At 38.6% G+C, this 72,089-nt stretch overlaps 1 protein-coding gene across 11 annotated transcripts; it reads left to right on the top strand.

Annotated features, from left to right (window-relative positions):
* The first annotated feature begins 14,417 nt into the window (after positions 1 to 14,417).
* FDX1 (ferredoxin 1) lies at positions 14,418 to 46,765 on the top strand. Of its 11 annotated transcripts, none has more exons than XM_082343583.1 (7): positions 14,418 to 14,780; positions 19,397 to 19,521; positions 40,338 to 40,467; positions 41,035 to 41,076; positions 42,785 to 42,867; positions 45,786 to 45,832; positions 45,940 to 46,086. In XM_082343583.1, exons 1-6 carry the CDS (start codon positions 14,581 to 14,583, stop codon positions 45,827 to 45,829), a joined length of 624 nt encoding a protein of 207 aa, XP_082199709.1. In that variant the 5' UTR covers positions 14,418 to 14,580; the 3' UTR covers positions 45,830 to 45,832; positions 45,940 to 46,086. The 11 variants fall into 11 exon arrangements, 9 of the variants coding, with proteins under 9 accessions (XP_082199709.1, XP_082199713.1, XP_082199712.1 ...); XM_082343587.1 differs by having other exon boundaries at positions 14,419 to 14,780; positions 41,031 to 41,062; XR_014231833.1 differs by having other exon boundaries at positions 14,421 to 14,780; positions 41,035 to 41,062.
* Positions 46,766 to 72,089: the final 25,324 nt, after the last annotated feature.

The following is a 72,089-nucleotide window of genomic DNA, read 5'->3' as shown; positions in this document are numbered from 1 at the left end:
TATATACTTATAATGTATATATGAGTATAGTATATACAGAAACAAAAAAAAATTTGTAACTATGTGTGGTGATGGATGTTAACTAGACTTATTGTGGTGATCATTTTGCAATACATACAAATATAGAATCATTGTTATATACTTGGATGTTAATTTCATCACATTTTTATAATACAAAGACATTTTATTGAATTCTGCACATGTGCAGAATTTATAAACATGTAAACATTTATATATAATATGTATACTTTTATAAAAATAATGTATATCATTTATATGTATATAATTCATTGTATCATTTATACATAAATAATTTTTACATAATTGTATTTATATATATTATATATTTAATCTTGTCTGGATTAAATCGTCTTCTTTATGTGAGAAAAACCTTTTCTAACCACCAATTAGATGTCAAGGAATATAATGTTAGCATACACAAAATAATTAATATTTATTTATAATCTGTTAGATCCTATGATGACAACAAAATAAAATCTGATTGCATACAAGAGATTTTTCCTTTGCTCCCATCCAAATACATCAGGTTGTTATCTTTTCTTTTTTCTACAAAGGCTCATATTGACTGAGCAAGCCAAAGTAGAAAAACTGCTGTAATGAGTTAGAGGAAAACGAAGTGCATTGAATCTAAGGATTATACAGGGATGGAAAGAGTATGAGAATTTTAAGTGAGAAAAGCTAGATTGAGTTCTTGACCCACCACTTCTTAACTATGTGTCCTCGGGCAAGATACTCAACCATTCCCCCAAATCCCAGTTTCTCATCTGTAAAATAAAAGCAATAACAGAAATAACATTCAGGGAGCACATGTTAGGTGCCAAGCTAGTGCTTCATGTGCATTACTCCGTTTACTCTTCACATCAACCCTTTCAGGTGGGTACTGTTATATTCTCAATCTGCAAATGACGAAACTGAGGCTTGAGAAGTTAAATAATTTGTCCAAGATCTCACAGCGAGTAAGCGACGAGGCAGAGATTCAAAGTTTGATTCCAGAGCCCACAATCTTAGCTATTACACTGTACTACCTTACCATAATAATATAATGTGATAATCAAACTAGTTAATGTATGTTAAAACGCTTAAGTTACTTGGCACGTGTTATTTTCACCTCATTAGAGGGGGTATCATTAATCAATAGAGAGCATCAAGATATAAAGAAATGAGCACTGAGATTGTTAATCAGGGGCCCTGGGATTGTCCATAAATCAGAGCAGTGGTTGTGGCAACGCCGCTTAACACTTCCAGCCTCAGTTTGATTAATCTGCAAAAATGATCAGGTAACATTTAGCTCTTTCTAGCTAGAAAATTACGTTGCTTTGTCATTTTATGACTTTCTGGGCCTAGCTTTCTCTCATCTGCTGGTTCTAAGTTTTCTTCTCGGAGACTTTGTTGCGTTTTCCTCTCTTGTTCCCACCTCCTGAATGCCTTGAGCTCATATACAAGATTTTCAAAACGTATAACATACTTAGAAATATTTGTGAACAATGGAATGACAAATCTTTTTTTCCTTTGGAAAGTTTTGCTTATTTTGTTTTGTTTTGAGAAGGTAATGCATTTTCACTGTCCAAAAGTCAAAACCCTATCACAAGTCATACACTGAGGAGTTTTGCTCCCCACCCTGACCCTGTCTACCCTTTTTCCCCTGCCTCCATTTCTTACTTTCTGATTCACCCTTCCAGTGATTATCTGTCTATGCAAGTTCAAGCAATATGAGTATAAATATTCCTATTTTCTCCCCCTTCTTACACAAAAAATGATACATTATATTCAGTGTTCCACACTTTGCCTTTTTCTCTTAACAGTGTACCTTGGAAGTTACCTTACATCAGTACACACAAAGAGCTTCCTTTACTTTATTAATTTTTTTAGCTGTGTATTATTCAATTGTGGGACAATACCATCGTTTATTTAGCTAATCTCCTAATGAAGGACACTTGAAGGGCATTTCTAATATTTTGCTATTACAGACTATGCTGCAAATGAACAAACCTGTACACATATCATTTCATATTATACACGGCTGTATCTGTAGGACAAATTCCCAGAAGTGGAATTCCTGGGTTTAAGAGTAAATGAATTTGTAACTTTTATAAATATTATCATATTGCCTTGCATAGAAGTCAGACCATTTTACACACCAGCCAGGAATATATCAGAGTGCCTACTTCCCCACAGATTTACCAACATCGTGCTGTCAAACATCGGATTTTTAAGTAATCTGACAGGGAAAATGGTATGCAGAATGAGTTTAATTTGCATGAAGATGTAGCTTTTAAAAAAGAGCTGGAACCGCGGTGGGCTGGGGATGGTGGTGTGATTGGGCGATTGGGATTGACATGTATACACTGATTTGTATAAAATTGATGACTAATAAGAACCTGCAGTATAAACAAACAAACAAACAAACAAACAAAACAACGAATACTAAACTTTCTTTGGGTTATTTGTATGGAAATATGTTAATATAAATGTTTCAGACATTACATGAAATTTCTAAAAATCTTATATGTTCTGGTATAATGTTATAAGTCATAATTCTAGTTATTACTTTAAAATGTATATCTCAGAAATAACTAAATTTCCTTGTCAATTGCATTATTATGAACTTTCATAAAATCTTTAACCATGGTCATTTTTAAGTCTTTTGTCATTTACAGACAGTTCTGGGTGTACTCTGATGCTTTTGCAAATATGTTCCTATAAAAGGGTTTCATCCTCAAGGAACTCATGGAAAAGACTCTGACAAGTACAGGTTTCTGGTAACTGACTATACTGCTGAACTGAATGAATAAGCATTTTCAGAACTCTAATAGAAAACTGATGAACTCATAAAAGTGCTAACAAAAGATCAAGATGAAAAAAAAATTAATTACATGGGACTGAGTGAACTGATGAGGATGATTATAATTTTTGTGACTTTCTGCTTGAATAAAAAAAAAGATAAGTACTAGGGATGTAACGTACAACATGATAAATATAATTAACAGTGCTGTATGTTATATATGAAAGCTAAGAGAGTAAACCCTAAGAGTTCTTATCACAAAAAAAAAAAAAAAAAAAAGAGTTGGGAAGTTGAAATGCTGGTCAAAATTCAAGGTAAATTTTGGTAGAAAGGGATTCTTCAAAGCAGACCCTAAGTCTGAAGCTTTGCAGCAGACTAATACGTAAAACTGACTTTGGAAAGAAACAAAAATATTTTTCAGTAACTCAAAGATTTATGTCAAGGAAGTTCACGGAAATTTGGCAACTGCTCTGTAGTTACTCAATCTTAATCCAGAAAGATCAAATGCTGCATTCCTGCAGACTGGCCTTGAGCTCTCCCGCAGCCCTGTTAACTGAATTTTATTTATTGTTGGGTTCTAGTATGGCCTGCATATTAGTAACTCCAAATTAATAATTGCATATTAATAAACTCCAAAGGCAAAATAATACACATATAATGTCTTGAACAGATATCATAGAGCAAAAATGGCACAAATGATGAAAAATAGGACCGGAGGAAATCCCTTTTGTTAGTGAGTCAATCTCTCCCTCTCCTTCCCCCTTTCTCTCTCTTTCTCTCTCTCTCTCTCTCTCTCTCTCACACACACACACACACACACACACACACACACACACACACAATCCCAGCAGAAGCATTCCTTTCAGAATCAAAGAAATAGAAATGTGTAGATTCTGTTCTACTTTTCCCCTTGACTCCAAGGGAGGAAAGGAATAAATCCATTTTGGGGGGTAGAATGTAATGTAAAATATGTAGTGTTTCTGCTATGTTTGTATGTTATAGAAACCACTGTACTGAAGGCCATCTAGTATCATTTCTTTTGGTAACACTTCACACCTCATTTAATTTAAATACAAATTATGCCTCATCTTATTCATCAAAATAAAATGGTAATAATGCTGATAGCCACCTCATAGGGTTTTTGGTGCAGATTTAAAAAGTCTAACATGTAAAGTGAGTGCTTGGCACAGAGTTAAGCATTCAGTAAATGTTAGCTGTTATCATATTTACTTTTTGCTAGTAAGAAATTTCATGTGACCGTAGAATCTTTGGACATGGAAGGCACAATATGCATTGCTTTTATATATTTAGGAAAGTCTTGAAAACTTAGTGCACAGTGGTCAAAATCGACACAGAAAGTGAGAGTGATGATGGAAAGAGTCCTGCAATGGTTAGTGTTAATGCTAAACTTGTTTGATTTTTAAACTCAAGTGTGAGAGGCAAAATAATGGCCCACATAGATGTCCATGCCCTAATACTTGGAACCCATGAAAGTGTTCACTTATATGTCAAAAGAGTTTTTGCAGATGTTATTTTGGGTAGGACCCTTGAAAATGATTATCCTGTATCATCCAGATGGGCCCAAACTAATCATGATTCCTTAAAAGACAGAACCTGCTGTGGTCAGAGGGAGAGATACAATGATGGAAAAAGGGTCAGAGAGAAGTGATGTGAGATCTCACCCAGCAGACCAGCTGTTGTTGGCTCTAAAAAATAGAATTGAGCTAATCAAACGCAGGAGGCCCCTAAAACTGGGAAAGGCAAGGAACCAGACTCTCTCCTTGAGCATCCAGAAAGGAACAAGGCCCTGCCCACACCCTGATTTTAGCCCAGTGAGTCCCAGTTTGGATCCATCCTATAGAACTGTGAGATAGTCAATTTGTTACAGCAGCAAAAGAGAACTAATAAACTGTCTACTGAAAATACTGCACAACATGAGAGCTGTGAGTTTCAGTTTTATTTGGGGACTTACTGAGGACTATAGCCCAGGGGATGCCTCTCAAATAGCTCTGAGGAGTTTCTCCAGAGAGGCTGGGGGTGAGGAGGTCAGTAGATAGATATGTGATTTTGGAGAAGGGGTATGTGCAATCAAGCACACATCTTGGTAGAAGGTTACTGTTAGTCATGAGGAACAGGTCTCTCAGTTAATGATTTTAGTGCTTTTCTAAGTATGGGAAGATGCAAGAATCTGGGTTCATGGAATTTTCTCCTGAAAATATCTAACTATCTGAGAGCCTGTTCTGACTGTTTTCCCAGAGCACAGAGTGCCTCATCGCTGATCTTCACCCTGAATTCTTTCCAGAGTGTGTTGTACGTCAGTGAGTGCAGTGGCTAATGACTCGATTCTTATAGAACTGGGTGGCGAGTGACATTCCTTAGTTGGCAACACCAAGGTAGCAATCTTTTGCAAGGACATAGAACTTAGGTCCATTTATTACATGTTTTGTACTAAAAAAAATTTAAATGAAACATGCCATGAATAAGTAAACAGCACCAAAACTATACATTCCACTGCCTTGAACTGTAGATGAATTAGGTACACAATATGCCAGTTTGCTGTTCTACATTTGAGATGGCTTAGCCCAGGCCTGAGGCTGAAGACTTTTGAGGTATGGGCAATAAAGTCAAATCACTGGTATTTCAGGGCAATGCTGAATCCATCTCTGTTGGGACATTCAGACATACATTTATAAATGCACTGTGTGGTTTTATCATGCTTGGTGAAATTACATTTTTTGGAAACTCTTTTGGCAAGAAATAGTTTGGCCCACATTTCAGAAATTTAAAATATGGCATATCCTACATTGCTAAAATTGTAGAATTGAAGGACTTTTAGATCATTTTGTGTGACAAAACTTAATGAAAATAAATTAACATTGTGCAGTTCACCTTTTACAATAGCAATAATGTAAATGAAGACTACTGATGTTTGTTACTGACTCACAGTGCAATATGGTCTTAAAAAAAAATATGTCGACATTGAAATATCAGAATTTTATAAATATCTCAGGGGTAGTTAACTTACATATAAATCCATTTGGAAAGTTTCTGTCTATCTTCTGATGTACTTACACTGTAGAACAAAAATATGTAAAAGACACATTCTAACATTTCAACTATATTGTGTTCTCTATGATATCATTTTTTTGAAACTTACTGACACTTTATTACCTAGTACATTGTCAATTTTATGTGTTCTCTCTGAACTTATTAGAAAATTGGATTAAGTACAGGTTACTACATGTCTGAAATTTATTATATTCTTATTGATAGTTTGATCTATTAGTTACTGAAAGAGGTATGTTAAAAGAATCTCCAATATGATTGCATATTTGCCCATTTCCATGAAATTCTGTTTTATAAATAATATGTATATATACATATATATATCACATATACATAGGCTATGTTACGTTTGGAGTCACAAGATATTGCAGGTTAATTTAAATGTTTAGCATTAGATAGTGGTCCCATTTATATTTTATAATGCATTTTCCCCCTGAAAGTCCATTTAATCAAACAGCAATACAGCAAATTAACTTTCTTTGAATTGTTTTTACCTAGTATTTGTTTTTCTATTCTTTTGTCTTCAACCTTTCTGTTTTCATGATTTTGATGAGTCTCTTCTAAATGTGGTAGAGTCAGAATTTTTGCTTCCTAAATGAAAGTCTGCCTTTTATATTGGTGTATTTAATCCTTTTGATATATTGGAATTTATTTTCAAGATTTCATTTTACTCTTTTAAAACACGTGCCTTTTAAATGCTTTCCTCCTCCTTTTATTCTTTCTTTTGGAGCTTAAATGATGTACTTGTCAGGATAGAGGCCAACCTGCAAGAATAACAAAAAGACTTTAAAATAAGTACCTTAAAGAGTGTAAATGTTGACTTCTCTCTCATGGAACATTTCAGAAGTGTGCCAGGATGCAGGTAGGGGTGGGGTAGGCACTGCCACTTCAACATAGGTAGGCAACTCTACTACCTGAGGTCCTTCAGGTACTCAGGCTGGTAGATTGGTTCTGCCACTCTGCTATCCTTAATGCTTAATTTCCATTTATTTTTACATCTCATGTGATCACTCTGGTTGTTGCCATTTTCTAGCCTGTGGAAAAGGAAAATAGAGAAGGCTTCCTTATAAAAAGTTTATCTGTTTTCACACATCGCTTCCACTTGCAAACAACTAGCAAAAACTGTAATAGGGACACACCTAGCTGAAAATGAAGCTGAGAAATGTGGTCTCTGGCTGGTAAGTCATGTGTTCAGCTAAGATTCAGGGTACTCTGTTCCTAAAAGGAAGAAAGGGAAAAAGGATCCTGCCAATAACACTTTGGTTCATTACTCCTTTCCTGCTTTATATGATATATTCATCCAGTAATAGAAATAGTTCTATCTTGCTTGTATTTTTATCCTCTGATGAGATCATAGTTACTGTTATAATCAAGTGTTATTTAGATTTACCCATACGGTTGCTAATTTTTTTGCTTATCATTTCTCCTTGCCTCTTAGCCCTTCCTTTTGGGTTCAATTTTACTATTCTTTAAGAACATTGTGTTGTCTATTGCTGCATAACAAATTGCTCTAATATGTAATGGATTGAAACATCTATTATCTCACAGTTTCTGGATGTCAGAATCTGGTGCAGCTTTGCTGTGACCTCTGCTTCAGGGTCTCTCCCAGGCTGCAATCAACATGTCAATGGGGGATGTGGTCATCTGAAGGCTCAACTGAGGAAGTATCTGTTTCCACCTCACTCAAGTGTTTGTTGACAGGATTCAGTTCTTCGAGGGTGGGCAATTGGACTAAGGTCTTGGTTCCTTGATGGCTGTTTGCCAGAGGCCACCCTCTGTTCTTTGCCCTGTGAGCCTCTCCAACATGGCAGCTTCTTCATCATGTCATGTAAGCATGAGGGCAATAGAGGAAGAAAGCCAGCAAGACAGAAGTCACAGTCTTTTATAACCTAATACCAGAAGTGACATCCCATCACTTTTGCTGTATTTATTTGTTAGAAGCAAATCACTCAGTCCAGCCCATGCTCAAGAGGAGGGGATTATACCTAGGCATGAATCCCAACAGGTGGGGATCATTGGGAGCCAGGTCAGAAGTCTGCCTGCTACAAACAACCTCTTTATAAGTTCTTTTAGTAAGAGTCTGAGGGCAATAGCTCTATTAATTGTTGTTGACTTAAAAATGTCTTTATTTCAGCCTCATCTGTTTCTTCTGGGACTTCAAATAGAAGTATGTTAGACCCCTTGATATTGTAACACAGGCCAATGCTGCCATGTTCTTTTTTTTCTCCCCCAGTCTTTTTTATCTTTGGATGTCATTTTGGAAGTTTGTATTGCTGTGTTTTCAGGCTCACTGATCTTTGCTTGTGCAATGTTATTGATTTCTAACCTTTGTACATTTAGACATTTCAAAACACACTTCCAAATGGCTCACCATCAAAGGATAAACAGAGTAGAAATTTGAAAGTATTTAAACTAAACAATAAAGAAAGTATTTTGTTTCAAACTCTGTATGCAGCCAAACATAGAACTTAGGAAATTTTAAATAAAGAACTTTAAATACTTCTTTAAAAAACAAAATTGAAAATTGGTGAGATTATATCTAGATCAAGAAGTTAGAAAAAGAACAAACAAGTAAATCTAAGGAACTTAGAATGAAGGAAATTATAAATATAAATGAATAAATAAAATTAGAAAACAAAGATACAGGTGAGATCAATGTCCAAAGTTGTTATTTGAAAAGCCTAATAAAATCAACTTTTGGCAGAATTATTCAAAGAATATAGGGAGATGACCCAGAAAATAATACATGAAATATAAAAAACAGTATACCTATAGATATATCAGAGGTTTTTTTTAAAGATAAGTAAATAATAGGAAAATTTTATGCTAATAAGTATTGCAAATTAGGTAAAATACACCATTTGCTAGAAATTTATAACTTTCTAAACCAGCTTTTGAATAAATAGAAAACATGAATAAACCTGTAAGTATGACAGATAAATAAAGGGAGGCAATCAAGCATTTATTCCGCTTTTCCTATACAGGCTCTATTTCAGGATATCTGAATAGAAGATGAGGGCAACTCTGTCTCTGCAGAAGTAGCCTAGGTAATCAATGAAGAAGTATTGGTAGAATTAGAACACCAACATTTTGCATGCCCAAGTGAACTGTTCATCAGGAGTGGCTAAGATCACAAAAAGAGACAACCAACTATTAACATTTGAGGGGCATGTTTAAAAGTTTAGAAGTACCTAAAAAGTAAACTTAACAAAGAAATGGGACCTAAAACGGAGCAAGCCACCTGGTTCAAGTTCTTATTTGCATATAATGATTTAATTGTAAACAATGACAGAGGGATTTAATGATTTAATTATAAGCAATGACAGAGGGATTTATAGTGCTGTAAGGTTCACAAAAGCTGTGTTATGTCAGAGAATGGTTCTTGCAAGGGCTGAACTGAGTCCTGGAGGCTGGCTATGCTTTAGCCAGGTGCAGGCAGAGGAGTACATAACATAATGCAGGGGAGAAAGGCATGAGGCAGGACGGATGGGTGGTGGAAAGAGCTTGAGGGATATTGTGGGTCCATCTGAGCAGTTTGTTTTATTTTACTAATAAGTGGTCATTTCAATGGTGATGGAATATCACATAATGAGGATAGAATGTCATTCAAGGATTTCATCCAGAAAGTGAAAATAAAGGAATCCTTATTTGAAATGGAGTTGAGAAGCCCTGAAGGGGGAGCTCTCACACACCACCATTCATTGCCCTTTGCAGACTCCATCAGGAAGGAGCATGCCTTTCACTCCCTAACAGGAAGTAGCTTACTTTACACACATCAGCAGGAGAAAAGATGATTTTTCTCCTTGCCCAGCCAATGAGAAACCACTACACTCAGCCAATGAAAAGCTGCCACCACCCTGAATTCTCATTGGCTTCCAATGAACTTTTGTTCAAAACAGCCCCTCCCAACTTCCTCCTCTCCTCTATAAAAGCAAGCCCCTTTTCTCTATTCTCTGACCTTGCCTGTAGTTTGCCATAGCTTGCATGTCCTGAGTTGCAATTCCTCTGCTATCCCTGAATAAACTCATTTTGCTGGTTGAATAACTGGCTATTTTATTTTTAAGGTTGACAAAAGTAACTTGATCATATCAATATTTTAATAGTATTGGCCTACTGGCAGTATGAAGCATACTTTAGAGCAAGATAAGATTGCAGGAAGGAAGGTCAATTAAGACAAAGATGGCAATTTATTTAAATATCAGTGATTTAATTTAAGTTAGAAAACCCACCAATATCATCAGCCATATTAATAAATCACCTGGGAGTGGAATGAGTAATTTCTTAGAGTGAAATATACTTAGGTTTAATTTCATACTCCTTTTAAAAATTTTAGATAATGCTAATTTCTGACCCTATTCCTAAACTATATGGATTGTGTAGAATCTTAAGCATCTACTATTGAATATAGATGTGAAAAATATATGTGATATAAATATATGTTAATAATATAATTTACAAGAATAATATAATTTACAATAATATAATAATAAAATTATATGGATATAATATGTAAGTATATAATTAAATATAATAAAAATAATAAAATGGTCATTTCTTGTGCTTATGTCCTGGACTTGGGACCAGGAAGACCTAGATTTAAATTTTGGATTCACAATTTAATAGCAGTATAATTCTAAGTAAGTCACAACCACTGTGCACCTCAGGAGGTTCATCTTTAAAATAAGATGGCAGGGATTGTTTTGTTCACTGCTGTGTCTCCAGAACTAGCATAGTGATTTACACACTGCTAATGTCAATAAATACTTACTGATTAAAGGCATGTCTACTCTACAGAGTTGCTGTGCTAATGAAATGAGATAAAAATTGTGAAAGTTTCTAGAACAAATAACCCTAAAATTTATATGGAATCACAAAAGTCCCAGAATTGTCAAAGCAATCCTGAGGAAAAAAGAACAAAACTGGAGGCATAACCCTTCCAGACCTCACACTATACTACAAAGCTACAGTAATCAAAACATCATGGTATTGGCTCAAAACAGACATACAGATCAATGGAAGAGAATAGAGACCCGGAAATAAATCCACACACCTTTGGTCAATTAATCTATGACAAAGGAAGCAAGAATATACAATGGAGAAAAGACAGTCTCTTCAATAAGTGGTGTTGGGAAAGCGGGACAGCTACATGTAAATCAATGAAATTAGAACACTTCGTCATACCATACACAAAAATAAACTCAAAATGGATTAAAGACCTACATGTAAGGCCAGACACTATCAAACTCTTAGAGGAAAACATAGGCAGAACACTCTATGACCTAAATCACAGCAAGATCCTTTCTGACCCACCTCCTAGAGAAATGGAAATAAAAACAAAAATAAACAAATGGGAGCTAATGAAACTTCAAAGCTTTTGCACAGCAAAGGAAACCATAAATAAGACCAAAAGACAACCCTCAGAAAGGGAGAAAATATTTGCAAATGAAGCAACTGACAAAGGATTAATCTCCAAAATTTACAAGCAGCTAATGCAGCTCAATATCAAAAAAACAAACAACCCAATCCAGAAATGGGCAGAAGACCTAAATAGACATTTCTCCAAAGAAGATATACAGATTGCCAACAAACACATGAAAGAATGCTCAACATCATTAATCATTAGAGAAATGCAAATCAAAACTACAATGAGATATCATCTCACACCAGTCAGAATGGCCATCATCAAAAAATCTACAAACAATAAATACTGGAGAGGGTGTGGAGAGAAGGGAACCCTCCTAAACTGTTGGTGGGAATGTAAATTGGTGCAGCCACTATGGAAAACAGTATGGAGATTCCTTAAAAAACTAAAAATAGAGCTACCATGTGACCCAGCAATCTGCTCCTGAGTATATATCCAGAAAAGATGAAAACTCGAATTCAAAAATATACATGTACCCCAATGTTCATAGCAGCACTATTTACAATAGCCAAGACACGGTAACAACCGAAGTGCCCATCAACAGACAACTGGTTTAAGAAGATCTGGTTATCATATATAAAATAGAATATTACTCAGCCATAAAACAGAATGCAATATTGCCATCTGTGGCAACATGGATGGACCTAGAGATTATTATACTTAGTGAAGTAAGTCAGGCAGAGAAAGACAAGTATTACATGATATCACTTATATGTGGAATTTAAAAAGTAATACCAATGAATCTATATACAAAACAGAAAGAGACTCACAGACATAGAAAACAAACTTATGGCTACCAAAGGGGAAAGGGAGGGTGGGAGGGATAAATTAGGAGTATGAGATTAACAGATACAAACTACTATACATAAAATAGATAAGCAAAAAGGATTTACTGTGTAGCAAAAGGAACTATATTCAATATCTTCTAATAACATATATTGGAAAATAATCTGAAAAAATATATATAACTGAATCACTTTTCTGCATACCTGAAACAATCACAATTTTGTAAATCAAATATACTTTAATTTTAAAAAATTGTGAAAGTTCCTAACACAGTTCTTAACAAAGATACTATTAAATGGCTGCTTTGTGCCAGGCACTATGCCAGCTGCTGGGGATATGAAGATGAATAAGACAGCCTTCCTACTCTTGGGATCTTCAGTCTAAACGAGCTACACGAAGTATTTGTGATGGGGCACATGGTACTGCGAAGCTCAGAGTAGGTGCTCTGTAAACATTGAACCTAAATTTTATAACACTTTACAGTTTACAAAGCACTTTCATGAACATTATCCTATTTGAAACAATGGGTACCATAAATTTTACAAGAATAAACAAAAGTCTTAGGCATTCAGCAGAGGGAGGGATGATCTTTTGTGATGAGTAAGCATGACTTCATGGGAAAGATGGAATTTTAGTTGAGCTTCAGAATACAGATGGATTTTGACAGGAGTGAAAGATGGAAGGGTGGGAGCTTTAGAAGACAGAGAAATACGCAAGCAAAAGCGTGTCCTCCGTAATTCCGTATCACTTATTTATCTGTGTTCACAAACCATATGTTTATAAATTCCCTCTGGAATAGTGCCGAATCTTGATATCTGTAATTTTTGGAATCTACCCTTACTGGCCTTTGAAAATCTGGAAAACCTTTTTTTATTCATCTTTAATTTTCAGGCACATGATTCATGAATTCTGATGATTACTAATGGAAATTACATGACAGTATTCATTTATTCACAAATACTTATTGAAACCTTGATATGCTCAAGGCCTTGTCCCTGGCAGTGCGGGGCCTACTAAGATGAACTATGTATACAAGCAACTACCCCACAAAGCAGAGAGCTGTAAGTGCCCTAACGGAGCTGAAGCGGGATTTACACTAGGAGGGCTGAGAAGAGAGGGATCATCTGCAGCGGGGTTTTTTTGTTTTTTGTTTTGTTTTCCAGTTCTCCTACAAGTCATTCATCTGACTTTGGAGATTTGATCTTATAAAAAAAAGATTAACTGTTCTTTTACAACCTCCTCTTCCAGATTACTTGCAGGGTTTGTTGTGACCGGTTCAACTCGAACGTCTTTCTCTTCACCAGAAGACTGAGTCAGTTTAGGAGCCGAATGACTGCTGACTCTCTGCCCTCAGGTTCAGTACTCACCATACATTGTCTGAGGGACTTTACTCAGGCCTGTACTTTCTTGTTCTGAATATTCTTTAAAGTATCTTCTATTGTGTTTAGCATATTTGCAATATCCACCTGACTTTAGCCTTTGAAGAGTAGCCTTAGGCAGGAAGGCCCAGGAAGAGTTATGGCTCTTTGTGACGCACTATCCCATCCTGCCTGTCAGTTTTTCTAACCCTCAGGATGGCCCTGAAGGATGGAACATCTTATCCATGTAAAACTGTTATGGAGATTCTGACCCTCTAAAAGAATAATTTATCCAAGGTCTCAGAGCTCAAAAGTGGTAGACCTTGGATTTGAACATCGTTATTTCTGACCTCAAAGCCCATGCTTTTCCCACCACAACGTATTAACCGTGATAAAGTGTATTTTAAAATTCATCTTCCTGGTTTTGTAAAATTCTTTTAAAACATCTCAGTTCACCGAAGTTTCCTGTTCAGGCTCATGGATTTCAGGTGCTCAACGAGCATCTATTTGCCATTCAAAGCCTAGGATCATTATCTGCCTTCTTCGGTATCCTCGTTTATTCATTACCGGGATCATTTATAACTTTATAGTCATAGTTATTCTCCTGGGTGTCTGCCTATTGGCTTTCTGAAATTTCCCACTGTCCTTGTTGACAATGGCTAGAATTCCCTTTTATCGTAGTTTTTGAACTCCAAGATGACACTCTCCCATTTTTTTTTCTTAACGGGCAGGAGGAGGAGGGAAGCGCAGGACAAAAGAAAGTGGTTTAGTTAACTGGGGATTGTTTTACTGTATCTTTCCGTCAGACGTTTAGCTATCTTGTAAAATTCATTGTTCTTGCTTGGCAACTCCAGAAGCTAACAAAGCAGCAAGATCAATACAAAACCTGGTCAGTAAGTAGAACAACACAGGCGCGTAGCCCCGCCTCTATAACCACGCCCGGGAGGCGGGGCCGCGCTAGCGGCGCTCGGGACTTATAGGCCACCCGGAAGGCACGCGGGGCCTTGGCGGTGCACTGAGCAGGCCCTCGCCGGGACCCCGGGCGTCAGGCAGGCGCAGCGTCAGCCCGCCCACAGTCTTGGAGCCTCCCTCTCGTGGCCGCTGCCTTGCGGCCTGCGTCGCCTCCCGTAGTTATTCGACCGGCTATGGCCGCTCGTCTCCTGCGTGTCGCCTCCGCCGCCCTCGGCGACACAGCCGGCCGGTGGCTGCTCCTCGCCGGACCCCGCGCGGGAGCCGGCGGCCTCCGGGGGAGCCGGGGGCAGGGCGGGAGCGCCAGGCCGAGCCTGGGCGGCGGCGCAGAGGCGGCGACGCGTACGCTGAGCGTGTCGGCGCGCGCGCAGAGCAGGTGAGGCGCGGGGGGCGCGTGGGCGTTGGGTCCCTGGCGGAACGGCCGCGCTCCTTCCGCCCGCTTTCCGGTTCCGTCGGCTTCTCCCGCCGACGGCGTGCGGGCCACACGCCCGGCCCCGCCCGCCTCTTGCTCCGCCTTCTCCGTGTCCCCGGCTGGTCGCTCGGTGTGGTCGCGGCCTCCTTTCCTTACCGCTAACAAGTTGCCTTTCAGATCCACTGACGCCTGGCGGGGAATGGGGGCCCGGGACCCCCGATCTCCTTGTCCCAGTGCCTCCTGTACCCTCAGGAAAGCCGGGCACTTTGCTGCCGCTGGTTCTCCGTGCGGTTTGGCGAGGATCTAACCTTTGCTATGACCGAAACCGCGGTGACCTTCGTAAGATGCGCCCCGTTCATGTCCTGGCCTGCAGTTTCTCATCGTGCCTTCCTCCTGCTAGGTCAGGACGTTCTGTCTCCAAGTCCGTGTCCATTTAGGATACACCCGCTCTGTCCCCGAGCGTTGGACTGGCGTTGGACTGGCAAGGCAGGGTTTTAAACTGGGCTTTGACACTTATTGTCCAGTTTGTCTAACAGTTAGACAAACTGTTAGAGGATAACAATCGTGTCGGCCTCACAGGATTATTTGAAGAACAAACGAGAGCATACAGGTAATGCAAGGAGTCTTGGGTCTGGCCCGTAGCGAGGACTCAGTAGATCCCACCTGTGAGCGTCAGCTGCCTCCTAGGCTCACAGCGTTGTGTTTTGTATTAAGTGTCGAAAGAGGTGAGAGAAAATTTGCCCAAAATATGTTGCAGTCTTATATTATTGGGCAGATTCGTTTCTCAAAGACAGAATCCCCTTACATACAGTAGAGATAAAATTTCCTCATAATTTCAGAGTATAGCACTGTGTTGGCGCCTTATATAATGCAGGTCTTTGACTCCCTGCTGTTGTGTAGCAGCAAGAAGGAGCTGCAGGGAGAAAGGGTTGGATGTGTATTCCTCTCTAGTTTCTTCTTCATGAGGTTCCTGAGAATAGGGTGGAGTTGTTACTCATCTTTTCCCCTGTAATCCCATAATATAGTGGGTGCTCAATACATTTTTGTTGCATGAACTGCGAGGGAGATAATGGGGAAGGCAAGCAGGGGTTATTTGTCCCTGTTTCCGTTACACTTTCCTGTCTTTGACCTTCCTCTGCCAGGATGCCTTGTTTTCTGCACTGTATGCTTTCTTGAAAATTTGTGTATAAATTGGGACATATGTTGAACATATTTGTGTAACGAGTATTTAAAGGAACATGATTGCTTTTGTAAATGGGAATTATCTACCCCAAAGTTACTGTTTGAATTGGTACATCAGGTTGTCTTAAAGGGAAGCACATCTGTCTGTTCCCTTATAAACCTGCTTTCCCCCTCATTGGCACGGTTTCCATTGGTGGCCTGTGCTTCCTATCACAGACTTTGGAGCTACAACAAGGTTTTCTGACTGATTATCTAAGACTTATGCTATCCAATATGGTCACTACTAACCACATGTAGTCATTTAAGTTTAAGATAATTAAAGTTAAATAAAATTAAAGAATCATTTTCCCAGTCCCACTGGCCACATTTCAAGTACTGGATAACCACACGTGGCTAGTAGCTACTGTCTGGGACATCACAGCTATAGAACATCTCTGTTATTGCACAAAGTTTGGACAGAACAGTCTAGAAGCTGTAGTTCTGACTTTAAGTTTAACATTTAGATAAGCTTTCAGTAATTGAGAGTCGAAAAACTCCTTTTACTCCAAAATACCCTGATATAGTACTTGATATTTTGTAGTGATTTACATTGCAAAGGGCTTTTACGTGTATTATTTCCCTTGACTCTTAAGAAAATCCTCTGAGATAGGTGAGGTAGATAAACGAGAATAAAAATTTATATTAAGTAGCATGCAAAACTACGACTAGAACTCACATAGTTTCTGTTTGTTTTTTGAGCACCATTAGAGTTGATAATTCTTTAGCCCATAGGGTCATTTGGAAGAGTTAAGGTGGCTATGGAAGTGGGGAGCCCTAGACGGTGCCCTTTTCTTGGACCAACCACCCCAGGCTACCCCACATAGTGAAAGGGTGGGCATCAGCAGCCGTAACTCCTCTCCCTATTAGAAGCCTGTTAAGGGCTTTACCACAGCAGCCCCTGGACAGCTTTGTCAAAATATCTGCTGTGGTTGAGCAGAATAAATGGCGGTGCATAAAGGGTAACAAGTGAAGAAAATAGTTGTTTGTGGTGCTGGCTGATTCATTGATGATGACAGAGAATTTAGAAGGATCCTAATTATTTCCCAGTGCATGAAATCTTATCCTTTTTGGGAACAGCTAGAAGCTTTTTGCTAGTTCTTAGAATTGGGGAAGAAATCTGTACAAAACCCACAAATACCACTTGTTAATAGTGAATGGATAAAGTTACCTGGATAAAGTACATGTGTATAATGCTTTAAGGAACAAAATGTTTCCACAAACTTTCTCTCCTTTAATTCTCTCAGCAGCTTGGTGAAGTCACTGTTATTGCCATTTTACCCATGGTCACCCAATGAGTACACGTATGTCAGAACCAGGGCTAGAATCTACGTGTTCTGACTCTTACATTCCATACTTTCTCAGCTGCAAAATTACTTTTTCTCTCTCATTTCTGCTTCCTCTCCTGTTCTTTGATAAACCTATTATTACTCTTACTCTACAGTTTTTTTCTGGGGCTGTACACCTTTTTTAATGTGTAGCAGCAGTTCAGGCTCCTTAACAAAAGGACCGGGGCTTTAAATAAAAGTTATCAATCAGTGTTTGTTGAGCTCTACAGTATGTTAGGAATTTTGCATATGTTGTCAAAACTATGAGATAAATGTTACCCGGATTTTACAGAAGAGGAGTCTGACGTCAGAGTTGCAATTCCTTGGCTGCAGCTCAGCTCTAGAGTGCTGCAGAAGAGCAGCCGTGCCCAAACCTCCGGCCTTCAGTAGTGTGTATAAATGATGGAATTCTTTCTGCTGGACTTCTTGTACCTTAGGCTGCCAGGCATTTTTGGATGTCAAATCTCTAGACTTCTGCAGGGCTCAGACCCATATTTCCATCAGGCTTCTGGACATCTGCGTCTGTTTATTATTAAATCAAACAGGTCTAAAGTTGAACTCATTTGCAATCTTCCCCAAAGCTCCTTCTCCTCCTAAGTTAACCTTAAGTTAAACTGTACTCCCTCATTGCCCGAGCTAGAAATTTCAACATTATTTCTTCCCTCTCCAAAACCTTTTAATTCTGCCTCCTGAATATCTCTTAAATCAGTGTCTCCTACACCTTTGCTTTGTGTATGCCCTTTCAATAACCTCCAGTGTGGTCTCCCTGCCTCCAGAGTATCTTCATTCCTAGTCATTCTTCTTCGAAAAAATAGCAGTTGCCTAGTTGAAAATCATGAATGTTTGGGAATACTTGCTTTGAAGCATTTTTTGCTATGAAAAGAAGTAGGAGAGCATATGCCCATTTAAGGGACATTCTCTATCTCTTTCTCTCTCTCGCACACACACACACACACTTCTGATCAAAATTTTTAATTACTAGGATCCTCTTTTTTCAACATTGAGTTATCAAGGATGACATTATCTGATAAGGCCTCAGCTGCCTTGTTTGGGAAATGAGATGATGGACTTGGTAATTTGCAAGATATTTATAGCTCTGAAATTATGTAATTCTAGGTTTTACTCACACTAAACAACGTTTTCTTTGATGGACTATTACCATCTATTGGCAGTAGTGAAAATTACAACTAATTCGTTTAAGCTGAAGTACATCTTTTCAATTGTGAGGTACAAATTTAAATGACCAGTAGTGGAGGATACGTATCTAGTTGATAATATGATTTCTTTTCCCAAAGTTTGGACTGATGTTTGTGAGAAGGGTAAGAAATTTAAGTTAGTTAGCTAACTGATAACTAGCTGATAGATATCCTATAGTAATGAAACATGTAAGGAGGTATTATATTTATTTTCCCACATATTCAAACAAAGAATACCTTTTTTCTAATCCCTTTGTTTTTCGAGTACACTATATGGACCAAAATGAGATGTTCAAATACTCAGAAAACTATCAAACTGCTGGCTCTCAGTGACCGTACTTATCAGACACTTGCATAACAATTGCCTTATCAATAGCAGAATGATTTGTTTTTAAAGCTCTCCACTACCGTCACCTAGTCTTTTAGGGACACATTCGTGGAGACATTGTTTTTCAGAGAGCTATGTGAGAGCAAAGCAAACTTCACGAGTGATCATGATTGCTAAGCATTTCATGTAACTGTGACCTGACAGTGACCACTGGGGAGACACATACTACAAGGTGGCCTTGATAGTGACGTACTTGCTATTTCCTTTAAGGTGGCAGAGCTTCCCTCCTGGTAGATGGGTAGATAGATATGCCTCTGATTTGTGGTGTCTCCTTCCCAAATAAACTTGGGAAAGAAAAGAAAATACTGTAAAGGAGGATATTTGCACACACACACACACACACACACACACACACAACCTATTTTTTTGACGTTACAGGTTCTTAAAACAATTATTTTAAAGTATCTTTGGAAATTACTAAAAATAATAAAGGACTGCTTCCTTTTCCAGCTCAGAAGATAAAATAACAGTCCACTTTATAAACCGTGATGGTGAAACATTAACAAGCAAAGGAAAAGTTGGTGACACTCTACTAGATGTTGTGGTTGAAAATAATCTAGATATTGATGGTTTTGGTGAGTATGGAACATTCTTTAAAATTTATAAGTGAAACTATTGAATAGGTTTCAGCTTTGTTTTTTCGAAGAATTTTAACTAGAGTATGCTAAGTGAAATATTAAAATTCAGGATGTGTTAGTGTTATTCTCACCTATAAAGAATAAGAGTGACACCGTGTTTCTCTTCTTTGAACATTGAATTAGCTAAATGCCCCAAAGTCTGTTGCTTCATTATGTTATTGATTATGTGTGCAATGCAAAGCTGGGAGTAGGAAGTGGAATTGAAAGATACCAGGTTGAGATAATAAATGTCATATCACGGGGGTAGTTAAATCATTTTAAGTTAGTCTTTTTTTTTTTTTAAACTTTATTTTGACATAATCTTAGACTTATAGAAAAGTTGCAAAAATAGTACAGAGAGTTTCTGTATAATCTTCACTCAGCTTCCCCTACTGATAACAATTTATATAACCATAATACAGTAATCAAAACGCAGAAATTAACATTGGTTCAATAACTAAAAAACTACAGATTTATAGAATTTTGCTAGCTTTTCCACTAATGTCTCTGTTTTGGGATTCAATCCAGGATCCCACATCGCATTTAGTTATCATATCTCCTTAGTCTCCTTCAGTCTGACATTTCCTCAGTCTTGTTTTTCATGACCTTGATACTTTTGAAAAGTACTGGTAAGTATTTTGTAAAATGTTCCTCAATTTGGGTTTGACTGGTGTTTTCTTTCTCTCTTTTTTTTTAATTTAATTTTTTAAAAATTATTTTATTTATTTATTTATGTATGTCTGCACCATGTGGCTTATGGGATCTTAGTTCTCAACTGGGGATTGAACCTGGGCCCTTGGCAGTGAAAGCATCGAGTCCTAACCACTGGACCTCCAGGGAATTCCCAGACTGGTGTTTTCTTAATTACATTGAGCTTGTGCATTCTTTTTATTTTAAGTGAGTTTTATTTTACTTATGACTTTCTTATTTTATTTTATTTTTATTGAGATATAATTGACATGTTAGTTTCAGGTATACAACATGATGGTTTGATATTTGTATACACTGTGAAGTGATCACCTGAACAGTAAGTCTAGTTAGCATTCATCACCATACATAGTCTTGAACGCCAGCTCACCTTCCTAGAAAGGGTAATTAATCTACGTCTTACTAGAGAAGGAAGTGTTTTGTTTAGAAAGTTTTCATTTCTAGGCTTTTGACCATATTCCTTAACCACTCACACAAAGCCCATGTCCTGGAAGCTGCCATCTTAGAGCTCAGGGATACCCTGTATATCACTTGTCAGTTTTGCTCGAGCATTCTCTCTGTCTAGAACGGTGGTTCTTTAAGAGGATTCCATCAGTGTCACTTGGGAAATGCACATTCTCAGGCCCCACTCCAGACCTACTGATTCAGAAAGTCTGGGGTGTGGCCCAGAAATGTGTGTTTTAACAAGCCCTCCATGTGATTTGGTTGCATGTTAAAGTTTGAGAACCATTGGTCTGCAGTCAGGTCCAAGGAGCATATCTGACTATTCTTCTTTCAAGGCACTGTTCACATTGCACTTTTTTTTTTTTAATTTTATTATTATTATTTATTTATTTTATTTATTTTTGGCTGTGTTGGGTCTTCGTTTCTGTGCAAGGGCTTTCTCTAGTTGCGGCAAGCAGGGACCACTCTTCATCGCGGTGCGCGGGCCTCTCACTGTCGTGGCCTCTGTTGTTGCGGAGCACAGGCTCCAGACGCGCAGGCTCAGTAATTGTGGCTCACGGGCCCAGTTGCTCTGCAGCATGTGGGATCTTCCCAGACCAGGGCTCGAACCCGTGTCCCCTGCATCAGCAGGCAGATTCTCAACCACTGCGCCACCAGGGAAGCCCCCACATTGCACTTTTAAGAACACTTTTCATATCAGAATTATTTCTCCTCCTCCATTCTCCCATGATATATTAAATATACTTCTCTATGTTAATATTCATCTCAGTTTTCCTTTTTAGAGGGAATATCCCTTTCCTTTATTAGAGTTTGTGCTTTTGGAAGACTGTTATCACTCAGGTAACCAGAGTTGGCACTCAGTAATATTTGCTGAATTTCTGAATCTAATGTCAGTTTCAGGGATAACTGTAACAAATACCATTTGAGTGCATACTACATCCCAGCATGTGTTATCTATTATTGTAACAACTCTAAGAGGTAGATTTTTTTTTAACTTCCGTTTTATAGATGAAGAAACTAAAGTTCAGAGAAATTAATGTTCCCTGGGTCATACAGGTAGAAAGTGAGAAGGCTAAGATTCAAACCTAAGTCTATATCGTAAGGTTGCTGTAAAGATCCGATGAGTTTATCTAAGCAAGGCTAAAGAGATGTTAGCTATTTTTGTTAACATAGTTATTACTACAGGCTCATTGTTCATTATAACAAATTTAAAAAGTACATTAAAAAAAATCAGAACTTCCTATAGTATTTTTTTTATTTTGGGGGTGAGATTTTTATTTTTGAATTTTTGAATTTTATTTTATTTATCTTTTTATACAGCAGGTCCTTATTAGTTATCCATTTTATACATATTAGTGTATATATGTCAATCCCAATCTCCCAATTCATCACACCACCACCCCCACCCCCCGCCGCTTCCCCCCCTTGGTGTCCATACGTTTGTTCTCTACATCTGTGTCTCAATTTCTGCCCTGCAAACCGGTTCATCTGTACCATTTTTCTAGGTTCCACATATATGCGTTAATATACAATATTTGTTTTTCTCTTTCTGACTTCACTCTGTATGACAGTCTCTAGATTCATCCACGTCTCTACAAATGACCCAGTTTCGTTCCTTTTTATGGCTGAGTAATATTCCATTGTATATATGTAACACATCTCCTTTATCCATTCGTCTCTTGATGGGCATTTAGGTTGCTTCCATGACCTGGCTATTGTAAGTAGTGCTGCAGTGAACATTGGGGTGCATGTGTCTTTTTGAATTATGGTTTTCTCTGGGTATATGCCCAGTAGTGGGATTGCTGGGTCATATGGTAATTCTATTTTTAGTTTTTTAAGGAACCTCCATACTGTTCTCCATAGTGGCTGTATCAATTTACATTCCCACCAACAGTGCAAGAGGGTTCCCTTTTCTCCACATGCTCTCCAGCATTTGTTGTTTGTAGATTTTCTGATGATGCCCATTCACACTGGTGTAAGGTGATACCTCATTGTAGTTTTGATTTGCATTTCTCTAATAATTAGTGATGTTGAGCATCTTTTCATGTGCTTCTTGGCCATCTGTATGTCTTCTTTGGAGAAATGTCTGTTTAGGTCTTTTGCCCATTTTTCGATTGGGTTTTTTGTTTTTTTAATATTGAGCTGCATGAGCTGTTTATATATTTTGGAGATTAATCCTTTGTCCATTGATTCGTTTGCAAATATTTTCTCTCATTCTGAGGGTTGTCTTTTCGTCTTGTTTGTAGTTTCCTTTGCTTTGCAAAACTTTTAAGTTTCATTAGGTCCCATTTGTTTATTTTTGTTTTTATTTCCATTACTCTAGGAGGTGGATCAAAAAAGATGTTGCTGTGATTTATGTCAAAGAGTGTTCTTCCTGTGTTTTCCTCTAAGAGTTTTATAGTGTCCGGTGTTACATTTAGGTCTCTAATCCATTTTGAGTTTGTTTTTATGTATGGTGTTAGGGAGTCTTCTAATTTCATTCTTTTGCATGTAGCTGTCCAGTTTTCCCAGCACCACTTATTGAGGAGACTGTCTTTTCTCCATTGTATATCCTTGCCTCCTTTGTCATAGATTAGTTGACCATAGGTGCGTGGGTTTATCTCTGGGCTTTCTATCCTGTTCCATTGATCTATATTTCTGTTTTTGTGCCAGTACCATATTGTCTTGATTACTGTAGCTTTGTAGTATAGTCTGGAGTCAGGGAGTCTGATTCCTCCAGCTCTTTTTTTCCCTCAATACTGCTTTGGCTACTCGGGTCTTTTGTGTCTCCATACAGATTTTAAGATTTTTTTGTTCTAGTTCTGTAAAAAATGCCATTGGTAATTTGATAGGGATTGCATTGAATCTGTAGATTGCTTTGGGTAGTGTAGTCATTTTCACAGTATTGATTCTTCCATCCAAGAACATGGTATATCTCTGTTTGTATCATCTTTAATTTCTGTCATGAATGTCTTATAGTTTTCTGCATACAGGTCTTTTGTCTCCTTAGGTAGGTTTGTTCCTAGGTATTTTATTCTTTTTGTTGCAGTGGTAAGTGGGAGTGTTCCCTAATTTCTCTTTCAGATTTTTCATCATTAGTGTATAGGAATGCAAGAGATTTCTGTGCATTAATTTTGTATCCTGCAGCTTTACCAAATTCACTGATTAGCTCTAGTAGTTTTCTGGTGGCATCTTTAAGATTCTCTATGTATAGTATCATGTCATTTGCAAACAGTGACAGCTTTACTTCTTCTTTTCCAATTTGGATTCCTTTTATTTCTTTTTCTTCTCTGATTGCTGTGGCTAAAACTTCCAAAACTATGTTGAATAATAGTGGTGAGAGTGGATATCCTTGTCTTGTTCCTGATCTTAGAGGAAATACTTTCAGTTTTTCACCATTGAGAATGATGTTTGCTGTGGGTTTGTCATATATGGCCTTTATTATTTTGAGGTAGGTTCTCTCTGTGCCCACTTTCTGGAGAGTTTTTATCATAAATGGGTGTTGAATTTTGTCAAAAGCTTTTTCTGCATCTATTGAGATGATCATATGGTTTTTATTCTTCAATTTGTTAATGTGTATCACATTGATTGATTTGCGTATATTGAAGAATCCTTGCATCCCTGGGATAAATCCCACTTGATCATGGTGTATGATCCTTTTAATGTGTTGTTGGATTTGGTTTGCTACTATTTTGAGGATATTTGCATCTATATTCATCAGTGATATTGGTCTGTAATTTTCTTTTTTTGTAGTATCTTTGTCTAGTTTTGGTATCAGGGTGATGGTGGCCTCATAGAATGAGTTTGGGAGTGTTCCTTCCTCTGCAATTTTTTGGAAGAGTTTGAGAAGGATAGGTGTTAGCTCTTAGCTAAATGTTTGATAGAATTCACCTGTGAAGCCATCTGGCCCTGGGCTTTTGTTTGTTGGAAGATTTTTAATCACAGTTTCAATTTCATTATTTGTGATTGGTCTGTTCATATATTTTATTTCTTCCTGGTTCAGTCGTAGAAGGTTATACCTTTCTAAGAATTTGTCCATTTCTTCCGGGTTGTCCATTTTATTTGCATAGAGTTGCTTGTAGTAGTCTCTTAGGATGCTTTGTATTTCTGCAGTGTCCGCTGTAACTTTTCCTTTTTCATTTCTAAGTTTATTGATTTGAGTCCTCTCCCTCTTTTTCTTGATGAGTCTGGCTAATGGTTTATCAAATTTTGTTTATTTTCTCAAAGAATCAGCTTTTAGTTTTATTGATCTTTGCTATTGTTTTCTTTGTTTCTATTTCATTTATTTCTGCTCTGATTGTTATGATTTCTTTCCAACTGCTAACTTTGAGTTTTGTTTGTTCTTCTTTCTCTAGTTCCTTTAGGTGTAAGGTTAGATTGTTTATTTGAGATTTTTCTTGTTTCTTGAGGTAGACTTGTATTGCTATATACTTCCCTCTTGGAACAGCTTTTGCTGCATCCCATAGGTTTTGGATCGTCATGTTTTCATTGTCATTTGTCTCTAGGTATTTTTTGATTTCCTCTTTGTTTTCTTCAGTGATCTCTTGGTTATTTAGTAATGTATAGTTTTGTCTCCATGTGTTTGTGTTTTTTACGTTTTTTCCCCTGTAATTGATTTGTAATCTCATAGCATTGAGGTCAGAAAAGGTGCTTGATATGATTTCAATTTCCTTAAATTTACTGAGGCTTGATTTGTGACCCAAGATGTGATCTATCCTGGAGAATGTTTTGTGCACACTTGAGATGAAAGTGTAATCTGCTGTTTTTGGATGGAACGTCCTATAAATATCAATTAAATCTCTCTGGTCTATTGTATCATTTAAAGCTTGTGTTTCCTTATTAATTTTTTGTTTGGATGATCTGTCCATTGGTGTAATTGAGGTGTTAAAGTCCCCCACTATTACTGTGTTACTGTCGATTTCCTCTTTTATAGCTGTTAGCAGTTGCCTTATGTATTGAGGTGCTCCTATGTTGGGTGCATATATATTTATAATTGTTAAATCTTCTTCTTGGATTGATCCCTTGATCATTGTATAGTGTCCTTCCTTGTCTCTTGTAACATTCTTTATTTTAAATTCTATTTTATCTGATATGAGTATTGCTACTTCAGCTTTCTTTTATTTCCATTTCCATGGAGTATCTTTTTCCATCCCCTCACTTTCAGTCTGTATGTGTCCCTAGGTCTGAAGTGGGTCTCTTGTAGACAGCATATATATGGGTCTTGTTTTTGTATCCATTCAACGAGACTGTGTCTTTTGGTTGGAGCGTTTAATCCATTCACGTTTAAGGTAGTTATTGATATTTATGTTCCTATTACGATTTTTGTAATTGTTTTGGGTTTGTTTTTGTAGGTCCTTTTGTTCTCTTGTGTTTCCCACTTAGAGAAGTTCTTTCAGCACGTGTTGTAGAGCTGGTTTGGTGGTGCTGAATCCTCTTAGCTTTTTCTTGTCTGTAAAGCTTTTGATTTCTCCATCAAATCTAAATGAGATCCTTGCCAGGTAGATTAATCTCGGTAGTAGGTTCTTCCCTTTCGTCACTTTAAGTATATCATGTGACTCCCTTCTGGCTTGTAGAGTTTCTGCTGAGACATCAGCTGTTAACGTTATTGGAGTTCCCTTGTATGTTATTTGTCGTTTTTCCCTTGCTGCTTTCAATAATTTTTCTTTGTCTTTAATTTTTGCCAATTTGATTACTATGTGTCTCGGTGTGTTTCTCCTTGGGTTTATCCTGTATGGGACTCTCTGCGCTTCCTGGACTTGGGTGGCTGTTTCCTTTCCCATGTTAGGGAAGTTTTCGACTGTAATCTCTTCAAATGTTTTCTCGGGTCCTTTCTCTCTCTCTTCTCCTTCTGGGACCCCTATAATGCAAATGTTCTGTTTAATGTTGTCCCAGAGGTCTCTTAGGCTGTCTTCATTTCTTTTCATTCTTTTTTCTTTATTCTGTTCTGCAGCAGTGAATTCCACCATTCTGTTTTCCAGGTCACTTATCCGTTCTTCTGCCTCAGTTATTCTGCTATTGATTCCTTCTAGTGTAGTTTTCATTTCAGTTATTGTATTGTTCATCTCTGTTTGTTTGTTCTTTAATTCTTCTAGGTCTTTGTTTAACATTTCTTACATCTTCTCGATCTTTGCCTCCATTCTTTTTCCGAGGTCCTGGATCATCTTCACTATCATTATTCTGAATTCTTTTTCTGGAAGGTTGCCTATCTCCACTTCATTTAGTTGTTTTTCTGGAGTTTTATCTTGTTCCTTCATCTGGTACATAGCCGTCTGCCTTTTCATCTTGTCTATCTTTCTGTGAATGGTTTTTGTTCCACAGGCTGCAGGATTGTAGTTCCTCTTGCTTCTCCCTGTAGTCTTATCACACAGAGATAACCATGAACAGAATCTTTTTCCCCTGATGCCCCAGAAATACAGAAAATTTAATGCCAATACAGTCTTCAGTAGTTTGATAAGAATTCTGCGTTAATTTATACCGACTTAGAAGAGAAACTTTAAACATCATGGATCCTAATGTGTTCAGAAATTTTGGCATGTAAATACACATTTGAGGTAAGCTAAACTAGGTTCACAAATGATAGAGTTAAGACTCAGCCACTTTCTAGAACATAGATGACAGAAATGCAGTCAAGAAGTCTGAAATATTATGTTTATACAGAAGAGGTTGTGATAACAACATTATAGGGGCAACTATTTCATTCATTTCTAAAGTCGAATACAGAACGCCCTTTACGTATTGCCTTCGTTATAGTCATGCTCACAGGTGAACACCATATGCAGACGAGGCTGGCCAAGTACAGAGTGTCTGTACAGTTTCTCCCTGGGTGATCTTATCCCTACTGTGACCTTAAATCCCATCCAGATGCTCATAGACACATTTTTTTTTTTTTTGTATAAAATTTACTTTTTTTTTTTTAACATCTTTATTGGCATATAATTGCTTTACAATGGTGTGTTAGTTTCTGCTTTATAACAAAGTGAATCAGTTATACATATACATATGTCCCCATATCTCTTCCCTCTTGCATCTCCCTCGCTCCCACCCTCCCTATCCCACCCCTCTAGGTGGTCACAAAGCACCGAGCTGATCTCCCTGTGCTATGTGGCTGCTTCCCACTAGCTAGCTGTTTTACATTTAGTAGTGTATATATGTCCATGCCACTCTCTTACTTTGTCCCAGCTTACCCTTCCCCCTCCCCGTATCCGTCCATGTAGGTCTGCATCTTTATTCCCGTCTTGCCCCTAGGTTCTTCATGACCATTTTTTTTTTTTTTTTAGATTCCATATATATGTGTTAGCATACGGTGTTTGTTTTTCTAACTTACTTCACTCTGTATGACAGTCTCTAGGTCCATCCACCTCACTACAAATACTTCAGTTTCATTCCTTTTTATGGCTGAGTAATATTCCATTGTATATATGTGCCACATCTTCTTTATTCATTCATCTGTTGATGGACACTTAGGTTGCTTCCATGTCCTGGCTATTGTAAGTAGAGCTGCAGTGAACATTTTGGTACATGACTCTTTTTGAATTATGGTTTTTCTCAGGGTATATGCCCAGTAGTGTGATTGCTGGGTCGTATGGTAGTTCTATGTTTTAGTTTTTTAAGGAATGTCCATACTCTTCTCCATAGTGGCTGTATCAGTTTACATTCCCACCAACAGTGCAAGAGGGTTCCCTTTCTCTACACCCTCTCCAGCATTTATTGTTTGTAGTATTTTTGATGATGGCCATTCTGACTGGTGTGCAGATGCTCATAGACTCTTAAGTTTACATTGTTAGCTCACACCATTCCTCTGGGCCCTGGACTTATAGATTCAACTTCCTACTTTATATCTTTGTTGGAAATTGCACAGGCATTTAAACAAGTCAACATATTTAAACAGATTTTGATTCTTTCCCCCCCACCACTGAAGCTTATCTTTCTGAGAATCTTTTCTGCCAGTAGCAAGCATCACTCAGGTGCTCCAGCCTGAAACTGGAGAGCGTCTTTTATTCTTTCTTCTTCTCTATCCTCTACCTTCAGTCCATCAGCAGCTCCTGTCAGATGTGCTCCATGTATGTCTCCAATGTGTCCTGTGTTCACCATCCCTGCAGTCACTACTTGGGGCTGGCTAGTTATTGTGTTCCAGGAACTGCACTGCTCTGCTTCTGCTCTTGAGCCCAGCAGCTAGGGTGATTCATCATAATGCACATCAGACAGGTTCCTTGATTTAAATCCATGAATAACTTTTCATTTAGGATAAAATCCACATTCCTTACCCTAGCCTAAAAGGCTTTGCATTAACTGGCCCCATTTGCCTTTCTTTCTCTCCCCCATTTCTCATTGTTCTTTCTCTCACTTTGGCCACACTGGTCTTTTATCAAGAGCTGAACTCACCCAGAATTTCTAGCTTGGAGACTTTGTACACGCTTTGCATTTTTTTCTGCCTGGGACACTTCCCTCTCACTCCACCCTGAATATCCTGTATGTGTTTGCTTTTTATCCATCTGGTCTCAGTTTATCTTACATTGTAATACTTCCTTAGTGGGGCTTTTGCCCAACCACCCAATCCAAAATAGTTCTTTCATTACCCTGAACCTGTTATTCTCCATCGCAGCATCCTGTTCATTTTTTTCATGGCATTCATCACAATCTGTTAATTATATATTTGTCTACTTGTGCATTTTTCTCCTAAGAGACTGTGATGAAGGATAAAATCATCCTTGTTTTATTTATATATGAAGTGAAGTAATGAATGGATAACTGAGTAAAAAGGGACAATTGTAAATTTTGGAAGCAATAAATTTATGAACATTCCTATCCAACTTTTAAATCAGTGTAGATTTTTTGGATGATCTTCAAGTTTTCAGAGTGTATTATAGTATTCTGTCACTAGGGGGCAGTTACACCTCTCTGATCAAATTTACCTAGTTTATTATCTCAGACTTTGTTTTCTTCTTAAATATTACGTATTTCCTTCATGTGTCTGTTTGGAGGGAAATTATTCAAATTGGGTGACCGTGATAATGATCATATAAATCTCTATTTATTTGTATCATGTTTATTGACTCCTTATTAACATAATGTATTTCCAGCTCTGGTGGATCAAGGTTTACTCTAGAAAATTAGGTTTTATATTTTTATATAGTTTCATATTTTTAATATATAATATTTCCACATAGCTATCCCCTGGAGTTTTGTTTGGGAAAGGGGTTAGGCAGTCTATTTTGTCAGCATCATTACAGATCTCCAAATTATCTTAGTATGGTTACACACAACACGAAACGATCTTTTCCTGGTGGAAAACTCTCAAATTACATGAAAGGAGCAATAGTCTGCAGATAGCTAATTTTCTCTGGGAATTAGTTTTATGGCAGGAATTTCTAAGTTTTTGTGCAAAAGCTTAGTATCAGTCTTGTTTTAAAAAAGAACACCTCAGTTCAGAGTTTTATTCATCATCAACCTTGAAATTAGCCAGTAACCATGCCTTATTTATTCTTAATGTAATTTTTAAATTATGCAAATTTGAAATTGTACAGGTTAACAGTATTAAAGTTCTCACTCTAGTAAAATCAGAAGTACTGTGAAAACCAAAACTTTTGTCAAGAATCCCATAATTTCAAGCTGGCAGGCTGTGCGAATTATAAATTTTACATTTGCTTCCATGCCTTTTACAATTGTAAACAAATACCTGTCAGCCTTTGTCAGTATCATGTGAACTGTGCTGTTTCCAGACATCTGATGTCTGTGTGATTTTTGTTGACTGTAGTGCTGATATTTTAAACTGTGGTTATAATTTAATATCATTTTAAAGCCTATGACAGTTTCAGCCAAGCATTCATTAAGTGTTAATGCCGAAAAATGCATCCAAAAGCGAGTTATTTCGGGACAGAAGTTAAATGTGACAGAATGCAATGAAGAAAGCCAAAAACCTATCATGATTTGTATTACTGTTAATTTAGGAGACAGAACTCTGAATCATTAGCCAGAATGCCAACAATATTAAAGCGGCACTAAACTGTACATACCTTTAAGTTCATGACAGTTGTTGTGTAACCAAGCAAGGATGATGGATAAAATGCTGGCATCAGGGACTAATACGGCTGTAATGTGTCCCTAAGTCAGTTCAGATTATCGTCTGTTGTAAGCCATGGAGTATTTTTGATTATTTGAAAAGTGGACATAGTAATGTAAAAAGTTTCACTTCAAATGTTTGTTCTGAGTATATTTTGCAACAAAAATATGAGGATTATAGATTTACAAACTATAAGAACCCACTCCCTACTTTACATTTTGTTTCATTGAGAATATAATTCGAATTATGAGACTTCAGCAATTTCAAAATCTTTGAGAATGTATTACTCATAAAATGTGTTCACTTTATGTTTAATATATGTGTATGTATCTATATTTACATATGTATATACACACGCATATATACACATTTACCCTAATAATTTACTCTTATATAACCAACCACTTATAAAGACACTAAAAGCTGACAGCTGTCAGTGCTGCTTTGGGGCTGTATATAAGCATAAGTCACATAACTTTTGTGCTTTCAATCCCCAACTATCCACATGTATTATTATATCAGTGTACCCATATTTTGATCAGCTATCAGTTTTAGATTGAAGGTTCTATAGTTGTTGCTTTTGTATCCCTTTTCCTTTGATAGATTGCCTCCCACTGTGTGTTTTGTAGAGTTGTTCCCTGTGTATGTGATAAGCATAAAAAACAACAAACACTTCCCATTTTAGGGATAGGTTTTTTTTACCAAATCCATTTTCAGGTCAACTAGTTGGCATTTGGAATTTGTTTTCCCATGGAAATACTGTTATACACGGTGGCTAAATTTTTTGGGCCAACCCATAGAACCTGTTTCTTCACAACTAACTTAATAACCATTTATAGCCTGGTTTCTGTGAGAAAATGCATTGCAACTTCTAACTTTTAATACCAGATCAAGAACTCCTTAACTCCTTGGGCCCACCTACTGCACACACACAATGCACACACCCCACATACACTATGGGGACTCCACTTTGCAGTCTGGCATTGGGAATATATATAGTGCTGATTTTCAATGCAGATAATTTCATGTTGGATAGGAGCCTGGGAATTCTGTGATGCTGAAAAGGAGTTAGAAGATGAGGCCCACCAGGAACGTCATCCACTTTGTTCTTGCCTATAGCCTTTGGGTTGTGGCTCTAGTGGAGTTGGGAGCAGCAGGGACGTTCAATAAGGATGTGAACTCTGTTCAAATGGGATATAGAATTGGTGGCAGCTCCCGTGTTTTAACTGAAAACAAGTGGGCAGTGCCAGATCAGCTGTGGTGCAAAATCAGATGCTGATAAAGGATATCTATGAAAAGCCTACAGTTAACGTCATGCTTAATGCTGAAGGATGAAATGCCTTTCTCCTAAGATTAGGAACAACGCAAGGATATCTATTCTCACAACCCTACTAACATCATGCTGGAACTCTTTGTGTAATGAAGCAAAAAAAGAAAAAAGAGGACTTCCCTGGTGGCACAGTGGTTAAGTATCCGCCTGCCAATGCAGAGGACATGGGTTCGATCCCTGGTCCAGGAAGATCCCACATGCTGTGGAGCAACTAAGCCCGTGCGCCACAACTACTGAGCCTGCGCTCTAGAGCCCACGAGCCACAACTAGTGAGCCTGTGCGCCGCAACTGCTGAAGCCCGTGTGCCCTAGAGCCTGCGTGCTGCAACTACTGAGCCCACCACAACTGCTGAAGCCCGTGTGCTCTAGGGCCCGTGTGCCACAGCTACTGAGCCCGTGTGCTACAACTACTGAAGCCCGCACACCTAGAGCCCGTGCTCCACAACAAGAGAAGCCACCGCAATGAGAAGCCTGCGTGCCGCAACGAAGAGTAGCCCCTGCTCGTCGCAACTAGAGAAAGCCTGTGCGCAGCAACGAAAACCCAGTGCAGCCAAAAATAAATAAAATTTAAATAAATAAGTAAAATAAAATAAAAATAAAATAATGAAAAAAGAAAAAAATTAAAAGGCATACAGATTGAAAAGAAATAAAACTGTTTTGTTTTTAGATGATTATTTACATAGAAAATCACAAGGAATCTATAAAAAAAATCTTGGAACTAAGTGAGTTTAACAAGGTCCTAGGATACAAGGTCAACACACAAAAATCAGTTGTATTTCTGTGTACCAGCAATGAACAGTTGGAAACCAAAAAAATTTTTTAAAAGAACATTTACAAAAAAAAGAACATTTACAATAGCTCCTCAAAATGAAATTTTTAGGTTTAAATCTAATAAAATATGTATAGCATCAGTATCCTGTAAGTTATAAAACTCTGATGAAAGAGAGCAAAGACCTAAGTAATGGAGAGACATACTGTGTTCATGGATTGGAAGACAACATAGTAAAGATGTCAGTTTTTATTGATATATAGATTTAATACATTTCCCATTAAAATCTCAGCAGGATTTTTTCTAGATACAGACAAGATGATTCTAAACTTTTTATGGAGAAACAAATGAACTAGAATAGCCAAACAATTTTAGAAGAGAAAGATAAAGCTGGAAGACATATGTATAGTACAGATCTTAAAACTTGATGCTACAGTAATCAAGACAGTGTAATATTAGCAAAAACATAGACACGCAGATGAGTGAAATAGAATTAAGAGTTCAGTGGTAGACCTGTTAAAAATATATCTAGTTGAGTTTTTTTTTTGGAAGAGCTTTACTGAGATATAATTCACATACCATACAGTTTACTCATTGAAAGTATACGTTGTTTTTTTAGTATATCAGAGAGTTGTGCAACCATCACCACGGTTTTGTTTTATTTATTTTCTAGCTTTATTGAGATATAATTGGCAATTAACATTGTGTAAGTTTAAGATGTACAACGTGATGGTTTGATACACATCTCAGTTGCAAAATGATTACCACAATAGGGTTAACCTCACATCATTCCTTTTTTGTGTGTGTGTGGTTAAAACATTTAAGATTACTCTCAGCAAATTTCAAGTGTATGATACAGTATTATATCTGTAGTCACCATGTTTTACAGTAGATCCTCAGACCCTATTCATCTTATAGCGGAAAGTTTACACTCTTTGACCACCCTCCCCATTTCCTTTAGCCCCCACCACTACTCTCTGTTTCTACGAGTTTGACTTTTTTAGATTCCACATATAAGTGAGGTCATACACTGTTTGTCTATCTCTGTCTTACTTATTTCACTTAGCATAATCCCCTCAAAGTCTATTTATGTTTCACAAATGGCAGGATTTTCTATTTTATTGCTGAATAGCCTTCCATTGTGTGTGTATCTATACACACACACACACACACACACCCCACATCTTATTCATTCATCCATGGACATACACTTGGGTTGTCTCCATATCTTGGCTATTGTGAATAATGCTGCAGTGAACATGGGAGTGCAGATATTTCTTTGACATAGTTATTTCATTTCCTTTAAATGTATGCCTAGAAATCGGATTGCTAGATCACATGGTAGTTCCATTTTTAATTTTTTGAGGAACCTCCATACTGTATTACATTGTGGCTATACTCTTCAGATCTTCTGCCCATTTTTAAATTGGGATGTTTGTTTTTTTTGATGTTGATTTGTATGAGCTGTTTATATATTTTGGAGATTAACTCCTTATTGGTCGTATCATTTGCAGATATTTTCTCCCATTCAGTAGATTGTCTTTTTATTTTGTCAGTGGTTTTCTTTGCTATATGCAAAAGCTTTTAAGTTTAAGTAGGTCCCATTTGTTTATTTTTGCTTTTATTTCCTTTGCTTTATGAGACAGATTTAAAAAGTATTGCTGTGGTGTCTAAGAGTGTTCTGTTTTCTTCTGGGAGTTTTATGGTTTCAGGTCTTACAGTTAGGTCTTTAATCCATTTTGAGTTTATTTTTGTATATGGTGTTAGAGAATGTTCTAATTTCATTCTTTTACATGTAGTATCCAGTTTTCCCAGCACCATTTACTGAAGAGACTGTCTTTTCTCCGTTGTATATTCTTGTCTTCTTTGCCATAGATTAATTGACCATAGGTGTGTGGGTTTGTTTCTGGGCTCTCTATTCTGTTCCATTAATCTATGTGTCTGTTTTTATGCCAGTACCATACTGTTTTGGTTACTGTAGCTTTGTAGTATAGTCTGAGTCAAGGAGATTGATACTTCCAGTTCTGTTCTTCTTTCTCAAGTTATTTTGGCTCTTTGGGATCTTTTGTGTTTCCATACAAATTAAAAAAAATTTTGTTCTAGTTTTGTGAAAAATGCCCCTGGTAGTTTGATAGGGATTGCATTGAATCTGTAGATTGCCTTGGGTAGTATGGTCATTTTAACAATATTAATTCTTCGAACCCATGAACACAGTGTATGTTTACATCTGTTTGTGTTGTCTTTAATTTCTTTGATCAGTGTCTTATAGTTTTCTGAGTACAGGTCTTTTACTTCCTTAGGTACATTTACCCCTAGGTATTTTATTCTTTTTGATGCGATTGTAAATGGAATTGTTTTCCTTAATTTGTCTTTGTGGTTCGTTGTTACTATATAGAAATGCAGGCTGTGACTCCAAAGGCACAGCAACACAGGGGAGTTTCTTTTGGATGATGAACCTATTTTGTATCCTGGTTATGATAGTGGGTACACAAACTTATACATGTGTTAAGATTCATAGACCTGTATGCCAAAAAGGCAAAAGTCAGATGCTTATTAACTGGGGAGCTCCCTCTAATTTCAAGACCAGGAAACAAATAAATTGGCAGAAATACCCATCATGAAATCATGAGATGAAAAAAAAAAACGGAGTAACTTTTTCTTAAAGTTTTCTTCTCACAGTTTTAGGCTCACTGTTAAAATCTTTTTTCCTCCTAATACCTTTTCAGAGACATGTCTTCACTGTTCTCTAAAAGTTTTTTCTTTTTTATAGAACATATTTTTTATAGAACATATAGTTTAAATCTAAAAAAAAAAACCTCCAAAAAACTGCTCAGATTGTCTTATTATTTTGGAGTTTTTCAGGATTGACTATTTCTCCTTATAAGTACTATCCACAGGGTTTGTAAATCTTTGCTCCAGATTTTTTTCTGTAGTGATACTTGTACCACTATATGACCATATGTGTCTCTGGTTCAGTGGTAGCCATCTTATGCATGCTGAGTTGATTTCATTCTGAGTTTTAAAGTTTCTATTATATTTGAGTTTCTTCCTAGTACAAAGAATAAGAAAAGCATACCTGTTGACAACTTGTGCTAGAAAAAGTTTGAAAGGAACTGTAAAATAAGGAGGAATCCTGAGCATGGTGCGTTTATCTAAAGAATAAATATGGGACTAGAATGTATAATAGGAACTTGAGTGTAGGAACCAAAAGTTAATCTTCTGTATATATTCAACATTTGTCAAATTCTTACTAGAATACTCTCTTCAGCTCTGAACTTGGCAACTTAAGCAAGATGTGGAAATAATTGGCAAGGTTCCTGAGAGGAGCAATGAAAATTGTTAGAGAATGAAAATAAAGCCTTTAAGAGAAGGTTAAAAGAATTGAGGTTTCCTAGGGAAGAAAGTGAAGAGCTGGAACACGGATGGTAACTCTTCATTTTGACTGACCAGATGGCAAAAAAAAGGAATGTCCTAAATTTTCTGGAGGGATTTATTAACATGTGAACTTTACTCTGCATTCCGAGATGATTGAGACCATATTGTATGCACTCTCTTCTTCCCTGGGCTTTCCTGATGTCACACTTTTCTGGTTCTCTCTCTACCATTTGACACATTTGTATTTTGACTCCTTTTCTTGGAGGGGGCGGGTCTCTCCTTGACTCTCTCAGTTTCTTATCCTTCTTTTCTTCTTTTTCCCCCTCCTCCTTGGTGAAATCTCCTGACTTTTGCTTCTGTCTTGTTCATGTCAAATCCATCCTTTACACACAGGCACCAGCAAGATCTATCCAGAATAAACATACCATGTCACTTTCCTACACAGAATCCTTTAGAAGCTTCCCGTAACTTCAACAGCAACCACTGTCCTCCAGGGTCTGGATCCAGGAGAGGGGCAGTGAAGTGACAGGTGCTCATAACCCCTGGCCAGAAACATCTCTGTGTCAACCCACCCACTACGAGCATGCTAGTTTACCCACCGTGTCAGGAAGCAGGGAGTGCGCTTATAGGACAGCTCAAGCTCCTTTAGGAGAACATGAGAGACCTCCATGCTTGGTCCCCTGTCTGCCTCTATAGCCCCTAGCACCGCATCCCGCCCGGGACTGTGAGTTTTGTTTTTCTTGCATCTTCTGTTACACATGGCTTGCAGTTCTCAGGATTTGTCTTTTTTTAAATAATAAAACTATGAAGGAAAGTTATAAGCTTTTTAAATTAGGAGAGTTGCTTGGTATACTTTATAAGGAGGTTTTACGTACTTTTTAAGACAAAAGATGCTGGATTTCCTGAATTTTGTCCCATAGTATCTTCAGAGCGATTTGCCATTTTAGTTTTGAGTTTGTCTTGATTGGGTATTGATGAGATAAAAACAGAAAACAAAGTTAGTGTATATTTATTGAATACTAGGGAACAAATCCATTAAGAACTGTAATTCTTCTTTGTGGAGTCATAAAATGTTAGAGAGAACAGGCCCTTAGATATCATCTGCTTCAGTCTCTCATGGTACAGATGAAAGAAAACCGAGGCCCTTGAGAGGCTTGCCCAGGACACAGCAGACAGTATGGCAGATGCATCTAGAGCCCAGATGGCCTCAGGGTTGTACTACACCAGTTCTCCTTTTACTGCAGGGGTTTCCTCCCTCCCTCCCTCCCTCTCTCTCTCTCCCTCCCTCCCCCTCCCTCCCTCTTTCCCTCTCTCCTTCCCTCTCTTTCTTTCTTCCTACCTACCTACCTATCTGTATTTTTTTAAGCAGAGGAAGCTTACTTCTTTTTAAGTAAAATATATCCATTTACCTTTTTCTGTGAAATGCCTCAAATTTATACAAAAATAGAAAAGGAAAGTACTTGTTCAAATAACCAGTTGGTGTGGGTATATATTTGTGTATTACATAAATGTACTGAATATATGTATATATAATGTTTATATATTTAATATTCACATAAAGTGGATTAGATTATTGAGTGGCAGAAATTCATAGTTGATTCATTTAACTTCTTGGGTTTAATTCTTACTCTTACGTTTAAAAAAGTTGAATGACTCTTAAGTTTTCTTATAACTTCCAAATCATAATAATTACCAGCACTTGAATAGTTCTTATTTTCTACCAGTCACTTGTGGTTGCAAGTACCTATGTTAAGTACACACTCATATGTAATTCTTGCAACTATTATGTGAGGTTGGTACAGTTACTATTGATGAAATTAAGGCAGGAGGGTGTAGTGGCCCAAGGTGATGCCATTAGTAAAAAGTGGAGCTGAGATGGAAGCCAGGGAATCTGGCTCCACAGTCCATGCTTATGACCCCTGTACATCACTATATGGTGTCTCTGTGCTTTATCTTGTTACTGCTTTGAATGAGATTTAATAAAAATGAATGTTTAAGGAAGCCTCTCTCTTCTTTCTTGACATTTTAAAAAATAAAATATGAGTAACAAATGTTTAACTTATAAAAGAACAACTCTTGTTAAAATGATAAATTTGTTCTGAGGAAAATTAAGAAGTTCACTAATTATTGATAGTAGTTCTATTAATATTTTATATAGTGTTTATTGACCAAAAGAATCTAAATCAAACTGAAGTTACTCCTAGGACTCTATAATCTTTACAGTTGTATAGTGGCTTTAAAAATTATTATTCAAAAACAAACCAGAATAACTTTTTTAGGTAGAATTTAATGAGAACATGATTCTGGATGATTCTGTTTTGTCAGATCCTCTTCTGGATGTATTTTAAGAAAAGCCCAACCAGACTGAGGGAAGGGATTTAGAATTATGTCATTACGTAAGAAAAATTTGGAGGGCCTGGGTACGCTCAACCTGGAGAAGAAAGAACATTCTCAAATATATGAACAGCTATTGTTTAGAAGGATTCACTAACTAAACTCACAGAAACAGAGAATAGAAAAGTGGTTGTCAGGGGCTTGGGGGAGGTTGGGAAATAGGGAGGTGGATAGGTAAAAGGGTATAAAATTTCAGCTCTGAGATGATTAAGGACTGAGGATCTAATGTAAATCATGGTGACTGCAGTGATAGCACTGTATTGCTGAGAGAGCAGAACTTACATGTTCTCACTAAAAATAAATAAGTAAATATATGAGGTTACAGATGTGTTAACTAAATGAGAGGAGTCCTTTCACAGTATATACGTATATCAAATCATCACGATGTATGCTTTAAATATCTTACAATTTTATTTGTCCGTTATACCTCGGTAGAGCCAGAGAGAAAAAAAGGATTTGACTTCATGGGATAGAATTGGAGCAGTAGGTGGAAAGTTACAGAGTGACAGACTTTTAGCTCAGTAGAAGCCGAGTGTGAAATTGGCTGGCTTAAGCAGTGAGGATTTCTTTGTCAGGAAGTTTTCAAGCAAAAGCTGGGTAACCCCTGGGAAAAGGATGTTGCAGAGCAGATTCATAGTTTAGTTGGACTGGATGACTTTTCAGTTCCCTTTTAACAGTCCCTGGCATATTAATATGCACTCAATAAATAACTGTTAAATTAGTGACTTTTAAAAACATGGAACGGGAGAAATATTCTTCTCTCTTTATTTTAAATCAGTGTGACTCTCTTTTTTTAATGTACAAAGAACTCTTTTAAAATTAATTAATTAATTAATTTTTGGCTGCGTTGGGTCTTTGTTGCTGCACGCGGGCTTTCTCTAGTTGCATCGAGCGGGGGCTACTCTTCATTGCGGTGTGCGGGCTTCTCATTGCGGTGGCTTCTCTTGTTGCAGAGCACTGGCTCTAGGTGCGTGGGCTTCAGTAGTTGTGGCACATGGGCTCAGTAGTTGTGGCTCGTGGGCTCTAGAGCTCAGGCTTAGTAGTTGTGGCACACAGACTTAGTTGCTCCACAGCATGTGGGATCTTCCCGGACCAGGGGTCGAACCCATGTCCCCTGCATTGGCAGGTGGATTCTTAACCACTGTGCCACCAGGGAAGTCCCAAACCAATGTGACTCTTAAAGTGACTTATTTGATTCTGTCCTGATTATAAGGAGAGATTGAGAGAGAAAAATATTTAACTTTAGATGTTGGTTTGGTTACTTTCTGGTTCCTCTTATATACTGTGCGGCTTTATAAATTGTGTTGCATTCTCCAGGAAAAGGTAAGTAACTTGCATAGCTGTTATATAAATCATTACTATATAAGTTTAAAATGCATGCATTTTTGTATGTATGCATATCTGAGTTTATTATTAACTTGTAAGCTCTTTGGTATTAGGATTTGTATTTTTATGTTTCCCCTCACAGCATCTAGTTCATACCTTTTAAAAATAATATTTGAAAGTGATTTCAAATTGTGTGTGTGTGTGTGTGTGTGTGTGTGTTGGGTATGGGGGGGTTGTCCCTAATTCTCATTGTCATTCAGAAATAAAGTCCTATCATTGATGTATGCTAATGCTGATTTTTAAATTTAGAAATTATTTAATTAATTCAAGTCAATTTTGAATTGTGTTGAATGTAGAGGGGAGCATAGTCAATGTTTGTTGCTTTTGTAGGTGCATGTGAGGGAACCCTGGCTTGCTCCACCTGTCACCTCATCTTTGAACAGCACATATTTGAGAAATTAGAAGCAATCAGTGATGAGGAGAATGACATGCTTGATCTGGCATATGGACTAACAGATAGGTAAGATTTTTGGACCACTTCCGTTGTAATAATAATCTAGGAGGATAAAAGTTTTATTAGTTCATGTCTGTCTCTGACCAGAGACATGTAATATGCATGCATGTAATAGGGTTCTCCCACTGTAGATAGATAACAGTCACAGACTTTGAATATCAAATATGTGACATTTCTGTTATGTATTCTACAGTTTAACCCTTATGAAACTTTTAACAAAAGTAAAAAAAAGATTAATTGGAAGTATTAGAAGCATAAGTTCTAGATCCTAATAAATCTTTTTTCATCTATTTTTATTCCAGGAATTAATATTTATCACAATTTAATGAGTTGGGATTAAATTTAATGCTTTTTATGGTATTCTTGAAGGACAGATTTGATAATTGAAAGAAATTATAATGGAAAATTTTACCTACTTGAGAGAATACAATTTTTAAAAAAACTTAATATAAGTAATTATGTTAAAATGAATACTTCTATTTCTAACTGTACATTAAAGTAAATTAATCAGAGCTTATTCTTGTTATTAATAAGTAGAATTACTCTTTTTTTTTTTTTAAATGGCAAAGCAAGGAGGACGTCAAGAAGGACAACAAAGGAGGTCAACTGGACTCAGTGAATGGTTTTTTTTGTTTGTTTGGGTTTTTTTTATAAATTTATTTATTTATTTTTGGCCGTGTTGGGTCTTCGTTTCTGTGCGAGGGCTTTCTCTAGTTGTGGCGAGCGGGGGCCACTCTTCATCGCGGCGCGCGGGCCTCTCACTATCGCGGCCTCTCCTGTTGCGGAGCACAGGCTCCAGACGCGCAGGCTCAGTAGTTGTGGCTCACGGGCCCGGTTGCTCCGCGGCATGTGGGATCTTCCCAGACCAGGGCTCGAACCCGTGTCCCCTGCATTGGCAGGCAGATTCTCAACCACTGCGCCACCAGGGAAGCCCAGTAGAATTAATCTTAAAAGTGGTAAGGTTTATAGTAGCAAGAGATATCAAGTGATACCTTATTTTTTTTTTTTAATTATCTAGTCTTTTGGTTTGAGTTAGGGAAGATAGGTAGTTAATTTACTGTTTCAAGGGACAAGATAAGAGTTTATTTAATTAAGGTTGGCTTTGGTGTTTAACTGTAATTTGGTGGCCCTAATGAAAAATAGTTAAAAAAAATAAGAAATAATAGTAATAATAATAATAGCTTTATTTCATGTGTATCATGTAACCACAATTTTATTAGATCCTTAAGATAAACCCTCTTATCTAATAATCCTCAAAAAGTTTTTAGGTCATTGGTATTTATTGTGGCTGCCATCTGCCTGTCTCCCCTCACATCTTCAGGTGCCACGTTCTCTATCAACACCTCCTTTTTTTTTTTCTAAAGGATAACACACAGAATACACTCAATGTTGTGTTAATTTGGTTCTGGAAATTGTTTCTTTCAATGTGAGGGGTAAATCATAGCTAACTGCTTGCCCTTTTATTCAGATGAAATTTGTAGGCACATGTAACAGATAACATTCTGAATGAAAAAAAAAATGAGAGAAATTGGAGAGCTGCATTTAGGAGAGGTACATGAGTGTGAGAAGATAAAAGAGACCTGTTGTAAATGTAAACTAGCCAAGAACTTTGATAATAAAATTCAGAAGTTTTAGAACAAGATAATGGAAAGCAGGAAATAGCTTTTATGGCATTTTATAGCTGATATTCTTAAGTACACAGAATTTTTGTAGAAATGCTTTGTGGGGAAAGAGTATAATGCTTTTCACAGGTAGGATTTAGAAAACACTGACATATTTGGAGTGAAAATAATTTTGCTCAAAGATAGTAACTGCATGTAAACTTCTATTTCTAGGGTACCATATACATCCAAACAAAGAAACAAGGAAACTCAGTCTTTAGTTCTTAGGTTTATTTTATTTATTTATTTATTTATTTACTTACTTACTTACTTACTTATTTGGCTGCACCAGGTCTTAGTTGAGGCACGTGGGATCTTCATTGCCACGTGCGGGATCTTCATTGCAACATGGGGGATCTTTAGTTGTGGCTTGCAAATTCTTAGTTGTGGCATCCATGTGGGATCTAGTTCCCTGACCAGGGATCAAACCCGGGCCCTCTGCATTGGGAGCGTGGAGTCTTAACCACTTGACCACCAGGGCAGTCCCATAGGTTTATTTTTAAAATTAAGTGCTATGTAAGTGTCTATAATTTTTAGGATAAAACAGCATCATTTTAATGTTTATTTTAGGGTGTACTTAACCTTGACTAATGATGGATTGTTGATACACGGGCTCATATGGCACTTACTGTACTGGTTACATGTCTCCTTTTCCCCATTAGAGCAGGAGCCATGTCTTATTTCATCATTGTGTCTCCAGTGCCTGATTCACCAAAGGCGTCACCAACTGTTTTTGGAATTAATGGTTGGTAGAGAGATTCAGGAATTATCTGTGAATCTATTTTTGATAGTTGTCATTGCTCCCTGCTACCAGTTTCCATGGATAATCTACACAGAGGCCTCAGTTTCCATATTTGTAAAATGAGGATAATAATAGTACCTACCTCATAGGGTTGTTGTGTCGTGTCAACTAATAAATGTACGTGAAGCTCCTTGAACAGTGTCTGGTGAAGGAAGCATTCATTAAATGGTTTTTGTTGGCATTCTGACTATAATAATATTAATTCAAATGCCGGAAACAAAGCTTAGTTCTTGTAGATTTGCTCAAGGCCACAGAGAGAATGACAGAGCCCTGGTTTGGATCAGTTACATTGGACCCCAAAACCCTTGGTTTTTTACTATTTGACGCTTCTTCTCTGCATTGAAAACCAAACTTTAAAAGTAAAGTTAACGTTAACACCTAGTATATTTCCACTGTCAGGTGTATATGGAGAAAATGTCTTCAAGGTTTGCACAAGTGTGAGATTTTGTAGGATTAATAGTGAAGTCAAGGAAGACTTGCTGTCCGTCTCCTTCTGTAGAGGTGTAAGACACTTTCTACACTGGTAGACCCTAGAGCCGGAGACCTTCCAGGAGGAAGTAGGGGAGTGAGAACAGCCACAGTGCCACTGCCTTATCTTCTAGGGCTATAGAACCAGCAAGGGCTTTCGGTGCCACCCCTCCCTGTGTTCCCCCACACAGTTCTTGTTCTTCTGTTACTACACTTACTTTATTCTGCCCTGTATCACTGGTAGCTCTTTCTGTCCTGTGCCCCTTACTAAAAGTTCCTTGAAGGCTAGCATTACCCTACTCATCTTTGTATGAACACCAAGAGTAACCAACAGTCTCTCTAGGGCTCACCACAGTCCTAATGAATTTGTCTAAATTGGCTTGCCTTATTTTTTCTCTTGCAGACAGAGCTTAATGCATAATTGAGTATTGTCAGGGCTGTTTCTATTCAACAAATAGGAATTATTGGTAAAAGGGGATTTTTTTCTATCAGCAATCAATATTTCCCATGGCAGTAGTACTTACTCCTTACTCAGAAACCTCCCAGTGGTCCCTCGTTGCTCACCAGTAAGAACCTGAACCCCTTCACTGTTGTTCAGAGCTGTCCATGGCTTGGCCACCTTTCTAGCCCGTCACTCCCCTCTCCTCGTCTGGCCTGCACAGCAGCCAGGCCAAAAACCCAAACTGCCTCAAACATGCCTTGAATCCCTATTAGCTTTGCCTCAAATGCCTTTCTCCTTTATCTTTTTTAAAATATTAAGTTCTAGCCAGCCTTCAAAGCCCATTAGAAACACCATCTCCCCCGTCAGAAGTCAGTGCTTTCTCCTCAGCCCTTTCAGCTTTCTCTCTCTGTGGCATTTGTCACAGTCTCACGTGTTAATTATCTGCAAATGTGTCTCAGCTCTTCTATTTGATTGAAAGTTCACGCCTTAGTACTGATATTAGCAACTAATCCTCATGGCGGTCCTGTGAGGAACCCACTTATTATGCATCTTTAGGATGAGGTTGGGAAACTAATATTTGGCAGGGTTAAGAAAGTTGCTTGTGAACACGTCATGTTCAGTGTTGGATTCTGGACCACTGGTCTGTTTGGCTCTAACCCCTGCATCCCTGGCACCCAGCATGTAAGAGGTGTTCAGTAAGGATCAAAGTGAGTTGCTGTTCTTTTGCAAACCCACTGACATTTAGTTCTGTGCCTTTTGATGCTCAGCAGGTGCTTGACGAATATGTTGACAAAACCAAGACCTACATACCACATTCCATCAAACTGAAGACAATTTGATTATAAGACTAATATAGTATTTTTTTTTTTAAGTTTTTTTATTTTATTTATTTATTTTTTGGCTGTGTTGGGTCTTCGTTTCTGTGCGAGGGCTTTCTCTAGTTGTGGCAAGCGGGGGCCACTCTTCATCGCAGTGCGCAGGCCTCTCAGTGTCGCGGCCTCTCCCGTTGCGGAGCACAGGCTTCAGACGCACAGGCTCAGTAGGTGTGGCTCACGGGCCCAGTTGCTCCGCGGCATGTGGGATCTTCCCGGTCCAGGGCTCGAACCCGTGTCCCCTGCATTGGCAGGCAGACTCTCAACCACTGCGCCACCAGGGAAGCCCAGTATTTATTTTTATGTGCCATTAAGAAAGAAAAAGCTCTGCTGATTAAAATATGGTGTAAAATGATCTTATCACTTAGCGTTTTATGCATACTGAAAGAGCTATTTATACTTAGATTTAGAGCTATTTAGACAGATTTGTACATCACTGTACAAATATGAAAATATGAATAAAATTGGTCATAATACTGAAAAAAATAAAAGAAAATGGAATTACAGTTATTCTTTCAATGACAAATATTTACTTTCCTAATATCAATTTATGCTGGGTCTCTGTATTGTTAATTTTTGTTTTGTAATCTTTTTGGACTTATTTTGAATGGTAATAAAATTCAACACATAGTATTAACATAGTTCCCATAACTCAGTTGAAGAGACACTTCTGATGTGACTGACACCTCACAGTGTAGCTGTGATTGTAAGATGCCATTGATTTTAAGATGCATTTGGTTTCAGAGATGTTAAAATTGTGGGAAAAATATGCATCTGATAATTGATGACTTACGTCTCTGTGTTTATTCCAAATTTCTTGTTTTAAAGGCTTTAAAAAGTGTAGCTTTCTTTTATAGACTGTATGGTTTTAATTATCTGGGAATTGATTAGTCATTCTCTTGGCATTGCTAAAACCTCAGTTCTCTTCTCCACTGTTGTGCCTTCTCATCATTTCATTGCTTGTCAGTCCTGTCACCAAAAAGCAGTAGTTCCAGTGAAACAATTAGTAGAAAGATTAAAATGAAGCTTTGGCGTATCACACTTTTTGTTTTTCATATTTACATTCTGTTTTCCTCTAGTTGAAAGGGTTGGATGTATCTTTTTCTACTTAATGGAAATTTAAAAGGTAAATAAATCCCTATGCTTTGGGTAAGAAAAGGTCCTGGTAACTGCATTGCCTTGTGAATAATATATACTTAATACTAAATCATACCTCCTCCCTTTTTTACACAGATCGCGGTTGGGCTGCCAAATCTGTTTGACAAAGGCTATGGACAATATGACTGTTCGAGTACCTGATGCTGTGTCTGATGCCAGAGAGTCCATTGATATGGGCATGAACTCCTCTAAGCTAGAATAAATAGGAATATTTTCACAACATTTTACCTATTTTTATAATTATTATTTCTTAATGTAATTAAATGAGAAGATGGATGAATGCATTTATTGTTATGACTAGATTTATTACTTTAATTCACCTTGTGTAACTGCTGAATTTTTTAGTTCTGAAAGAATCATCTTTATTTTGATTAAATTATAAAAACAAATCAAATATTAGAAAGTAGTTAATATGAAAAAACCTTATATATTTTATCTGTGTTTGATTAGCAGCGTTAGCAAAATGTTTTCACATAAATCTTATGCCTACTTACCTATAAAATAGGTTAAAAAAAGGTATCATTATCTCTGTTAGATGTGGTGGAGGCAGAGATGTAAAATGGCTTGTCTAGGGCCATACAACAAATTAGAAGGTCAGTACTAGAACTGTATCTTGTTATTACAAGTTATGTGTTGAGATCGAAAGTGGAGAAATTAGGAATATCATAGTTATAGCTGTAGTTAAATGTGAATGTGTATGGATGTGTATTAAATTGCTCAGTAAGCTGATTAATTTCAAAGATAGTTATGACCTTATAAATCAATATTTCAGAATTTTGATTCAGTGAAAAGTGTACGTCTGAGCACAGGTAATGGAGCGCTGTCAAAGATGTTTGGTGTCAGTTCTGACTGAACTGGAGGAATAAACTAAAAATTAGATGTCTTTATTTTTTTATCCTAATCAGAATGTCCTGTCTTTGTAATCTTTTAAAAATAATGCCTGTGACAGAATGGACATCTTATGGATTAGGTTTTCTCTGTCCTGAGCTGCAGAAGGAAGCGAGTGGGCTGCCATCCCCTCGGCGAGGACAGAGCCTCACATTGTGCACTGAGCACTATGGGCACGGTCCTGGGGGGGGCGGGGGGGGACTCGAGCACCTCAGATCACTATCTGCGCATGGCAGGCCTTTGTACTTTATCTTTACTGTGAATACACTGGTAAATGATAATAAAGGGGTACAAAGTATGCTCTTGGAAGTATAATAAAACATTAGTTTGGACTAATGGTGGGGAAGGGCAGAAAAAACTAGTTAAAAGTGAATTATAAAGTTGAGTTAGCTTCAGGTACATCTGTGCACTTTGAGCATTTGCACAAATACTTGTCAAGTATGGTGTTGGACCTACAACGTTGTGTTATGTCCATCGGGGTACAGAGATGAACATGATCAGGAATGCCCTCAGGGAGCTCACCTTTTATTAGGAAAAGATAATATATATGTATGCACAAATCATTTGCTTCAACTAAACTGACCAATTTGCCAAATAGAATACTTTTAAACTAATTAACATGTATAAAGTGATTAAGGAAGAACTCAGGGCTTCTAATGTTCATCTGACACTTGATAACCATCGAGTGCCTTCTTTGTGGAGAGTGTCCCACTTTTAGAGCACTTCAGAACAGTCTGACCTCTTAGCTAGCTTCCATATTCTCCACGTGTTCTTGCATGGATTCCCTAAATTCTCCTTTCCAGGGCACTTTAATGATGACACCCAGCTTAAGACTCTACACTTTAGTCTAATTGTCTCAGATTTCAAATTAAGAGAGCTTCTTATTAATGAAGTTTAATTGTATTACTTAAATAAAACCTACTAAACTTATTAAGTGGAGCATATAGCCTATAATTGTTTTGTATAAAAGTTATTTTCTTCAGTTTGAAAAAAAATCCATGTTAGATGTGTGTGCGTTCTAGGTAATGGTATTCAGTTATCTGTTGCTGCAGTTTTATTGTCTCAGTTTCTATGGGTCAGGAATTCAGAGAGTGCAGAGCAAGGGTGGCTCATCTCTGCTTCACGATGTCTGTGGCCTAAGCTAGAGGACTTCAAGGCCAGGTGCTGGAATCATCTGAAGGCTTATGATTCCCTCATGTGACTAGCAAGTTGATGCTGGTATCAGCTGGGGGTCTTGCAGGGGCTGTTGACCGAAACACCCGTGTATGGCCCCTGCACGCGGCCTGGGCTTCCTCACAACATGGTGGCTGGCTTCTGAGAGCCAGTGCCCTAAGAGAGCGTATAAGCATTGCTAGGCAGAAGCTGAACGTCACACAGTATCACTTCTGCCCGTTTTTTTCATTAGAAGTGAGGCATCAAGTCTGACCCATCATTTGAATTGAGGGGTGTCAAATGATTTGCAGACATGTTTTAAAGCCATCACAGTAACCGTTATTTTCAGGTTAATTTACTGGCACATCATTGCCTGTGAAAACGGGCCTTTTAACTAACAGTGTTCTAAACTTTTGAAGAGGGGTTAGATTTTACTCTTGTATTGTGTTTCAGAAGATTCCTGTGTCTTCTTTGTTATGATGGTTCACTTGTTTTATTCTCTGACTCCTCGCAGTTTTCTTCTTGACAGTTGATTTAAATCAGAGGGAAGAGTGGTGGGTTTCCTTTCAATGCTGTATAATTTTAGTTTACATTTTTCTGTCATTCTGTCATCAAGAAAGGCATCTTCCTTTGGTATAGTACTCCATATCATTGTTGGTTACGTGCTAATACTTAATGTTGTATTTGGTTTTCACTGATAAAACCAGCCTGTAATTATATCAGTAATTCAGAATTGCTGAATTTGTTTTTTTTTTTTAAGTGAACCATTCTAAAAATTTCCAAAACCTTTTGATTAACTTTCATTGTGAAAATACTGTCTAATTTTTGTCTTAAAGGACTGCTTTCCTATTTTTTAAATAACTATTTAAGTATCATATGGTGATCCATGTGATTTTTATAATGGTCATTCAGCAATAGAATAATTATGTTTCACTTGGAAAAATGTTTTCTAAGGGAAATTTAGATTCAGTATATGTTTTCCCATCTCTTCTTTTTCTTCCTTTTTACAACTCTTTTAATTGCTTTTCCTTTTTATAACTACTTGAAATTTTGTGGTAAACCACATTTTGGGATCAGAATTTCTTAAATGGCTTTCTTATGTATAGGATAACATCACTCTAAATGAAAAGACAAATAATTGTATTACATTTCTAAAAATAGCCTGTGAAACTTTATTCTAAGTGTAAACCATTCAGAGATGTTCAAATATTACACGTAAACCTTGTTGCCTATTGGAGAAACATTTAAGAATAGAAATATGATCTTGGTTAAGCAACAATAGGATTCCTTTAATATGTCAACACATCACATGATATCAAGTTATTTTTATCAGATTTTCTTCTGTTTAAAAGTTTCTAGAAGCTGAAAAATTAGAAAACCAGCTGGAGGGAGGAAGGCATGATCACTTGCAGACAGAAATAAATGTGGCTATAACAACAGAAATAGGAAGTTAAAAGATAATTTAAGTCTACCAGAAGCAACTTAAGAGAGAAGTTGGTGGGAAAGATCTTTACAGTGAGAGGCATTACCTCTCCAAAAACTGTTAGTAATAACCTAATCAATGTCTTATTCCTCTTTCCTTTTGACTCCCATTTGCTTATCTTATTATCTGGATGTATTATTTGTCATTTAAGTTTTAGACTTGATTTGGTAATAATTTATAAAATTAAGCAGAGCCATTGTGCCTTTCTGGCTTCCTTTGTCTGCTAGTCATTTCTGAAGCCATTAACACTCAGTTTGATTTACCCCAGTGGGTTTCACTGCTCCCTCATCTTTCCCAGTCCTCTGTCTCAGACTGTCCTTTTTAGTATTTGTTACATGTGGCACTTCCTACATTTTTCTCCTGATAGGTTAAGCTTTTTAAAAGTAAGGACTGGGTTGTGTTCAACTTTGTAACTGCAGTTTCTTTTGTGGTATTTAGCCCACAGTAGGTATATAATACATAGTTGAATTAATCAAAACCTGGTCTTATGCTTCTAGCATTTTGCTCTTTGGCAGTCACCTGCTATTGATGAGATTACATGAGCTCAATATAGGACTTACACTGTGCCTGAATCTTAACTCTAACTTAACAGGAGTCCGGATACATACGAGTGTTTTCTTGAGAGGTCAGGTAGTCTCCACTATGTTTAAAAGGACGGTGTTCAACTTGCCATCTTTTTAATTTTTTTTTTTTATTGAAGTATAGTTCATGTACAATATAATGTAAGTTACAGGTGTACAATGTAGTGATTCACAATTTTAAAGCTTATAGTCCATTTATAGTTATAATAAAATACTGGCTATATTCCCTGTGTTGTACAATATATCCTTGTAGCTTATACATAATAGTTCGTACTGTTTAATCCACTACCCTTATCTTGCCTCTCCCCACTTCCCTCTCTCCACTGGTAACCACTAGTTTGTTCTCTGTATCTGTGAGTTTGTTTCTTTTTTGTTATATTCACTAGTTTGTTGTATTTTTTGGATTTCACATGTAAGTGATACTATACAGTATTTGTCTGTCTGACTTACTTAGCATGGTATCCTCCAAGTCCGTCCATGTTGTTGTTGTAAATGGCAAAATTTGACTTAAATCATTGCAAAATTTTTTGGATCCGTCTCCTAAAGCAAAAGAAATAAAAGCAAAAATAAACAAATGGGACCTAATTAAACTTAAAAGCTTTTGCACAGCAAAGGAAACCATCGACAAAATGAAAAGACACCCTACTGAATGGGAGAAAATATTTGCAAATGATATGACTGCTAAGGGGTTAATATCCAAAACATATGAACACCCTCTACACATCAACATCAAAAAAACAATTCAATTAAAAAATGGGCAGAAGACATGGATAACCATTTTTCCAAAGAGGACTTGCACATCGCCAACAGACACACGAAAAGATGCTCAACATTGCTAATCAGGGAAATTCAAATCAAAACCACAATGAGATATCACCTCACACCTGTCAGAATGGCTATCAGCAAAAAGAACACAACAAGTGTCAGCAAGGATGTGGAGAAAAGGGAACCCTTGTACAGTGTTGGTGGTGCAGCCACTGTGGAAAACAGTATGGAGGTTTCTCAAAAGAGTAAAAATAGAACTACATATGATCCAGCAATCCCACTCCTGGGCATATAACCAGAAAAGATGAAGAAAACTCTTAATTCAAAAAGATACGTGTACCCCAGTGTTCATAGCAGCATTATTTATAATAGCCAAGGTATGGAAGCAACCTAAATGCCCATCAACAGATGAATGGATAAGGAAGATGTAGTGTATATATACAATGGAATACTACTCAGCCATAAAAAGAATGAAATTTTGTCTTTTTTTTTTAACATCTTGGCTGAAACAGTTTTTGAATGAGCTGAATGCAGGTCCATCTGCCGGGTCTTACATCTTGTAGGTCACTGGTTCCTGAAGTCTGAGTGCTGAGGTCCTATAGGTGGTACATGGACTCCATCCCTTTGAATCATGTGACACTGTTAACGACCACGCCTGCAAATCAGTGCTGCTTCATCTTGGAAGTGTCTGGCATCCTGTATGTCTGATAGCACTCAGCAAGTTCTCATCAGCATTATGTTTCCTGTTGGTCCCGATGGGCATTCTTCAGGGCTGTGGAAAAGGGGTAGGGAGTCACAGAATCTTACCAAACCAAGCAAGTCGAAGACATGTTGAAAAACACTCAGTAATTTTGTTTTAATGTTCTTTAGTAGAGCCTTACTTTGTTTTGTAACAGAAGTCCAAAGTCTGAATGAGCCTTAGAGAGACAGCAAAGTAAGCTCTCTTATGTAGTGCGGGAAAAGCACTACAAAAGTTATCGTTTGAAAACCTGGGTATGTTTTAAAAAATTATCTAAAACTTGGAAATAAAGCAAAAAGATTACTGCAGGTCTCTTCAAAGTTGTACTTAGAGGATTGCCTAACTGGTCCATCTATGGATCATCTGATGTTCTGGGGCAGGGGAGTTGACAAACTATCCTGTGGGTCAAATCAAGCCCATCACCTGTTTTATGTAAATAATGGCTTATGGCAACATAGCCATTCTCATGCATTATTTATTGCCTTTTGCTGCTTTGATGCTACAACAACAGAGTTGAGTAGCTGTGACAGGGACTAAATGGCCTGTAACGCCTAAAGTATTTGTTCTCTGGCCACATACAGAAAAAGTTTGCTGACTTCTGCTCCAGAGGAGGTAACGTTAACTTGGTACTTACTATTGACTAGGACCCAGTCCCTCTGAAGTTAGATGTTAAGTAACTTAGAGAAGCTTGATAAGTTGCAAAGGATTTGTTTGCTAAAAAAGGTAACTCCAAGAGTTATGGTTTTCTTGCCTTGTAAGGCATTATCCAGTTTTGTATCTATCTCTGCAGTCTTACTACAGCCTTCTTTTTCTCCTCTGTGCATGCGTGTGTGTGTGTGTGTGTGTGTATTTGTGTATCAGTTTCTCATGTCTTTGAACCAGCCTTGTCATTCTGCTGATCCCCTTGCTAATGAGTTAAATCTTTGACATGTGATCACTATATATTTGTAAGAGAGTTCTTTATAATTTATAGAAAATTGTACAGTGACCGCTTGAGGCCTGGCTATGCCTCCTCATGAATGTTCCATCTTGAGATAGTCACTTAACCCTACTGGGTCTCTGGTTACATATCTGTTAAGTAGAGATGATGATACCCATACTTAAGCCAAACTACTCTCTCATCCGTATAGTAATATCCACTGGACAAAGTTTAGTAATTATTTAAATTCAAAAATGATGCGTGTAAACACCTTTGTCAACTGGAAAGCACTGTGGTTTTTGGTTGTTGCTTCTTGACAAAATTCAACCCTTAGGTATTAAAACATAGAATTCCTATTATGTATGAATTGCAAACTGAGACTTGATTATTTGACTTTTATATTCAGAGTAGTTATTTTTAAAAAGCAGATGTATAAAGGGATTAATTTAAAACTTAACTACCCATCTGATAAATGCACTAAATATGGAAGTGCTTTATTATAATATTTTATGTTAGAGACATATTCCATTGATAACCACATATATTAAATTCTCAAGAAGTAGTTATGAGTTGAAAATTTCTAGGCTGTAATAACTACAAAAGGAAGCAAATAAGAATACAGCTGTGTATGTGGTCTGGAAATAACTCTGCCTTTTTATTGATAGAAAAAGCAAGGAGCAACTTCCAATAAAAGTGAAAGAAGGGAAGGACTTGTTGAAAGTGGAAGTATAAATTTTTTTTTTAACATCTTTATTGGAGTATAATTGGTTTACAATGGTGTGTTAGTTTCTGCTTTATAACATAAAGTGAATCAGTTATACATATACATATGTTCCCATATCTCTTCCCTCTTGCATCTCCCTCCCTCCCACCCTCCCTATCCCACCCCTCTAGGTGGTCACAAAGCACCGAGCTGATCTCCCTGTGCTATGCAGCTGCTTCCCACTAGCAATCCATTTTATGTTTGGTAGTGTATATATGTCCATGCCACTCTCTCACTTTGTCACAGCTTACCCCTCCCCCTCCCCATATCCTCAAGTCCATTCTCTAGTAGGTCTGTGTCTTTATTCCCGTCTTACCACTAGGTTCTTCATGACCTTTTTTTTTTTTTTTTCCCTTAGATTCCATATACATGTGTTAGCATACGGTATTTGTTTTTCTCTTTCTGACTTACTTCACTCTGTATGACAGTCTCTAGGTCCATCCACCTCACTACAAATAACTCAATTTCGTTTCTTTTTATGGCTGAGTAATATTCCATTGTATATATGTGCCACATCTTCTTTATCCATTCATCCGATGATGGACACTTAGGTTACTTCCATGTCCTGGCTATTGTAAATAGAGCTGCAAAGAAAAATTTAGTACATGACTCTTTTTGAATTATGGTTTTCTCAGGGTATATGCCCAGTAGTGGGATTGCTGGGTCGTATGGTAGTTCTATTTTTAGTTTTTTAAGGAACCTCCATACTGTTCTCCATAGTGGCTGTATCAATTTACATTCCCACCAACAGTGCAAGAGGGTTCCCTTTTCTCCACACCCTCTCCAGCATTTATTGTTTCTAGATTTTTTGATGATGGCCATTCTGACCAGTGTGTGTTTGGTTTTTAAAATGGTGCTGAAGAACCTAGGGGCAGGACAGGAATAAAGATGCAGCCGTAGAGAATGGACTTGAGGACACGGGGAGGGGGAAGGGTAAGCTGGGACCAAGTGAGAGAGTGGCATGGACATATATACACTACCAAATGTAAAATAGATAGCTAGTGGGAAGCAGCCGCATAGCACAGGGAGATCAGCTCGGTGCTTTGTGACCACCTAGAGGGGTGGGATATGGAGGGTGGGAGGGAGACGCAAGAGGGAGGAGATATGGGGATATATGTATACGTTTAGCTGATTCACTTTGTTATACAGCAGCAACTAACACAACATTGTAAAGCAATTATACTCCAATAAAGTTGTTAAAAAAATTGTTTGGTTTTTAGAGCAACATCAATTCTTTCAAACCACGTAGTTCCTCATAATACTGAAATACAAATTGCTGTATGGAAACCTGTTTTAAGAGGGGTAACAGCACTACCGTGATCAGCTTACTCCCCACCCACTAAATTGGGATATACATAAGAGTTTTAATATCGTTTTTAAATCAAGCTCAAAAAATTTTTTTTACATATTTCTTGACAGCCCAATCTAATTTTTTAAAGTATGATCATTGGATAGATCTTGCATGATAGGTAAACCATTCTTCAAACAAAAGCTAAAACACTTTGGGGAAATTTTTGTAATTCTATTATAGGGAGTAGCGTGCTCTGGCTGCTCAGTTTTCAGCTGGGTCCTGGCAACCAAGTGAACTTGCCGTCAGCTTCTCATGTATACAGTAATTTCAGGTGATGAGATCTACTTAAGATCAGATTTCAAGACCACGGCTCCATAGCTCCTGTGGTGTTTTTTTTTAAAAATTCAGTCTCTTTTATTCATTGTTACATTCCAAATGGCTTGAGGGGAGTATCTGAGGCATAATAGGTGGTCAATCAATATTGGTTGAATTTATTGAATGAAGCTCCTCTGAAAGGACCTACTTCCTTTGCCCACCACTGTGCCCTGAAAGGTTTCTGGGGTAAAAATAGGGGGGGGCTTGAGAGGAGAAAATCTCGGGTTAGTGTTTTGGATTAAATAAGTGTGATTATGTTAAATGAGTTCGCGAAACCAAACAGAAAAGCAAAAAGGTTATGTACCATCAACAGCTTCTGAGGTTAAAGTCTTGGGTTATAGCTCTTTTCAGGACGATGAGGAGACAAACTCTCAAGTGTTTTTTTAGTCTTCATTACTTTTACCAGACAGTTGAACTCTTCAGGAAGACAAAATGATTATTTGTTTTAAGGATGCTGCCAGAATTAAAAAACTGAAAATAAAGTGTTCATATACCCAGCAGGGGAGTGGACATACTTTGACCTGGCAACTAGCTCTACCAGCTTCTACTGTGTGTCCTGGGGTGCCCTGCCTCGCGATCACACCTTTAGGGTATGGAGGCTTCTTTTATAGTAGAGGACGAAGAGAGGGCGGTAAGAAGCTGACTTCCCTGGCTTTTCCTTTCTCCACCAGGGACTAAAACGTTTGTCTAACAGTTGCAGCAGCTCTCAGCCAGCCGGCTGGTTACCTTTGTGTAGTCATCATTTGCAGTCTTGGAGCTCTTCCATAGCCCCAGTGAAACCCTATCCCCTGCAGGTGAGAGCCTCATCTTGATGTGGTTAATGTGCACACCTCCAAACATCCATCCTCAAGCTCAGAATTCATGCCGAGCAGCAGGATAACAGAATTTATCACAACGCATTAGATTGTGAAACCACCTGTTGGCACTCATGTGTCTCCATTATTACACAACTTTTTTTTTTTTTTTTGGCTGCACCTTGCGGCATGTGGAATCTCAGTTCCCCAACTAGGGATCGAACCTGTGCCCCGTGCTTTGGGAGCACAGAGTCTTAATCACTGGACCGCCAGGGAAGTCCCACACAGGTTATTTTTTTTTAAATAAATTTGTTTATTTTATTTTTGGCTGCGTTGGGTCTTAGTTTCTGCGCGTGGGCTTTCTCTAGTTGCGGCGAGCGGGGGCTACTCTTCTTTGCGGTGCGCGGGCTTCTCATTGGGGTGGCTTCTCTTGTTGTGGAGCACAGGCTCTAGGCACGTGGGCTTCGGTAGTTGTGGGATGCGGGCTCAGTATTTGTGGCGCACGGGCTTAGTTGCTCCGCAGCATGTGGGATCTTTCAGGACCAGGGCTCGAACCCGTGTCCCCCGCATTGGCAGGCGGATTCTTAACCACTGCACCACCAGGGAAGTCCCCACACAAGTTTTTTATGCCACAAGTCCAATTTTGTGGACTGACTACAGCCTTCCAAACTAAAAGTTGGGGAGAGAGCAAAGGAAAAACTGAACAGGAAATAAGAAAGTCAGCCGTCATCAACTAATGCAACTGCACAGAAAAGTTGAAAAATATTTTAAGTGTTTTCAAAATGTTTGTAGATATTAAAGAGCCAAACCATCTGGGTGAAACATTCCATTGCTCTCATTTTTTGTAGGGGCATTAATTTTGAACTGGAAAAATCTCACCCCTGCCCAAGTTAACATACTTTGTACTTATCACCTCATCCCAAACTACCAAACATGTTAAATTCGAATCCATAATAAAACTTAGAAGTGCATGGCTATTAATGCTTTTCTTTTAAACATTTGACCATGAGGTTTGAGAAGGAGAGGAATCCCTACCCGTCCCACTCCCACCTCCTGCCAAGATATTAATTCCACACTAGCTCCTTCTCTCCAGCCCGTCCTGCCCCTCCCCACTTCATGTCTTTTTTTTTTTTTTTTTTAAATCAGCTCCTTAAAGCCCTCTGATCTGATTCTTTGGGGGTGCTCTGCCTACCCTGACTCCTACCTGACCCTACCTTGTCTCTTTCCTCCTCTTTGTTAGTGCCCATTATGTTCTCCTTTACTAAGGTAACTTCCATGTCTAACCCAATACTAGCACCGAGTACTTGGCTGGAGAGAGCTTATTGGTAGGACTCATTAGTCTGGAAAGAATTTTTCAGTTTGATCACCTGATAAACCCAGACTGGAGATGAGGGGCTATGATTTTGACTAAAGTGGAGACATTTAAGAATGTTTAGGGTCAGTTTCTGAAGTCTCAGAAGTCACCTGTAGGCTCCCCTACACATGAGGGCACATGAGGTCATGGCCTGTCTAGGGAGGAGGACAGGAGGGTGGCCGCAGCTGCTATTTCACTCCAGCCAGTTGTTGCCCAATCAGAAGTCAGGCCAGTATTTTCAGATTTTTTTTTTTTCTCCAAGAGAAGCTGGGACCCATATTTTCATGTGAAATCTCCTGACTGTGACATGTTTGCAAGGATATTAAGTTGTTTTAGCTTTTGTTTTTAATATTATATGGGATAAATAAAACAGCTATGAACAGATAAAGTGGGCGGCCACCTTGCAACCTCTGGTCTAAGAATCCCTGGGAAGTGAGTCAGTTGGGTCCTAACTATTAGGACTTTCATTATACTCAAAAAGCTCTGAAATGTCAACATGGGTCTCTTTCAGTGAATCTGATTTTCAAGGAGCCTCAAAGTTGATTCTCTTGCTAAGGGATCTCCAGTGTTAGGAGGCTTGCCAGACCTGGGGTGAGCCTGCAGACTGACCATGGGCTGGAGTGGATCACCCAGCCTCTCTAGGTATTCTGCCTGATTCTAAGAAGGCCTCCAGGCTACAGGGGCTTCTGAAGGGTCTGTATCCTCTCCTGTCATCATATGGAAAGGGCTAGGTGTGTCATCCAAGATCTCACCAAGTCTTGCTTTCATAGACCTAAGAAACCTTCCACAAGCCTGGATTAAAACTATCCTCCATTAGGATGATCAGTCTGCAAGCAAATCGGATCGTTTCATGTTCCACAGGTGAAGTCCGTGCCCCTGCATATAGCATGTAAGAGACTCTGAGCCTCATAGCTTATGCTCTAGTAGCACAAACTCCCTGGTAGTTCCCTGAATACATCATGCAGTTTCATAACTGCATTTAGACTGATCCCTGGAGCACCATCCTGCCCCTTCCTGGCCTGGCTAACTCTTGATCCTCTTCTAGATGTCTCTGGGAAGTCTTCTCTGGATTCCCAGCTGGGGTTAAATTCCCCCTTTCTGGGCCTCCCCAGGGTATTTGCCATATTAGAATGTGCTGAGGTTGGCTGTTGGTGTTTGTCTGCCACTAAGCCCCATCCTGTGTATCATAGTGCCCAGAACATGGTGCCTGACACACACTCATCAGTCAATAGATGCTTTTTCTGAAGTGTTGGAAGGCAGGGAGTGGGTGCCTTCATGCTAGGGGGATAAGCCATGTGAACACTAAAGACAAAACCCAAAACCCATAAAGTCCTAAACATCCCAAACTCAGCAAGGAGTTATAGTATGAATAAAGAAGCCCTGGTAACATGGCTTGTCCCTGGTTTGGACATGTTCTTTGTCTTGGAGCCCTTTAAATGTGTTTCATAGTTACTTATGGTTAAGTTTTGTTCTTGTCTTTTTCATATTTTGGAGGGGCAGAGACTTTTGATCTAATAAGGTGTGTGACCTTGAAAGAGAAAGGAAGGGAAGGAGAAAGGAAGATAATATCCATTTATTCATTTAGCAAATATTTATTGAGCATCTACTAGGTGCTGGGGATTCAGCGAGGACAAAAACCAAGCAAACGAAAAAAACCTCAAATTCCTGTCCTCACAGCTTACTTTCCAGGGCAGGGGTAGGATAGAGTGAAAATATAGGATATTTTAGATGGCAGTAAGTGCTTTGGGGAACAACAAAGCAGAGGAGAGATAAAGGCATTGAGGTGGGGAGAGTCAGGAGCTGAATTTTAAGTGAGGTGGTCTCTGAGGTGGAGAGCATGCCAGTGAGGTGGACAGGCCCGGGAAGGACCAGGATGGGTTAAAAGGTCTGTGAGTGAAGGTGCGTTTCCAGAGGGAGCAGGCCCTGGAGGCTGGCATGGACTTGGTTTTTTTTTTTTTAAACCTTTGGGTTTATTCATCTATTTATTTATTTATTTATTTATAGCTGTGTTGGGTCTTCGTTTCTGTGCGAGGGCTTTCTCTAGTTGCGGCAAGCGGGGGCCACTCTTCATCGCGGTGCGCGGGCCTCTCACTATCGCGGCCTCTCCTGTTGCGGAGCACAGGCTCCAGACGCGCAGGCTCAGTAGTTGTGGCTCACGGGCCCAGTTGCTCCGCGGCATGTGGGATCTTCCCAGACCAGGGCTCGAACCCGTGTCCCCTGCATTGGCAGGCAGATTCTCAACCACTCCGCCACTAGGGAAGCCCTGGACTCGGTTTTATTGCTGTGGGATGGAAGCCGCAGAAGGGTTTTGAGAAAAGCAGTGTGATGTTCTGACTCATCATATGCCCAGCTTTCTGTGCTAGGTGTTCACATAAACTACCCCATTTAATCTTGTAAAGCACCCTGCAAGGTATGTGGTAGTGTCATCATTTTGTAGGCGAGAGCTTGTAGGACCTTTTTCAAAGTCAAGCATGCAGTAAGTGGGCGAGTCAGGGAGACTTGACCTCTGTGTAAGCCCTGGATTCATCCTCTGCAAAATAGGAATGATTTCTATAAACCCTATGCAGTTATTGTGAAAATCAAATGCTAATGTATATAAAGGGCCTAGCAAAGTGCTTGAGGAACACAATGAATGCTAATTTCCTTCTTTGTCCCAAGGTCGCACTCATAATTAAGAACAAAGTCGATGCTTGATAAAAGGCCTCCGCATTCGGAGAGCCTGAAGCGGGCACATGCATGCACTTCATAGATCTTAGTTTCCTTCTCTCTCCTTTTCCCCTCCTGTCTGTGGGTTCAGTTTCCATACCTATCTATGGCGCCTGTTGGACTGCTCTCTAAGGCATTTCCAGTTAGAAAGTCCTTTATTGGTTCTACATTGTCTGAGAGGGTTTTTACACCCCCTCAGCAACCAGTGGAGGCGTGTGTGCACTGTGGGAGCTCCATACGTCTCCATGGGTGATTGGAGATGGGCGATGATGGGATGCGCAGGCTAAATGCCAGTGTCGCCCTCAAATTTGATTGGGTCAGTGGTCTTCCCAGAGGGGCATGTCTGAGTGCCCCAAGGAAGATCTTAGAGTTTCTGAAAATGAATGCAAAATACAAAATGTCACTGCTTCCCCAACGATGCTGGGGTGATTCTGCCTCTCGTATGTCATCCTTATTACTTTATAATTACCTTCTGACCTTTACTGACTCTGACAGTTGTGAGTCTTTAAAAAAGATTCAGGAATATTACCGTTATGCAGTTGCTTAGAAACAGGGCCTAAAATACATCTGGCTTTAATAGAAGAGCTAAAATGAGTTTTCATTTTTTGGCATTGTCTCTCTTTTCTCTGTTCTCTCCTCCCCCCACCCTTATTTGGTATCAACCATGAATTGCAGTAGAATTTCTCACTAATCCTTTCTGAACTGTCTGAAGCCAAGATATTTAACATCGAGAGCATTTTTCCATCATGGGAAGCTTTAGCAACACTAACTTCGTATTAGGAAACCTAATCCCTAGCCCACTTACGCACAGCATGTATAAAATCTGTATTGTCAAATCTCTCACCACTCTCTCTCTGAGGAAGGTTTTGCCAGCACTCCTTGAGAATGCTAGAAGGAGGAGATATTTGTCTCTTCATCAAGGCATGTTCTATTACCGTTTGCCAGATGGCTACAAACATAGTTTTCTGACCCATAGAAATTTCTATTCACCACTCCAACCCCTCTTCCAGGATTCCTCCTCTCTCCCTTCTACTCCTTTTATGATTGCAATATTCAGTCAGGCTATAGCTAGTGCACATTGCAAACACAAGCCCTAATAGAAAGAAAAGAAAAAAACAACAGTGAAAACAAGGAACAATATATTCTATTGCTTCTACGTCTGCTGTTTGATTTCTGCCTGTGGGAATATACTGCTCTGCAGTGATGCTGCTGGTGGCAAAGGTCACACACAGCCTCATCAGGTCATGAGGTCCAGAAGTCTGCAGACCGGGTCAGTGTACCAACCCCTGCTTGCCCTGCAGACACTTAGGAAGATTCAAGGGTGTGAACTTCTGCAAGGGGGAGGGGCGGGTGCGGAGATGAGGATTCATTTAGTTAAGAACTGGTCTAGAATTAGCTCTCATTGCCCAATATCACCTCCAGGCTGTTTCCAAATTTGTTTGGTCATAAGAACCACCTGAGGGCTTGTTAGAAGGCTTCAGTCAGAGCCTCTCCTCTAAGATTCTGAGGCAGCAGGCCTGGTGTAGAACTTGAAAAGCAGCTTTTAACAAGCGCCTGGGTGATTCTTATCGGGCACATTTAGGAAACACAGGGGCCGACAAGGTCGAGTCCAGGCACCCTAGACCTGCAGACAAGACTTTCTGTGGCCTGGCTGCAGATTCCACTGTTTCTCACACACCCTTTTGACTCCAGCCATACCACCCACATGTGCCACCCCGTGGCACGACTCCACACCTTTTCTACTGAACGCTGCCCCGGGGACCGCACACCTTCTTCACCAAGCCTCCCGGCATTAGGACTCCGTGCAGGTATCACTTCCTTGTGTTTCTGGAGCATCCAGCTCTCGCTTCTAACACAGGAGCAGCACCTACCAACATTTATTACAGTTGGTGGTTTTCCTGCCACTACCCCATGTCCTGCTTGCTTTAGTTCAGCTCTACCTCAGGCTCCTCGTTTTGAACACAAGGGACTCGGCATGTTTTATGTTCCCGTGTGCTCCATCCCACGCGTCTGCAAGAGGGCCTGGCACATGGTAGATGCTCGATAACTCTGTCCATGAACTTCTGTCTGCAGCTCTAGACCGTGAGCTCCCTGAGAGCTGGGGCTTTATCTCTGTTACACCAGCACCTTGTGCAGTGCCAGTCACTCAAATGTGAGTTGAATGAATCATTGAGAAATTTGACTTTATAACCAGGCTTGGTCTGCTCAGGACTCTGAGTGGAGGGGGGTTTAAGCAACTGTAACTTTGAAAGGGAAGAAAGGAACCAAACGATGGGAAACCACAGAAACCTGGAGAAGGGTAGAGGAAAGAGACACAGAGGAGAGCGCCTAAGAGCTCAGGCTTTCGGATGCAATAGGTGTGGCTTAGAGACCTCGCTCCACTGCCTTGCAGATTTGTGACCTCAGGCAAATTACTTAATTTCTCTGAGCCTCACATCTTCATGTATAAAGTGGGGATAATAGCTACTATTTATTGAGCATTTACTATATGCTGAGCACTTTGCATCCATTAAATTGTATGAGCCAAACAACCATCCTATAAGAATACTACCCCCGTATACCCATCACCCAGTTTCAACAAGTATCAGCTCTCAGTGATGACTGTTCCATCTATAACCTCAACCCCTCAAACCCCCACCCTCCACGCCCCTGTCAACTGAAATAAAAATGCATAATGTGAGAGCCGTGAGTTTCAGTTTTATTTGGGGACTTACTGAGGACTATAGCCCAGGAGACACCTCTCAAATAGCTCTGAGGAGCTTCTCCAGAGAGGCTGGGGGTGAGGAGGTCAGTAGATAGATATGTGATTTTGAAGAAGAGGTATGTGCAATCAAGCACACATCTTGGTAGAAGGTTACTGTTAGTCATGAGGAACGGGTCTCTCAGCTAATGATTTTAGTGCTTTTCTAAGTATGGGAAGATGCAAGAATCTGGGTTCATGGAATTTTCTCCTGAAAATATCTATCTGAGGGCATGTTCTGCCTGTTTCCCCAGAGCACAGAGGGCCTCATCGCTGATCTTCACCCTGAATTCTTTCCAGGGTGTGTTGTAGGTCAGTGGGTGCAGTGGCTAATGACTCGATTCTTGTAGAACTGGGTGGCGAGTGACATTCCTTAATTGACACCCCTACCCCAGTCCCACCCCCTAGTTAGTTTCAAGCAGACCCCAGATATAGAATATTGGTATGTTTTATAATGTTTTGATATCTTCACCACATCTGAAGTTATTCTAATCTAAGTAAACAAACTGGGTTCTGGATAAGAATCACAGTCGAACACCTTTCCTGTTGTTGTTGCCATTCTTGTCTTTCAACTTCTGAACCATCCTTCTCAGCCCGCTGATAAGCTGATACCAGTCAGGCTGCAGGTGGCCCTGGAGTTAGAGAAAGAATGAGGCTTAGCACCTCTGCTCACCAAGTGAGAAGGCCGGCTGATGGAGAGCGTAATGGAAAACCATCTCTTTTGCCTCGGCCTTGTGCAGATAAGTTGGATAAGGATGGCTGGGATGACTGGTCCAGGCCACAGCTAAGCCAGGCTCTCCCTCTATAAACCTGCCTCCAGACCTAAAACTCTGTCCACATGGCACACTGCCATGATTGTCTGGAAGAAACCAGGGTGCTCGTCTGGGGATGGTTCGGAGGCCACTGAGACCTCATGAGAACTGGTCTCTTTTAGGTAGCAGCAAAGAGTTGTAGCAGCTCTATAGGCAGAGAGCAAAAAGAAAATATCATTTTGACTAAGTTGTCACTTGGTCCTGTCACATCAGCCTATTATTTTGGCTAATTTTTCAAAGCTCTTCGTCCCCAAATCTGAAAGAATTCTAAAGTACCTGAGCTCTATGGTGAGCAGAAAACTGTCTTGAGTATTTTTTCTTCTTTTAGACGTGGATGTCTTTGCCATTTTGAGACTAATGTGCTGTTTAAAAGTTCCTTTTCTTCTTTTCTCCCAGAGCTCACTTTGCTACTTAAGCAATTAGCTCTAAATAGACTGGTTCACCACGGCTACAAAAAAGAAAAAAAGAAAAAGAAAAAGCAACGTTATATAAAGGGTACTAAGATCAAGCTGCCACTTCCTAATTCTCTCTGTAGATTAATACCAGTTCCCCTTGAATGAGACTCTAACCCCGATGGAATCTCCTAATGTATTCTTTGTGATCACTGTAAGGCAAATCTAAGGTAAGCTTGGAGCCAGAGAGAGAACTTTATTTACATACTTATTTTTGGTAGTGCTGCCAATATTCCTATTACAATTTAATTTCTGAGGGAGACAGCATTATGTAACCACTGCATCAGATAAAAACCACCCCCAGTCCTTCCAGTGAGGGAGGACTTCTCTTTCCTCCTAATAATGAGCTGGAGATTGTCAATGGTGAGGAGGCAAGTACCACACTACTTTCTTTTTGTTGCAAGAAAGTTTTGATGTCAGCCCTCGGCATGAATGAGAAACCAGAGGGTCTCTGGAAGGAAGGCCTGCTTATATGGGTTCTGCCTAAGGGCTAGCAGAGGTTTCTACACCTCCACGCCTGCAATTCAAAGCACAGTAAACAGTAGGTGATGAAGTTCTCATCTAGGGGTTACTGAAATTCCTGTTTCAAGACATCATTAAATATATCCACCAAAAGGCTGCTTCCACCACCTTTGGTCATAGTTCTCTGAACGGTGTCTCTGAGTTAACTTACCCTGCTAGCTCAGAAACCTCTAAGGCAAAAAAGTGGCTCTAGTGACTCCCTCCATTTTAGCTAATAGCACCTGATACCTGAAAGCTCTACTCATCCTGATTCAGTATTAGGCCAAGAGACTGTTTCTCAACCGCATTAAGAAGTTTGGCTCTATTCACTGACATAATAACAGTAGCTGCCCTAACAGACAAAACGGCAAACCTCAGTGACTTATACAGAAAGGTTTGTTTCTCATTTACACGAGGTCCAATGTGGGTCTGGCTGCCCCCCTCTACCTTGAGGCAGGGCCATCTGGAGCAGAGGTACCCTAGGGTCTCTGCTGCAGAGGAAGGAATAGATTGAGGAGGTGCCTGACTCATAGCCCATTGGCCAGAATTAGTCACGTGATCCCATCCTACCTTCAAGGGAGGCTGGGAAACATGAAATATCTGGTGAGCACTGATTTTCTGTATTACGTTCACTATCATAATTCCATGATTTTCTGTGTTTTCCAGCAAGTCACTGATAAAAATGTTGAATAAATTAAAGTCAGGACAGGACAAGAGCCCTGAACGCACCATGAAGTGCTCTCCCTCATGTGTTTTGGTTCAGAGAGAGCCACTCTTCACACTCCAAATATCCAGCTCCATTGTGGGGTTCAGGATAGGTTGTGGGTCCTGGCAGGAGGACTTTCAGGGAACACCAGGGCCCTAGTCCTGAAGGAATGTTATTCTGCACAAGGCTCAAGGCAAGAAGAATGCTGTTCTTTTGTAAGAAACAAAAATCATTCCTAGAAGGAAGGAACTATGAAAATAACACAGTTCTCTGTTTGGTGGCTGTTTATATGCTCATTTAGCTCCTCTGTTGAGGTAGGATTCCAACTCGTACCAGCTGGAGGATGCATTTTGTCATCCTGTTGCTCAGTTCCTAATGAACACAAAGAAGGTAGTAGCTACAGAAAATGTTTCAGGTAGCAAAGACGCTACTGAAAAATGAAATAGAATCTTTGTCCTATCAGCAATTCCAAACTGTACCCTGGCAGATCCAGAGACTGTGAGATTGTCACTGGCCACATAAAAAAGTACAGACAGGGAAAAATTTAGCACCGGTTAGAAGTCAGAAGTCTTCTACAGCTGGGGAAGCAAGTAGAGATGGGTGAACTTTCCACCTGGTGCATCAACTTCTTGTGAATATAAATGAGAAGTTAAGCGAGAGGAATGCACCCTCCAAGGGCATATTAGAATCTTGGAGGGAGAATGGTTAGGGAGATGTAAGACTTTTTATTTATTAATTTATCAAAGGAGAACTTAAATTTAAGAAGAAGGAAAGAAAAATGAGGGGAGAAAGAAAGGAAAGAAGGAAGAGCGAGAAAGAAAGAGAGATTTCTTTAACTTCTAGTTAGCAACTTTCCAAACCTGAGTAGGATTATAAAGTGGCTGAGTACACATATATAATTACAATGTGATAGAGCCTCATGTCATATGGAGTAGAGGTGAATAGATTTTCTGAAGTGCTATGGTTGGACTTTTTCTTTTGTCGCCCTGGAAAGAGGGGTTGGATCTGAGGTGGCATGGTGAGGGGCGTTTCTTTCTCTTGCAAGAGGTTTTCAGTCTATGACCCAGATGTCACCAGAAGCACTCTGGCCCCTAAGATCTAGGTAATATCTTTCCATAACATGTTAACATGACATAATAACATCAGTTTTACTGCCTGTGGAGGTCCACTGCCAAACTTCTATCAATTCTTAGGGACTAACCCTCCTATAGTGCTATGCTCTTGGCTCCACACATGCTGCTTTGGCCCCTACTGTGTTAACAAAACATGAAACTTAGCTCTTTCAACAGTTTTCAAACACACACGTGCACCCCACAAAACATTTATGAGCATGTATTTATAACTTTATGACTTTACTGAAGTCAACAGATAACATTTAAAAAATACATTTTATGGAGAGATATTCCACTTTCGTGAATTGGAAGACTCAATACTGTTAAAATGCCAATTCTCCCTAAATTGATCTATAGATTCAACACACTCCCAGTCAAAATTCCAAGAGGCTTTTATATAGAAATTGACAAGAGCTGATTCTAACATGCATATGGAAATACAGAGGACCTAGAATAGCCAAAATAATTTGAGAAGAATAAAGTTTGAGGACTTACATTACCTTAGTTTAAGATGTATTATAAACCTACAGTAATCAAGATAATGTGATATTAGTGTAAAGATAGATATATACGGATCAATGGAACAGAATAGAGAGTTCAGAGATAGATTCACACATAAATGGTCAATTGATTTTGACAAAGGTACAAAGACAATTCAGTGGAAGAAGTATAGTTCTTCAATAAATGGTGCTGGAATAATTAATGTCCATATGCAAAATATGATCTGTGATCCATAATTGCTCCATGTCAAAAAATGAACTCAAAATGGATCATGGATCTAAATGTAAAACCTAGAAGTATAAAACTTGTAGAAGAAAAAATAAGAGACTATCTTTGTGACCTTGAATTAGGCAAAGATTTTTTAGCTATCACACCAAAAGCATGATCCAGGAAAGAAAAAAAATGAATTAATTGGACTTCATTAAAATTGGGAACTTCTGCTTCAAAAGACACTGTTAATAGAATGAAAAGTCAAGACACAGACTGGAAGAAAATATTTGCAAACTACATATCTGATAAGGAACTTGTATCCAAAAATATAAATAACTCTCAAAACTCAATAAAACAACTCAATAAGAAAAATGGGGAAATATTTTCATGGACATTTAATAAAGGAAGATACGTGGATGGTAAGTAAACACATGAAATGATGCTCAACATCATTTGTCATTAAAGAAATGCAAATTAAAATCACGAGATACTACTAGATGAGATACACATCTTTAGAATGTTTAAAATTAAGAAGACTAATGATACCAAGTATCCTCAAGAATGTGGAGGAATTGGAATTCTCATACACTGCTGGTATAACTACTTTGGAAGACAATTTCTTAAAAAGTTAAACATAAACCAAAAATATGACCCAGGTATTTCACTCCTAGTAGGATGAAAGCATATGTCCATTAAAAACAAATAAACTATTGATACACATTAAAACAACAATGAATCTCAAAATAATTACACTGAGTTAAAGACAGCAGGCAGAAAAAGAGTACATACTGTATGATTTCATTTATATAAAATTCTACAAAATGCAAACTAACCTATAATGACTGAGAGAAGATAATTGGTTACCTGGGAGGGCAGGGGGTTGGGGATTACAAGGGGACATGAGGGAACTTTGGGGGTGATGGATGTGTTCACTATCTAGATTGTGGTGATGGTTTCAAGTTATCAAATAGTATACTTTAAATATGTACAGTTTATGTCAATTATACCTCAATAAAGCTGTTGTTAAAAAAAAATTGTAAACATTCCTGTTCTCCAAAGACCTGTTTTAGGCTTCCCCACCATGAGGAGTTCTTCTCTTGGCCCTTTCCCACATCACCCTTTGACTCTTCTCTCCTCGCCTCCATTCTTTCTCCCCACCACCTTCTCTTGCTTCAACAACAAATGTCTTTCCTCGTCTCATGCTGAGCAGTTCTGCCCTTGTCCCTGAACTCTGAACTTCTGACTCCAGTTCAAACCTGGACCTTTACTATCCATCTCATGGTGGTTCAGTCCCCAAGTTCCAGAGCCAAAGTGCGTGGGTTTGGAAGCTCTGCTCTCCGCTTTCTAGCTGGGAGCTTCAGCAAGTTACTCACCATCTCTCTGCTCAAGTTTCCTTATCTACCAAATGGCAGTGAAATCAATAGTATTCTTACATGATTTGTTGTGAGGGTAAAATGAGTTAATGAATATAGAATACCGGGCATGTCACTATTCAATATATGTTAGCTGTTACCATTTCTTCTAGGACTTAAAAGCATTTTTGTAAGATCAGACAGTTCTTCCTTAAGGAATTCAATTAAAAAATGGGGAGAGGATATGAATAGATATTTTTCCAAAGCAGCTATACAGATGGCCAATAGGTAGCTGAAAAGATTCTCAACATCACTGATCAAATCAGGAAATGCACAATGAGCTTTCAACTCACACCTCTTAGAGTGGCTATTATCAAAAAGGCAAGAAATAACAAGTGTTGGCAAGGATGTGGAGAAGAGAGATGCCTTATACTCTGTTGATGGGAATGTAAATTGGAGCATCCACTCTGGAAAGCAGTAGTTTTATTTTAATTCAAAAAATTAGAAATAAAACTACCAGATGACCCAGCAATTCCACTTTTGGGTATTTATCTGAGGAAAATGAAAATAGTAACTCAAAAAAATATATACCGGCACCCCAAACCTAAATGTCCATTAATGGGTGAATGGTTAGAGATTGTGGTATATATACACAATGGAGTACTATTCAGCCATAAAAAAGAAGAAATCTTGCTGTTTGTAACAACATGGATGGACCTGCTAAGTGAAACAATTCAGACAGAGAAAGACAAATAACATATGATCTCACTTACATGAGGAATGTGAAAATAAACAAAGAAACCAAGCTTATAGATAGAGGACAGATTGGTAGTTGCTAGAGGCAGTGGGTGGGGAGTGCGAGAAGTGTGTAAAGGGGGTCAAAGGTACAAACTTCTAGTTATAAAATAAATAATTCATGGGAATGTAATGTACAGCATGGTTACTATAGTTAATATACTATAATGAATATTTGAAATTTGCTAAAAGAGTGAATCTTAAACTTTCTCTTAAAATTTTTATTGATAACTATGTACAGTGATGGACGTTAAATAGACTTATTGTGGTAATCATTCCACAATATATATAAATATCAAAAAATTATGTTGAACACCTGAAACTAATAGGTTATATGTCAATTTACCTCAATAATTTTTTTAATGTAAAAAAAGGAATTATGACAATAGAAAAGGATTTAAGTGATTTCTGGCCTATCCACTCAGTGGAATATTTATAAGCATCTGAAAAAAATGATTCTTCCTATGAGTCTATAATAAGTGGGGGAAAATGCTTGTTAAATGAAAATAAAGTAGGCTTCATAATCATCTCAGCTATACTCAAAAGTCCAAATGAAAATTATGCACAGGGTAAAGAAGGAAGGGAATTATAACAAAATGTTGAGTGTTATCTTTCATAATGGAAAAAAAATTTTTTTCACAACAATCGTCTAATTACTGGTGAATCTCTGTAGGAGCTCTGTGGCCACTATACACTTTTACTAGTTAACCTCTTATCTAGACAAGCTGTTAGCAGGAAACAGCACGGTGCAACCCAAGGTGGAGGAATATGTTAGAACGGGAGGGGGGAGGATAAAAGAAGAGATGTGTGAAAGAGGAAGAGGATACTGTGAGGAAGGTGGGAAATGCTTTCCTGTTGCACCTGGAGCCAGAAGCATTCACTCTCCTGCCTACCCTCACGTGGTCATGTCCAGCCAGCCTATTCCTGAAAATCACTCTGGTGCCATCTTATGCCGAAACCCCTAAGGTAGAGTTAGGGGTGCCGACTTTAAAAAAATGCACGATGTGAGAGTTGTGAGTTGTGCTTTATTTGGGGCAAAATGAGGACTGTAGCCCAGGAGACAGCATTTCAGATAGCTCTGAGAAACTGCTCCAAAGTGGCAGGGGCGGGGGGGGGTCAGGATGTATGTGATTTTGGTGAAGGGGGAGTACATGCAATCAAGCACATATTCTTTTGCTGAAGGTTTTTTCTAGTCTCATGAGGGTTACTGCTAGTCACAAGGAGCAGACGTCACCATGAAGGATTTTAGTGCTTTTCTAGGTATGAGGAGATACAAGAACTGGGCCCATAAAATTGGCTCCTGGAAATATCTAACTATCAATATCTGAAGACCTGTTCTGCCAGTTTTTTCCAGAGCACAGAGTCTCTCATTTCTGCTCTCCACCCTGAACTCCTTTCAGAGGGTGTTGAAAGTCGGCTGCTGCAGCAGCACCTGATTTAATCTTTGTAGAGTTAGATGGCAAGTGCCCATGGAAAATGCCAATTTGTAGTTGACACGGGTTATGCCATGGTGTCCACTCACACATTTCTCTTTGGCTTGAGGCCTTGCCTGTGGGAAAGGGCATTGCTCATTCATGATGATAATTACAGATACCATGATTAAATTATTAATATGACACACAAATCATTTCCTGACTTTCCATCCCCAGCAGAAATTCAGTTTTGGTCACACTGACAGAATTTTGATCCTAGTTTATGCTTTAGTTATACGTATTTAGTTGCAGAGAGAAGACAACCTTCCTCTTTTCTCCTTTCCTGATCTTCTCTTACCTTGTGATTTCTGCAGTGAGTAATTTGTTTTCCTGGTCACATGAGCTCATGAGGTGAAGCAATGCAAGACATTTTCTCAGTTCTTGGGTGCTGGGTTTCTGGTCAGCCAACTCTTTGTTGCCTGGAGGGGTTGGTAGTTTCAGCTGGACATAAGCCACAAGCACATGAGTTCTGCCCGGGACTCTGGGTATGGAACTTTATCTGCTAACTGCACCTCCAATGTTAGGAGACTGGAGTCAGCCCTAATGCCTATGGGCACCTTTGCACTTTTTCTCAAGAAATTAAGAAAATGGAACTACTACTATATCGCCTGCAGAGTCAGAAATGTGGCTTTACTCTTCAAGAAAGCCAGCTAATGAAAAAATATTTGGAGAATTTCCATGGGGCAGCTTGGCTGTAAACCATCAAAGAACCTGGCAGCCAGCCTGGGATGTTCCTACCTTGTCTGCCCATGGACAGCTCAAGCCCAGCTCAGAGGAGAAGGTCCAGGCTAGGGAGAAGGTGTTCTTGGTCACCACTCTGCCACCACACCAAAGAGAGTTCATCACAGAGGGCAATGTAAAGCTATATTATTTTAATTTTGCTTAATTATTAAAACATGAAAGCTCATTGTTGAATTAGAAAATAAAGAAGAAATCACTAATATTTGAATAATTAATAACTAATATTTCATTGTCCTTTTTTATATAGTTAAGCACATACAATGTATATGAATTTTGTTTCCTGCTTTTATTACTTTATATGACATGAGTATTTTCCTGTAATGTTGAAGATACTTTGCATTCATCAGTTTTAATGGCTGCTTAATATTCTTTCCTACTGTAGTTTCTTTAACCATTCTTCAATGGGTGGACATTTAGGTTATTTCCTATTTCTTATTTTTTCAGTATTATAACTAGTACAGCAATAAACATCTTTGATGATAAAACTTTTTCACATATCAGGTTATTTCTTTTAGTATAGAGTACCAAAAGAGGAATCTATGAGTAAAGGTAATAAAAATGTCTACCATTTATTAAGTACTTACTATATGCTAGGCAATCTGTATTCATTACATAATTTAATTCTTATAATCCTGCAGGATCTGTATTATTATTTATATTTTACAGATAAAGGAAGGCTCAGAGAGTCACACAGCTATTAAGAGGCAAAATTGGGATTCAAATGCTGGTTGGTCTAATTCTAAAATACATCTGTGATGGCAAATTTAATGAGTTAACTTGGCTGGGCCACAGTGCCCAGATATTTGGTCAAACATTATTCTGGATGTTTCTGTGAGGGTGTTTTTGCATGAGATTTACATTTAAATTGGTAGACTTTGAGTAAAGCAGATTGTCCTTCATAATGTGGTTGGGTCTTATCCAATCAGTTGAAGGCCTGGGGGTGGGGGAAGACTGATCCTCCCCCAAGCAAGAGGTAATTTTGCAACAGATGTCTTCAGACTTGAACTGCAACCCCTGGCTT

This window comes from Balaenoptera borealis (assembly GCF_965194805.1).
Source record: "Balaenoptera borealis genome assembly, chromosome: 11".
In the NCBI taxonomy this organism is placed as follows: Eukaryota; Metazoa; Chordata; class Mammalia; order Artiodactyla; family Balaenopteridae; genus Balaenoptera; species Balaenoptera borealis.
Note: the sequence above shows the minus strand (reverse complement) of the source record. Positions and strands in the feature narration are given on the sequence as shown.

Excerpts from the sequence above, each read along its gene's own strand:
- FDX1 (XM_082343586.1), top strand. The coding sequence starts at position 14,581 with ATGGCCGCTCGTCTCCTGCGTGTCGCCTCCGCCGCCCTCGGCGACACA. Across the intron at positions 14,781-19,396 it reads TCGGCGCGCGCGCAGAGCAG|CTCAGAAGATAAAATAACAG; the intron begins GTGAGGCGCGGG and ends TTCCTTTTCCAG. Across the intron at positions 40,468-41,034 it reads GCATATGGACTAACAGATAG|GAGGACGTCAAGAAGGACAA; the intron begins GTAAGATTTTTG and ends TGGCAAAGCAAG.